Source organism: Aotus nancymaae, unplaced genomic scaffold, assembly GCF_030222135.1.
Source record: "Aotus nancymaae isolate 86718 unplaced genomic scaffold, 86718_ANA_hifiasm-v0.15.2.pri h1tg000058l, whole genome shotgun sequence".
NCBI classification, from domain to species: Eukaryota; Metazoa; Chordata; class Mammalia; order Primates; family Aotidae; genus Aotus; species Aotus nancymaae.
Window position 1 is genome coordinate 8,197,483 of NW_026988472.1, and position 72,089 is coordinate 8,269,571.

The 72,089-nt window shown below is 39.6% G+C and overlaps 1 protein-coding gene and 1 non-coding gene across 2 annotated transcripts; both read right to left on the reverse strand.

Moving 5' to 3' along the window:
- Window positions 1–7,172: 7,172 nt before the first annotated feature.
- On the reverse strand, window positions 7,173–7,235 carry LOC135269986 (small nucleolar RNA SNORD43). Its single transcript, XR_010338216.1, has one exon. It is a non-coding gene; the product is annotated as a small nucleolar RNA SNORD43 (small nucleolar RNA).
- A 15,336-nt stretch (window positions 7,236–22,571) lies between these two features.
- Window positions 22,572–31,362, reverse strand: EZHIP (EZH inhibitory protein). Its single transcript, XM_064364304.1, has 3 exons — window positions 31,201–31,362; window positions 23,264–24,239; window positions 22,572–23,215 (listed from the first exon to the last, which is right to left on the reverse strand). The coding sequence occupies exons 1-3, from the start codon at window positions 31,360–31,362 to the stop codon at window positions 22,572–22,574; spliced, it is 1,782 nt and encodes a 593-aa protein (XP_064220374.1).
- Window positions 31,363–72,089: the final 40,727 nt, after the last annotated feature.

Here is a 72,089-nt window from a genome sequence, read left to right on the forward strand (position 1 = left end):
TCTCTCTCCATGTACTCCCTGACCTCAGTGTGTATAGTCTCCACATGTGCCATGAACCCCCCAAAACCTATAATTAATAGAATCTTTATTTCCACCCTGTATTTCCTAATAATTGCACAGGTACTCTCCATCTTCAAGATCCCATATTAAAACTCTCACAACGGAATATTAAAACATTTGCAAATACAAACCAAAATTATACCACATATAAAGGAGCAGGAAAATATAATCAATTATCAAAGAAATAATCAATTAATGCCAACTATAAGATGACCAAAATGTTGGAATTATCAAAGGCTTTAAAGTAGCTGGTATATCTATATGTTCCACATGGTAAAAATAAACACATTTGAAATGAATGAAAAAGTAGTTATCTACAGAATAAAAACTATTTTAAAACATATAAAGTTAAGAACAGAAAAACATATTATTGTGTATAAAACATTCACTGGATGGACCTAACAACAGAAAGTAAATGACAAAAAGAAAGAATCAGTGAACTTGAAGAAAGATCAATGGGAATTACCCAAATTAGTGTTCTGTGAGGCAATATTAAAAGTTTAAGATTTATGTCTTTCAAGATACTGAAAGAAAGAAGAGTTTGGTGCAGAAAAAATAAAGAAGTGATTACTAAGGTAAGACTTCTTGAATGACAGAGGAAGGAGCTCAGATTACCCTCTACCTAGCAAACCAACTATTTAACTGGTAAACATTACAAAAAAAGCAAACATTGGAAGTCTATGGAAAATAACTTGAGGGCATGAGACAAAGGGATAAACATTCATTTAAGAAAAAACTTAACTAAATCTTGGTAAGAAGAGTAAGAGTTTGTCTCATTACTCTCCACCTCCAGTTCCATGTTATGGAAGCTCAGCTCCAGGTATGCACAGCCAAAAAACAGGGGCTCCCTCTCCCTCCAGCTACCAGCCTGGGTCTATGGTTTCACCCTAAGAAGGGCAAGCTGCCAGTATTATTCCTCTGTCTCAGCTACATGAGATAGAAGCTGTATTCCAGGCAGTAGCTGCTAAAGGAATAAAGTTCCCTTCTTTCACCCAGCCTCAATTTATATGGTAAAAGCCCGAATCCCAGATACAACAGGAGAAGAATTCTGGGGCACTGATTGCCTCTGACCCACATCCCTTCATTCCTCTATAGAGCAAAGGTTCCATGGCTGGCAGGGCAGCTAAGAAGATCAGGGGCTGCCAAGATCAGGGGCTGCCATCCTTGTCCAGTGCTCATTTGAAGAGTGGGGTTATTTCTTGGAAAATCAGGTTCTTGTTCCCAACTCCAGTGCACTGGTGAAGATACTAAAAACCACTGAATTGTACACTTCAAAAGGCAGACTATTATGAGAATTTTATGTCAGAAGAAGAAAAAACTCTCAATCCAAGAGAAATCAGAGAAAAAGGGAAAAGGAAACAACAGATTGGATAAATAGATAACAAATATCAAGATGGTAGGTTTAAATCCACCATATCAGTAATCACTTTAAATTGTATATTATTTAATCACTCTAATTAATAGGTAGTGATCATCAGATAAGGGAAAAGTATCCATGATATATCTGTATGTGGCCTACAAGAAACCCACTTTAAATACTAAACCACAAATTGCATAAAGACAGAAGTCTGGAAAAGATAACACTCATCAAAAGAATGCTAGAGTGGTTACATTACTAACCCAACAAATTATATGTCAGAGCAAGAACAAAGAGAATCACTTGGTCGCTTCAAAGTAACAAAGTGGTCAATACATTAAGAAGACATAAAGGGCCGGGCACGGTGGCTCACGCCTGTAATCCCAGCACTTTGGGAGGCTGAGGCGGGTGGATCACGAGGTCAACAGATCGAGACCATCCTGGTCAACACGGTGAAACCCCATCTCTACTAAAAATACAAAAAATTAGCTGGGCATGGTGGCGCGTGCCTGTAATCCCAGCTACTCAGGAGGCTGAGGCAGGAGAATTGCCTGAACCCAGGAGGCAGAGGCTGCGGTGAGCCGAGATCGCGCCATTGCACTCCAGCCTGGGTAACAAGAGCGAAACTCCGTCTAAAAAAAAAAAAAAGAAGACATAAAATCCTAAATATGTATGTACTTAGTAAAAGAGCTGCAAAATAAATTAAGAAAAGATAGTAGAACTAAAGGGACAAATAGAAATTTTCACAAATATGTCTAAGATTTCAATACTACTTTCTCAATAATTTATAAAACAAGGAAATAGGCTGGGTGCAGTGGCTCATGCCTGTAATCCCAGCACTTTGGGAGGCCGAGGCAGGCGGATTACCTGAAGTCAGGAGTTTGAGACCAGCCTGGACAACATGGCGAAACTCCATCTCTACTAAAAATACAAATTAGCCGGGCGTGGTGGTAGGTGCCTGCAATCCCAGCTACTTGGGAGGCTGAGGCAAGAGAATCATTTACCCGGGAGATGGAGGTTGCAGTGAGCCAAGATTGTGCCTGGGTGACAGAGCAAGACTGTGTCTCAAAAACAAACAAACAAACAAAAACAAAAACAAAATGAACAACAACAAAAAAACAAGAAAATACAAAATCAGTATGAATACAGAATACTTGAACAACACTATCAAGGCATTTATAAAACTTTGGATCCTACCACAGAATATATCTTTTTAACTACACACAAATCATTTATCAAGGCAGACCATATTCTAGACCATAAAATAAGTCTCAATAAATTTAAATGCATGCCATAAAAAGTATGTCATCTGACTACAGTGGAATTAAAACAGGAATCAATACTAGAAAGTTAAGTGGGAAATCTCCAAATATTTGGAAACTAAATTAGACAGTTCTAAGCAATCACTGAATTTAACAAGAAATCCAAAGAAAAGTCAAAAGACATTTTGAACTAAATGAAAACACTTTCTTTCAAAATGTGTGGGATGTAGTAAAGCCTTACTTAGGGAAAATTTTACAGCAATAAAATCTAATATTAGAAAAGAATAGAAGTTGAAATCGATGGTCTCAGTTTCCACCTTAAAATACAAGAAAATAAGAGAGCAAATGAAATCCAAATCAAGCATTTTAAAGAGTAAAGATCAAATCAAAGATCAGTGAAGATGCAATAACATAGTAGAAGTAAAACAGTTTTTAAAAAGTTTTACTGTTTAAACGATTTTGCCCCTCCTATATTACTGCACCTTATCTCACTGATTTTTGTTTTGATCTTTATTCTTTATTTTTTAAGCTGTTAAAAAAAGTAAAAAATCAGTAAATAAAAAAACAGTAAAAAAAGTCAATGAAACAGTAAAAAAAAAATTAATGAAATTCAAAAATAGTTATTTTAGGGCTGGGTACAGTGGCTCACATCTGTAATCCCATCACTTTAGGAGGCCAAGGTGGACAGTTGGCTTGAATCAAGAGTTCAAGATTAGCCTGGGCAACATGATGAAAAAATAAATAAAAATTAGGCAGGTGTGGTCACGCATGCCTGTAGTCCCAGCTACTCAAGAGGCTGAGGTGAGCGAATCACCTGAGCCTGGGAGGTTGATGCTGCAGTGAGCCATGATCATGCCACTGCACTCCAGCCTGGGCAACAACAAAGTGAGACCCTGTCTGAAAAAATATTTATTTGAGAAGATCAATAAAGTTCATAAACCTCCCATCACAATGATCAGGACGAAGAAAGAAAATACAAATTAATATCATGAAAGAAAGAAGAAACATCACCAGAGATTCTACAGATATTTAAATGATTATAAGGAAATAATAAGAACTTAATGCTAATGAATTAGACAATCTGTAAGAAATGTGCAAATTCTTTGAAAGTCTTGCAGTATCGAAGCTTACTCAAGAAGAAATACAGAATCTGAACATCCCTATATCTATTTAAGGAAACTGATGCTTGCTGTATCATTCTCAGCAAACTGACACAAGAACAGAAAACCAAACACTGCATGTTCTCACACATAGGCAGGTGTTGAACAATGAGAACACATGGGCACAGGGAGGAGAACATCACACACTGCGGTCTGTTGGGGGCTAGGGGGATAGGGGAGGAACAGCGGGGGAAGGGGGCGGGTAGGTTGGGGGAGGGATAACACTGGGAGAAATGCCTGATGTAGGTGACAGGGCGGAGGGGGGGGATGGAGAGAGCAAACCACCATGGCATGTGGGTACCTATGCAACAATCCTGCAGGATCTGCACATGTACCCCAGAAGTTAAAGTACAATAAAACAAAAAAAGTGAAAAAAAAAAAAAAAACTGATGCTATAGTTAAAAACGTTCTCACAAAGAGAACTCCGGGACCAGATGATTTTAGTATTGCATTTTACCAAACATTTATGGAAGAAATAATAAAAAGTCTATACAAATTCCTCCAGAAAATTTAATAGGAAGTATTACTTCCCAAAACATTACATAACGCCAACATTGCTCTTATAGGAAACCAAAGTTATTAAAAGAAAAAACTGTAGACATATATCCATCATGAACACAGATGCAAAAATTTTAAAATATTTCACAAATCAAGTAATATAATATTTAAAATAGGATTACACAACACAGAGTACTAACCACAAGATGATCACAGCCATTCTTTTTAATAAATGGCACTGGAAAACTCTGATATTCACATGTAGAAGAATGAAAATGGACTCTTATCTCACTCCTTATAGAAGAATCAAGTCAAAATGGATTAAAGACTTAAATGTAAGACATGACACTGTAAAACTACTAGAAGAAAACATAGGGAAAATGCTCCATAACATTAGTATAGGAAGAGATTTTTTTTTTGTATGTCACCCCAGTAGCACAGGCAATGAAAACAAAAATAGATAAATGAAATTGCATCAAACTAAAAACTTCTACACAACAAAGAAAACGACAACACAGTGAAGAGACAACTCACAGATAAGGACAAAATACTTGCAAATCATTTATCAGATAAGGGGCTAATATCCAAAATATACAAGAACTCAAACTACTCAATAACAAGAAAATAAATAGCCCTATTTAAAAATGGGCAAAGGACCTGAATTGATGTTTTGCAAAAAAAAGACATATGTGCTGTCTCTACAGAAAAAAAGAAAAAGAAAAAAAAAAAGGCCAGGCATGGTGACTCAATGCCTGTAATTCCAGCACTTTTTGAGGCTGAGGTGAGACGATCGCTTGAGACCAGAAGTTTAAGATCAGCTTGGGCAACATAGCAAAACCCATCTCTCTCTCTATTTTTTTTTTTTAATTAGCCAGGCCTGGTATCATGTGCCTGTAGTCCTAGATACTTGGGGGGCTGAAGTGGGAGGATTGGTTGAGCCCAGGAATTTGAGGTTGCAGTGAGCTATAATTGTGTGTGCCACTACACTCCAGCCTGGGTGACAGAGCAAGACCCTGTCTCTAAAAAAAAAAAAAAAAAAAGTAAAAAAATGTAAAAAGACGTATAAATGACCAACAGATATGCAAAAAAGTGCTAAACAGATAATGCAAAAAAGTTGTCAACGTCTCTAATCATCAGAGAAATGTAAGTGAAGACCAAAATGGGATATCACCTCACACCTGTTAGACTGGATATTATAAAAGATGAAAGATAACAAATGTTAGTGAAGATGTAGAAAAAAGGGAACCCGTGTACACAGTTGGTGGTATTGTAAGTTAGTAGTCATTTTTGAAAACAGCATGGAGGTCCCTCAGAAAACTAAAATTTTAAACAGGAGTCAAATGCTTAGCCCAAATATGAGAGGATCATTAAGATTTGTAGGTTAGGACATAGAAGGGATCTGTTGGAGAGCCAGCTGAAAATATTTGAAAATCAGAAATTTGGCCCAGTAAACCATCCAGGAGGCTTTGTGAAGACGTTCCTTTCAGAGATTAGGATCTTAGATGTTGCTAATTCAACCTGATTGGAAGTATTTACCCAGGTGCAGCAGGAAGTGTTAGTAACAGCACGAACACCACCTGGTACAGGAAGGTAATAGTCATGCAGTTGCCTAGGGCCATACAAGCAAGGAAGTCTAAGGACCTCTGTTACACCCTGATAGTTCAGGTAGTGATGTAGGCAATTCTGTTAGCAGTGTAGTAAAGGTTTCTGATCATATATGCATCCCAATCAGAGCCTAGTACAAATCAGAATTCCAGAAATCTTACTCATCTAGCACCTTCACTAGGGTTATTTATTGAACGTATATAAATAAAAATAAGAATACTTATGAATAGTTTCTGAATTTTTGAGACATTAGGGAGAAAAAGCAAATGCTAGCACCTTTTCATAAAAAGATACTTTACCAAATTATTGCAAACTATAGCTAGCTTATGAAAGAAAGTTTTATTAAATCTGGAGAACAAAACATTTAAGGAAAAAACCATCTTTTTTTTTTTATTGAGACAGAGTTTCGCTCTTGTTACCCAGGCTGGAGTGCAATGGCGCGATCTCGGCTCACCGCAACCTCCGCCTCCTGGGTTCAGGCAATTCTCCTGCCTCAGCCTCCCGAGTAGCTGGGATTACAGGCACGCGCCACCATGCCCAGCTAATTTTTTGTATTTTCAGTAGAGACGGGGTTTCACCATGTTGACCAGGATGGTCTCGATCTCTTGACCTCGTGATCCACCCGCCTCGGCCTCCCAAAGTGCTGGGATTACAGGCGTGAGCCACGGCGCCCGGCCCTGGAAAAAACCATCTTTTAAATAAATAATAAAAACATTATCCTTGTCAATTACTTAATTTCATGTAATCTATTTTGTTTTACTCAATCTGTTTTTCCCATAGGGGAAAAATATCGCCATCAGTATCCAAACGAAAGCAGCCCTTACTTTCTAGTTCCCAGTTGCCTAAGTTCTAAATATTCTCAGCAGTACTCAGCCTCTGAACCAGACACCCAGCAAGCTGAGTAAAGGGGTAATTATCTTTTCTAGGCTCACACATGTCAAGAATGCCTTTGTACTCAAGAAAATTTACACTAAACAGTATTTTAAATCCTTTCAACTTGTAAGAAAACTAGTCATCCACTTTTTTCTTTAACACCAGGCAAAAACACACTAAGTAGTGGCATTAAAAATTGCTTAACATGTAGCTTTATGTGCCAATTAGCAATACTTTGACCACTAAAGGGACTCTTGGGACAAATGCTGGGTAGCAGCTAAAAGTGCCATAGGCTTCCTCCAGCTCCCAAACAGGAGCTACATGGACACATGTAGGCCACGAGAACTCGACGGAGTCAAATCAGAACATGACAATCAGCACACAGTTTCTGTCCACTCATCAATAAATTTATCATTCGTTATTTTCTTCAATCTTGATTAGCAATTCCATGAAAAGCAATTTTGGACTACAGCTGATTACAAATGCTTCCAGAGAGGAATTAAAACATTAACTGTGGATGACAAAAACCCAGAACAGTCATGGTCAAAAATCTGATGAAAGTTTACAATTGAAAAAGAAATTAAGCCACCTCTACTATATGCAGCATTTTAAGATAACAACCATACTATAATTGACATCTTCACATCAGAACCATCAGACTTTTACAAATTTCATGTAATTTTTTGGAATACTCATATTAATATCCAGATTTATGACTAAATATTAGATTTTTATGAACCTATAATTTTGAAATATATTTTAATAATATACCCATAAGTGTAACTGGGAAAGGATCCAGCATCACTTATCAATGAACAATATTTCCCATACAATTTACCACTTAAGTCTAATCATTTAATATTTCCCAAGATGAGAGATACATTTTTTTTTTCTTTTTCTTTTTCTTTTTTTTATTGCATTTTAGGTTTTGGAGAGATACATTTTTTTATGTTCTTCAAGGCCTAACTAGAAAATCCCAAAGTTAGCTTTAAATCAAAAAGATTTAGCATTTTGATCCTATGGATACCTGCCAAAGATGTCAAAAGGTTCAAAGTCCTTCATTAAACAGAATCACAGATGACTGTAAAATAATATTTATTTTCTTAACCGGAGTGATAACCAAAAGACTTCAAAAGCAATACAGAATGCTATAAACATTCTGGATGTTCAGGATGTAGAAACCTGAACTCTTCTGAAAGTTAGTTTTCCAACACAATCAAAAACCTAATAAAGACATGAAGCACAGGAAATTATCTTGGTAAAACACAGAATCTTTGTTTCCTAGGCCACTTACCAAAAAGGCAAAGAAAAGAAAACCTCCTGCAGTATGTTGCTTTTCCTTATGGAAAGCCCATTTAGATAACCTGGAAGTTAAACTTGATGAAAAGGGTACCTGAATTTAATCAGACACAGGAAAAGTGTGTCCAAGGTTATGGGTGTACACTATATTAAAGAGGGATGGAAACAAGAAAACTAGTACCTTGAGCAGAGGGCAATACATGGATTTTAGTAACAGCATGGGAAGTTTCCAGTTACATGGAACAATTCAGAAGCATCAGGAGAAGTCAAAAGTACACAATCAAGTTGTACTGAAGGAAACACTGCCTTTCTAGACTTTCAAGATGAACATTTTAGCGTTAGGCCATTACATCAGTGTTAGAACTGGAGAAAAAATTACCGAAGGTGATGAAAAGGTTGAAAGAGAGGATTATCATCCCAGCCAGGCAAAACAATATACCTTTTCAAGGGTAAGAAGGACAGCTGCATTTTGAACCTGAAACTAGGAAAATTAGGTAGATCTGAGAAAGAAATGTGGCATAAATAAAAACTTTATAGTTTACAGGATGGTTGTTAAGGGAAGAGATTTTGGAATTAAAAATAAAAACATCCTGCAACTTTACTAAGAGAAAATCAATACTCTAAGAAAACCTTGTTCTGACACAGGGGACTAGATTTTAAAATTCTGCATCAGTGCATTTCTAAATATCAAAGCTCAGTCCTTAGAAAGATGAATAAAAAATTTCCTTTCAATTGTAGCCAACCTGATCACATAGAAAATTCCTTTTATAGACTTTCTTTTCATAAATCTATTATAATGTTCTTAGACAATTTATGACATGTTTAGATTTTCTGCTTTCTCCTATACTTTCTTAAATAACCAGTCACTTTAGGACAAAAATTTACCACAAAAGATTATTTCTTATACAAAAATTATTCTCTTTTCTCTTCAATCTTCCTTACCAAAAATACATCCCACCCTCCTCATATGCTTACATACAGACTGTATTTCTCGTCTGTTTAATCACAAACATTAATTAAAATGTTAACTCTTAGTAATCCCAATTTCAGTGAAAACCTGGGACTTAAGTAGCTTTTAACTGTCAATCATGTACTAACAATCCATGAATACACATTTTACAATTTCCAGAAACATAGGCTAACAGAGTATCTCTTTAATACGGAGCAGGACATATTTACCAACAGACTCAAATGACTTCTGTTTCTCTCAAATAACAAACCCATGCGCCTGAACTCATATTCAGCAACCAATGTCTCAGAATTACATCTTATCTGGAAATGATCTAATTCAATGAACATCCTCTCAAGTAAACATATTATGAAACATAACCATTTTCAAAAGTTCATTTATAAACTTTTATCCTATTTACATCCATTCAATTCATTCATTCCTAACAATTACATCTGGAAGACTTCATGAGACACTAGGAAAATCTAGCCACTCTCCCAAGCAAAATTTTCTATCAACCAATTTTACATTACTGTATGCCAGGTAAGTATAAAAGTAAGAACCCTAAAGTTAAATATATATGTATTTTTTAATGACTCAGAAGATATAGCCATTGCTATCAAACCAACAATATTAGACCAGTCTCATCCACCAAAAGATTGCTGTCACATGAACTTGAAAAGCATTTGGGTTTATTTGCTTAATTTATGAGTACTCATTTATTTATAAGCCAATTTGGTCCTGTAGACAATATACACATATATGTGTTTATATATGTGTGTATATTTAAATACACATATTTAAATATATGTGTGTGTGTATTTAAATACACACACATATATATTTATATATACATACACACACATATATTTATGTGTATATTATATGTGTATATATACACACACATATATATTTATATGTGTGTGTATTTAAATATACACACACATATATATAAATACAGACATACATATGCATATACATATATATATATATATATACACACACACATATACAGGCAGACACACAAAAAAGATGTTATAGCTTTAATTGTAAGCCTGTAGCTATGAGTCAGGTAAAACTCATAGTTTAAAGAACAGTTAGATTCAAATTAGTTCTCTGGAAATGGAATAAGCTGATATTTAACTGTCTACATGACCGATGCCTTTACTGAATTTTCGAGAACAGGGTGACAAATACACATTTCAAAGCACAGAAAATTTAAGCTTTTTCAAGTAATTTGGGTGTTTTAGAGGAAGACTGAAATGGGTAACAAGGTAACATAAAATCATAGGAATTTATCACAGAATTTACAAGAAAACATACAGATGAGTCTAGAGAAAAGTAATCCCTTCAAAATGAAAGAGTAAAAGAGGAAGGAGGGAGCGAAGGTAAAGCAGAGGTCTGAAAAAAGGTGCAAATAAAAGGCCGAGTGGCAAGCAATGGGAGGCTAGTGGAAGAAGGTTCTTCCAGAGGAGGCTCCTTTTTTTCAGCTTTTGTTTCAATCTGACAAGCAATTCTTTCTATTTCATTAAGGCACTCACTCAATTGGGAATTATTTTCCCTAAAAGTGGCAATGGTAACCCCTTGATATCATTTCGAACTTTCAAAGTACTGGTTGAAAAAATAGTTTCTTATTGTTTTTGGAACATTCCATGTTTTATTTCTTCTAATTGTGCCTGCACATAGGCAAGTTTTGGAATTTCAAGAAGCCCCATTTGGCCAATAAAGTTTAAGATTGTCCTGCATAATTTTTGTCCAGAGACCTAGCCAATTAGAACTTCCTAGACCATAATTTTTGCTCGTAAATCAAGCTGGAGTGCCAGAAGGCACTGTTCAGGGAAAAACTTAAAATGTGGGTTTCCCATTGCACTGACATGACAAATGCATCCCTGTCAGTACCCGTAGCATGAGCATCCCCATAAAACCTTACAGACTGGCTAAGTTGGACTGGGAAGGATCCCCTATAAACCTGGGGTGACTGGGAGGGTCACTTCTGGGATCCAGATGGAGGGAACTGGCTGAGACTTGGAAGGACCCCTCAAAACCTGGGGCCAACAACGAATGGCCCCTCCAGAGTCCAGATAGGGGAACAGGCTGGGAAGGCCACCCTCCCAAGCCTCCCATCCCACATCTCAGTCAGGGGAAAAAAGGAAGGTCTCCTCTGGCGTCTGGATGGAGGGAACCTACAGGGAAGGAATAAAGTCTCTGAGACCTTAAACAAAGGGTAGGAAGTCTGAATTTGAGAGAACTTACTCCAGCCCATCCCCGAAGCCCTGGCACCAGCAAGAGGACAACTGACCTCAGGAGGCTCTTGCAGGCGTTTATGCCTTGTCTCCAACAGCACTGGGAGCAGTTGGGGATCGCTACAAATCCTGTTTCTGACACCAAGAATGTAAACAAAAGTTCTTTGAAAAGGAATTTGGAGGAAAGACTTAATCCCTATGAACACTTTGCAAACAGACACAGTCTTCTGTGTAAAACCAAAGTATATTCCAGAGAACAAAGAGACGGTTTGACCTTCATAGAGAAAGTTCCTACCCAGATTCCCAGTCAGGACTTTTTGTACAAATGAAGGATTCAGACTTGCTTGGTTCTGACTGGTGAACCCAACTGAGCTCTGACTGGTCAATACAACTGAGCTCTCATTGACTAAGGCAGGTGAGCTCTGAAAGTCCCAAAGTTAAACATAGGCATGAGTTTTCTAGGAAACTCAGAGTACCTGTGCGACCTTTAGTCAGCAAATGGCTACTTGGCTGTATTTTAAATTTAGGTCCTGTTAGCCACTCAAAATCCATCTTGAAGGACTGGCTATTTCAGGTTCACATACGTTGTTGTACACTTCACAAATGAAAATATGTTATTGCCGGACGCGGTGGCTCACGCCTGTAATCCCAGCACTTTGGGAGGCCTAGGCGGGTGGATCACGAGGTCAAGAGATCGAGACCATCCTGGTCAACATGGTGAAACCCCGTCTCTACTAAAAATACAAAAAATTAGCTGGGCATGATGGCGCGTGCCTGTAATCCCAGCTACTCAGGAGGCTGAGGCAGAATTGCCTGAACCCAGGAGGCGGAGGTTGCGGTGAGCCGAGATCACGCCATTGCACTCCAGCCTGGGTAACAAGAGCGAAACTCCGTCTCAAAAAAAAAAAAAAAAAAATTTAAATAGAACCCAAATGTCCTTCAACAGGTAAATTATTTAATAAATGTTGATATATACATAAAATGCCACTCATTGATTAAAAAGGTATAATGTATTGACATATGCAACAACATGGATGTATCTCAAAATAAGTATGCTGAGTGAAAGAAGCCAGAGCATGAAAGTGTACATACTGTGTGATTTCATTTATATAAAATTTTAGAAAATGCATATTAATCTGTAGTGACAGACTGCTGATAATTAATTGCCTAGCGACAGGATAAGGGTATAGGAAAAGAGGAGGAAATTACAGTTAAGCAAGATAAAACTTTTGGAGTTTGATGAATATATTGATTATCTTGATTGTGGTGATGGTTCATGGGTATATATGTATGTCAAAACATATCAAATTTGTGTACTTTAAATATATGTGGGGTATTATATCTCCAATTATACTTAATAAAGCTGGAGTTATTTTTTAGTAGAAATTGATAAGCTGTCTCTAAAATTCTTATAGAACTATAAAAGAGCTGAAATTGCCAGAACAACTTTGAAAAAGAAGAAACTGTTTTTTTGATTTATTTTAAAGTAACAGTTATCAAGAAAGTGTGGTACTGGTTCTCTGAAATTCAATGTAATAGAATAGAGTCCAGAAATATCAGCACATATATGGTCAACTGATTTTCAACAAAAGTACAAAAGCATTTCAGTGGGACAAGGTTAATCTTTTCAATAAATGGTCCTGGAACCTGTGGTTATCCACATCCAAAAGTAAAATATGAATGTTGATCAATACATTGAGTGATATCTAAAAATTAACTTAGATCTAAATATGAGAGTTAAACATATAAAACTTTGAGAAAAATGTAGAACAAAAACTTTGCGACCTTGAGTTAGAAAAATATTTCTTAGATATAACACCAAAAGCCTGATAAAAGAAATTGATAGGCCGGGCGCGGTGGCTCACGCCTATAATCCCAGCACTTTGGGAGGCCAAGGTGGGTGGATCACGAGGTCAAGAGATCGAGACCATACTGGTCAACATGGTGAAACCCCGTCTCTACTAAAAATACAAAAAAAAATTAGCTGGGCATGGTGGCGTGCGCCTGTAATCCCAGAAACTTGGGAGGCTGAGGCAGGAGAATTGCTTGAACCCAGGAGGTGGAGGTTGCGGTGAGCTGAGATCGCGTCATTGCACTCCAGCCTGGGTAATAAGAGCGAAACTCCGTCTCAAAAAAAAAGAAAAGAAAAAAAAAAAGAAATTGATAAATTGGACTTTATTAAAATTAAAAATTCCTGCTCTTCAAAAGGCACTATAAATAAGATAAGCAATAGAGTGAGAAAAGATATTTGCAAGTCACATATCTAATAGAAGACTTGTATCCAGAATATATAAATAATTCTCGGAGAGAGATCCAAGATGGCTGATGATTAGCAGCTCGGGCACGTACCTCCCAGTGAAAGCGCAAAGAACGAGAGGACGCCACACTTTCAGACGAATATTAGTTGCTCACGGACCAGGAGATTCCCAGTGGAAGAGCTCCACGGGTCGCCAGGGCGACTCTTGTGGCCGGCGTGGCGGTTTTGCTGGTGCCTTAGCACGCCAGTTCTTGGTGCAGAGTCCGGAGATTCCCGGGCAGAAAAGCACCATCAATCTTAACACCGCTGTTTTGGCCGGCGCAGTGGATTGCTCAGATTTCGGCGCAGGGAATCAACAAGTTGGACGTCAGAGACCCAGTTAGAAAGTCGGTAATTATAAAGACGACAGACAGACAAATATATAATGAAGGGAAGAAACCAGCGTAAAAAGGTAGAGAATACTCAAAATCAGAATGCCTCTCCCTCTACAGGGGATTGCAATTCCTCATCAGTAACGGAACAAGGCTTAATAGATTACACGTGTGTTCCAATAACAGAAGCAGGTTTCAAAACGTGGGTGATAAGAAACTTCTGTGAATTAAAAGAACTTGTTCTAACCCAATGCAAAGAAACTAAGAACCTTGAAAAAAGGTTTGATGAAATGTTAACGAGAATGGACAATTTAGAGAAGAATATAAGTGAATTGATGGAGCTGAAAAACAACACGAGAACTTCGCGAAGCATGCACAAGTTTAAACAGTCGAATTGATCAAGCAGAAGGAAAGATATCAGAAGTCGAGGACCAGCTCAGTGAAATGAAACGAGAAGACAAGAATGCAGAAAAAAGGATGAAAAGGAATGAGCAAAGTCTCCAGGAAATATGGGACTATGTGAAAAGACCTAATTTACGTTTGATAGGTGTACCTGAATGTGATGAAGAGAATGAATCCAAGTTGGAAAATACTCTTCAGGATATCATTCAGGAAAATTTTCCCAACCTGGCAAGGCAGGGTAATATTCAACTCCAGGTAATACAGAGAACACCACAAAGATATTCTTCAAGAAGACCAACCCCAAGGCACATAATCGCCAGATTTATTAGGGTTGAAATGAAGGAGAAAATACTAAGGGCAGCCAGAGAGAAAGATCAGGTTACCCATAAAGGAAAACCTATCAGACTTACAGCAGATCTCTCAGCAGAAACCCTACAAGCCAGAAAAGAGTGGGGACCAATATTTAACATCCTTAAAGAAAAGAACTTTCAACCCAGAATTTCCTATCCAGCCAAACTAAGCTTTATGAGTGAAGGAAAAATTAAATCTTTTGCGAACAAACAAGTACTTAGAGAGTTCACCACCACCAGGCCTGCTTTACAAGAGCTTCTGAAAGAAGCACTATACATATAAAGGAACAACCAATATCAGCCTTTCCAAAAATATATCAAAAAGCAAAGAACTTTAACACAATAAAAAATTTACATCAACTAATGGGCAAAACAGCCAGCTAGCATCAAACGCCGGTATTAAACTTATATATATTTTAATTGGATAAAAAGCCAAAACCCATCGGTATGCTACATCCGGGCCCATCTTACATGCAACAATACACAAAGACTCAGAGAGAAGGAGGAAGATTTACCAATCAAACAGAGAGTAAAAATAAACTAATAAACAAAAAGCAGGAGATGCAATTCTCGCCTCTGATAAAGTAGACTTTAAAGCAACAAAGATCAAAAGAGGCGAGGAATGACATTACATAATGGCAAAAGGATCAATGCAACAAGAAGAGCTAACGATTCTATAGATCAACGAGATAGAAAATTAACAAGGATATTCAGAACTTGAACTCAGACCCGGAACAAGTAAACTTAATAAACATTTATAGAACTCTCCACTTCAAATACACAAAACATACATTACCACCTCACACCTATTCCAAAGGTGACTATATAATTGGAAGTAAATCACTCCTCAGTAATCGCATAGCATTTCATAGGTTTAAATTAAATATTGGTTGGCTGTTTGTTTGTTATCTTCTTCCCTTATTCCTTCCTGACTACATCATTAAGTATAATTATCAGTATAAAAGAGGTTTTCAATACCCGTTACTAAATTGCATTCTAGCCTGGGCAAGAAATCAATACTCCCATTCTCTCTCCCTCTTTCTTTTCCTTCTCCCTCCTCCCCATTCTGTCTCTCTCTTTCTCTTCCTTTTTCCTCCTTCCTATTTTCCTCTCTTTCTCTTAAAAAATAAATAAATAAATAAATAAATAAATAATTGTCAGAACTCAAAGTAAGAAAACGAACACCCAATAAATAATTGACATTGTATTTACAAATTAGCATGCGAAAAGATATTCAACATCATTAGCTGTTGGGAAAATTCATATTAAAAACAAGAGAGGCCACGTGCAGTGGCTCACCCCTATAATCCCAGCACTTTGGGAGGCCGAGGCGGGCGGATCACTTGAGGTCAGGAGTTCCAGACCAGTCTAGACAACATAGCGAAACCCCGTCTCTATTAAAAATACAAAGTTATCCGGGCGTGGTGGCACGCGCCTGTAGTCCCAGCTACTTAGGAGGCTGAGGCAGAAGAATCGCTTGAACCTGGGAGGCAGAGGTTGCAGTGAGCCGAGATTGCGCCACTGAAGTCCAGCATAGTCAACAGAGTCCGTCTCAAACACACACACACACACACACACACACACCCATACACCACAAAACAACAACAGCAAAACCACCGATGAGCCGAGATCACGCCGCTGCAGTCCAATCTGGTCAACAGAGTGAGACTCCATGTCAAATACACACACACACACACCACAAAACAACAACAAAACCACTGGTGAGCCGAGATCGCCCTGCTGCAGTCCAGCCTGGTCAACAGAGTGAGACTCCATCTCAAACACACACACACACACCCCACACAGAAAACAACAGAAAACCACCATGAGATACTGCTACATACCTATTAGAATGTCTAAAATTTTTATGTCTGCCCCCGATCAATTGTTGGCAAGGCTGTGGAGGGATTGGATTCATACACTTCAGTGGGAATATAAAACTCTACATACAGTTTGAAAAACAATTTGACCGTTTCTTAAAATGTTAAACAAATATTTACCATGACCCAGCTATTTCCCTATTAGGTATTTACTCAAGAGGAAAGAACGCTTGTCTATACAAGTATCTGTATGTGAATATTCATGGAAGCTTTATTTGTAATAGCCCAAACATGAAAACAAATCAAGTATCCATTCATGTGTTCGGATAAATAAAAATTGTGAAATATCCATACAATGGAAGGAAGGAAAGAAGGAGGAGAAGCAGGGAGAGAGGGAGGGAAAGTTGGAGGGAGAAAGAGAAGAGGCAAAGATAATGGGAGATAAAATAAAAAGGAAAGAAAGAGAAAGATAAAAAGAAGGAACATTTTTTAAAATCCTAAAGGTTTCTTATGAATGCCTGTAGTTTGGGAAGCACTATCCTTATTTAAGGTGTGTATTGAAAACTGTACTAGTCACTATACAAAGTGCTGTAAAAAGAGGAATTGGAATAATTCTCTTTCAATTCCTTACAGCTGAATATCAGAGTGTATCTGGTAACTGATAGAACAAAGCCTCACACATATTGCCTATACAGATAGTGTCTACAGAATAATGATGCCTACACAACAACCCCCAAATTAGAAGGCAGATATTTTTTCATATGTGTCACAACAGATTATTTAATTCAACAACAATTCAGTTACTCCTACCATATTTTAGGCATTATTTTGGATTCTGTTTTTTGTAATGACTAGGATAGCATGTTCCTTGCCCTCAAGAATCTCACATTATGTTTGGGAAGGCAGTCACACATTCTGAGAAGCTCAATAAAAGTCTGTATGTGATGAGTTTGATGGCATTTGCAGTATAGTGTGTTGACGTGAAAATGGAACACAGGAGAGGAGAAGAAAGTGAAACTGACTGGAGATGAGTGGTCATAGAAAAACAGAACACCAGGAGAGTGGGCTGTTTGTATATGTGTGAACCTGCTCACTTGAATTTCACAATTCCACTGACTTCAAGGCTCATGTCCTCGGTTTTGCCAATATAAGACCAAATGATATCTAAGCCTTTCACCTATAAAATAAAATAATGTAATTACCTGGCTTCTATTAATCTAACAAGGCATTTATTCAAGAAATATTTCTTGAGAGCCTATTTAGCATCAATAACACTGTGTTTGGGAAGCCTTCAGTGCCATGTTCAATGCAGGCCCACTGTGAGGCCAAATCCGAGGCTGAGGGAGTAACAGAAGGTGCCAGTTACACTATGAAGTTAAGATATCAGGAAAACACTGGTTCTTGATGGTTCTGAAAAAAGGATAAAAGACCACGCCCTTTCTGAGTGAAGAAAATTTAGGTAGGGAACTATCTTGGGTTTACACACTTCTATATTATTTTCAACACATATTTTGTAAATTAGTTGTTATTCTTTATAGAGCATGTAGCTTGTACTATTACTAATAAGCCAAGAAACAATTCTTTCTGCCTATCAAGGCCCAGGGCCCCTGGGTTCTGGGGACACAGGGAAAATCCAGGCTCATTCAAGTCTTCAAAGCTCTCATAGTCTAGTGGGAAGATGGTTATGCAGAAATATAATTTCCAAAATTATGTAATGAGGGCTTTGGTAAGGGTAAGAACAAGAGGCTCTGGGAACACAGAGGAAGGATCCTAAACCACAGCCAGAAGGATGGGTAGACAGGATTAGCACAGGCTCCTCTCAGAGGTTGTGAAAATGAAGTAGATATTATTATCCCCAATTTACAGGTGTGGAAACTGAGGGTCAGAGAGGTTATGAAACTTACTCAAGGTCACACAGCAAGGCAGAAGTGGGGCCAAATTTCAAGTCTAGTCTTCTCCAACCCCAGCGTCTCATGCAGTTTGCATTACCCTAAGCTCACTCTTCTTTTTTTTTTTTCGAGACAGAGTCTTGCTCTGTTGCCAGGCGCCAGGCTGGAGTGCAGTGTTGCAATCTCGTCTCTCTGCAATCTCTGCCTCCTGGGTTCAAGCAATTCTCCTGCCTCAGCCTCCCGAGTAGCTGGGACTACAGGCGCGCGCTACCACGCCCAGCTAATTTTTGTATTTTTTAGTAGAGATGGGGTTTCACCATGTTGACCAGGATGGTCTCGATGTCTTGACTTCGTGATCCGCCCGCTTCGACCTCCCAAAGTGCTGGGATTACAGGCGTGAGCCACCGCGCCCGGCCACCCTAAGCTCACTCTTATGACAATGTCATCTGTTTTTATTACCAGCCACCAGCTACACTTCCTGGTGCTCTGCTTGCTAGAAATTTTTTTTTTTTAAAGTGCTAAAAACAGTTTTAGGATCAGCTATGTAATTTGTGAAGTCCAGTGAAAAATAAAAATGTGGAACAACTGGTTCAAAAATCATTAAGCATTTAAGATGGCAACAACACATCATTAAAGCAAGCAGGGGCCTGTGCAACTGTACAGCTCACGTGTCCATAAAACCAGCCCTGTTCAGTATAGTAGCTGATTGTGGCAACTTCCAGGGAAAGGCAGCTGAAGGATTTTCGGGTACTTCCAGGTTCCCCGTAGAGGAACCCTGGAGTGAAAGCTGTGCTCAGCTGTGAGGAGTGCAGAGCTCTGAAATGGGCCTTTCACCTCTGCCCCTTTCCCAGTTCACAGCTGTTTCTGGGGACTGGACACCACTTAGACAGGGGTACACAAAGGGAAACTACAGATAGGGCACACGAATTCCCAGGAAAGACCTGTAATGTTGCTGTTACTTTCCAAACTTGCTCCTGCTTCTTGGTAGATAAACCTTTCCTACACAATCAATTATAACCTCCTGCTATGATTATTTTCACGAGTGACATGAGTTAATGTGATTGGGCTAGAATTTTTCACCTTCGATATGAAGTTTAGGTTGATAGAGTTAACTTTGCACAATACAAAACCAACACCATTTCTCATAATAAATAGCAGTAGATGAACATGTCCAAACCATTACCTTCACACTTGGCAAAACAGTAGTACTCTCTGCAGAAGCGTATCATACAGTTTACTCACAAAAAAAGTTAACCTCGGCCGGGCGCGGTGGCTCACGCCTGTAATCCCAGCACTTTGGGAGGCCTAGGCGGGTGGATCACGAGGTCAAGAGATCGAGACCATCCTGGTCAACATGGTGAAACCCTGTCTCTACTAAAAGAGAAAATACAAAAAAAAAAAAAAATTAGCTGGGCATGGTGGCGCGTGCCTGTAATCCCAGCTACTCAGGAGGCTGAGGCAGGAGAATTGCCTGAACCCAGGAGGCGGAGGTTGCGGTGAGCCGAGATCGCGCCATTGCACTCCAGCCTGGGTAACGAGCGAAACTCCGTCTCAAAAAAAAAAAAAAAAAAAAAAAAAAAGCCTGGGTAACAAGAGCGAAACTCCGTCCCAAAAAAAAAAAAAAAAAGTTAACCTCTCAAAGGGCCATGAGAGTCCACAGTTCAATGTGTCTTTCCTCCATATTATATTTTATATAACCTCTCTTCCTCAATGTCTTTATCTATAAAATGGGCTCAATATGAACATCTACTTCCTAAGGTTGTTCTGTGAATTGTGTTAGTATATGTATACTTATATAACGTATACAAGCATACTATGATTTTTACCTGTTATATCTGCATGCCAGGTATTGTATGAAGACAAGTTGCAGTCAATAATGTTAATCCTTGGTGTATTCCATTCATTCGTTAAAATCAATATTTTAAACAAGATACAAACAATGCCCGGAGGAAAATTACTGTTCTCAGAAGCATTCACGCAACTACTGCAAGTATAAATTTGTTAAATTCCTAGAGTTTGTGCCTCCGAGGCTCAATCCTTGTTTTTTTTACATTTTTGCGCAGTGGCCTCTGGTATTGGTAAAAACGTTGCTCAATAGCTTGTGGAAATGCCTTCGTATTTTAAAGAACTAAGTACAATAAAGGCTGTCCCTCTCCATTTTTGAAACAGCCAGTTAGATTTTCAAGGTATTGTTGTTTTAGGAAAGACCAATAAAATGTTCTGGTTTTTCCTAAAAAGCGGCAGTCAGAAATGTCTGGACACGTGATCATAATCCTAATCAGAATAAGAACCATCTCTACTGGGCACTCACGATGTATAAGACACTGCTGGAAGCACTTAATATGGACCATCCATTTTAATCCTTAAATAATGTTAGAGGATGCACTCTTACTGTGCCCAGTTGACAAATGCAGAAGCTTTGGATCCCAGATTAACTAACTTGCCCAGGGTCACACAGTGAATCAATAGGAACAACAGAATTCAAACCCAGAAATTCTGACTCTGGAGCCAAGCTCTATTAGCTATGAGATTTGGAAAATCACAAAGTTACTTTGAGCCTCAATTTTCACATCTGTGAAACGCGAATAAATGTAGACCCTCCAATACTGGGAGGTTGTGACTTGCTGCACTGAAACTGTCTACTTCTTGTCTTAGTCTTTGGATATCTGGAATTACCGAAGAAAAAGAAATAAAACAGAGTGAGAGCTTTTAAAATGTGTTCTTTCCTTAGGAAGGACCTTGCAGGTCCCAGAAACAGTCTTGAAGAATGAGGGTACCTGAAACATTTTCTATAAAAGTGGCAGGATGTTGGGACCTGGTGGGTACACAGGTCCCACTTGTCCCTGTGGACTCTTAGCTTTGTGGTGTGAATAAAGCATGAGCAGGACCTGAACAGGACCCTCCAAATTGTGACTAGGGCACTTTTTAATCAGGTCTATGCCTGTACTGTTCACATACCAGAATAGCAAAGGAGAGGAGAAATATGAGAAGGGAGTGAAAGGGAGTTTCTTTTGCTGGTTTGCTTTTTATTTTTTCACTGTATTCTTTTAATGTGGTCTCTATTATGCTCCTACAGCTTAAATTTTTGAAAAATAGCTGAGTTTAATTACAAAAGTAGCTATATGGTCAATGTGGAACTTGTAGAAGACCGTATCACCAGTTATTAAAGAACCAGATATACACCTTGTTCAGAGCATGGTGTATGCCCATGTATTTCTCTCCAAATGTCCACACACACCCTCACGTATCTGCTCAAACTCAACAATTATTTTTGTTACACTAAGATTATAGATTAACACATATTTTCACTAAATGACCATTTCCTCAACAGTTATTAGCCCTGAATCACCTTCCCAAATTCTCCCCACCTGCAAAGACCTCAGAAGCCCATTCCCCACACATACACTTTTTTTTTCCTTTAGAAACTGAGACATGCCCTTCTCAAGCTCTTGACTCCTGCTGTTCCCCATTTCCTGATCCTGGATCTTCCTCCCAGCTTCCCTACTCCCATCTGGGTTATCTTCCCCTCCCTCTCACCCCACACTTCATCACGCCCTGCTTCTTTCCTGACCCTGGATGTCTCCATCACCCCTCCTTTTCTCCAATCACCTTGGGTTAAACCCTGCCCCCTTTTCTTGCCCAAGTTGCAAATCATCTCTGCTAAGAGGGTATATAGAGCCTAAGTAGGAACTTCCTGCACATATCCCCATTTCAATCAGTGGGAATAAATTATTGCTAGAACAGTATTTTATTTCTTCTCTCACCCAAAGGGTAAGCTAGTATGTTAACAATTTCCTTTAATCCTCTAAATAGAAGATAGGATTAACGATTTTTTGAACCGCAATAAAAAAACACACCCCTACATTTTTAAAACAAAATCAACACTTTACTAATTAAAACAGTTCATAACAGAAAGCAACTTGGAAAACAGAAGTCTCAGCTCAAGGGCAAAAGCAAACTCTTGAGGAGGACGGTGGGCCAGAATCAAAGGCCAAGAGCAGGTTAAGTGCTAGGTGGTGGAGTCATGGGGGAGGGGAGGCTTCAAAACTACGCAGAATGTTGGTTAACAGCTAGAACTTTGGGAGACCTCGCAGGTAACTACAGGGCAGGCAGCCCATTCACAAAGTAAGTAGATGTTGATTCCTTCTGTGAGTCTTAGAGGATGCTCACAGAAGGTCACAGCTCAGGTGGTGGTAGGGGATGAGCTGTGCTCTCTATTTCTGCCTGCTCTTCTGGAGGGACAGGGCTTGGAGCATAAAGCTCAGGCATCAAGGCACGCCTAAGGCTAGCAGGGCTAGGAGTGGAGATAGATCTCAGGCCCAAAAACTCAGGGGAAGAGGAAGAGGAACTCTGCCCAGAAATCTTAGTCGGGGAGGAGCGACGACTTGTGCCAGGAGACCTACTTGGGGAGGGGGACGAGGAGGAGGAGCTCTCATCCCACTGCTGAGGGATAGGAAGGAAGTACCTCCCAGGGGGTGAGGGTGAGGAGGCACGCATACGGACTGCATGCCAAACAGGTGGGGAAGGACTCCTTGGCACCTCGGGATTAGGAGAGCCTGAGCTGCTCTGAAAAGCAAGCCTTCGTAAGCCAGCCCCATAGGAAGGATTCTCATCAGTTGGCCCAGACACAAAGCGGCGGCTGAGAAGGGCTGATCTTCGCTGGGTGGAACGTCTCCGGATGCCAGTGCCTGGCGTCATGCTGGTGCTGCGACGAGCAGGGGTTGACCTTGCTGTGCGGCTGCGAAGGGCACGGCTTGGCGGATGGCCACGGCGTCGGAGCGGAGGACTTGGCCCGGATGCGCGGCCTTGGAGGGTAGAACCTGACCCGGAAGCAATTCTGCGGAAAGCGTGGCTGCGGTGATCAGGGCCTGGCGCAGATGCACGGCCTCGGCGAGCGGGGCATGGCGCAGATGCACGGCCTCCAGAAGCCGGGTCTAGCGCAGATTCGGGGCTTAGACGAGCGGGGTCTGGCGCAGATTCAGGGCTTAGACGAGCGGGGTCTGGCGCAGATTCAGGGCTTAGACGAGCAGGGTCGAGATGAATGGCAAATGGTGGAAAAGGAAGGCCTGGCGGGGCGGTGCAGCGTTGGAAGACAGGGCCTGGACCAGATGCATATCTTTGGCGAGCAGAAGCTGGCAGGGAGATGAGACTTTGGCTAGCAGGCCTTGCCTCAGAGGCATGGCTTAGGAGTGCAGGGCCTGGATAGGTTGCCTGACTCGACGTAGAAGCCTGGGAACAGCGACGGCTGCTGCGCTGGGACCCTGGAGAAGATGGCGGCAAAATCCTAGTAAACAGACACCGCCCTGGAGGCTTCTGAGCACAGGCACCCTGGTCGCGGCAGGGCTGCTTCTTACGACGGTTGTTCCAGGGGCTCTTGGTCCCGGCCGGGTGCTTGGCGTGGCCAGTGGCCTTCGGGGGTGGCCCCACAGCAGCCTGGCTGCCCTCCTCAGTCACCTCACATCCAAGGTCTTCGTGAAGACTGCAGCAGGCCTGGAGGTCAGAATGCCTCTCTGCCGGAACAGCAGCCATGATGGGCAGCCCCGGGTTCTCATCGGCAATGAAAATGGCAGCAGCGGTAGAACCGGCTCTGCTGCTGCTCAGGGCGGCGCCGCCCGAGGGAGACGCCTCGCTGGAGACCGTGGGATCGGAGGCAGCAGGCTCTTGATTCCCGGTCCCGCAGGCATACCTGGAGGCAAGGGCGGCTTCGTTGTTTGGTCTTCCCGGCACCTTCTCCTGCTGGTGCTTCTGCTCGGTCTCCATGTTGGTCTGGGTGACCGTAATGCTAAGTTCTCCCTTAAGAGAGCGAAGAGCGCAGCTGCTACTGCTGCTGGAGGAGAGTGCGAGCTGGTATAGTAAGAAGGTGGGTGGAGTCCGGCCAGTGCTTACCTCTGATTAGTGAGCTAAATGTCACATGACTCCTCTCTTCCCCGGAGCCAACCAACTCCGAGCCGTGCAACCCGGAGCCAGGCACCTGTATTCAACTCGGTGTGTGTGCTCCAGCCCCCGGGGATCGACCCTTCGACCCTGGCCGCTGGGTCAATAGTGTGAATCTTCTCTCCTCACACGGGTCCCCTAAGACGTGTGTGTGTGTGTGTGTGTATGTTTCTACGTGAACGATTTGAGTCACCCCAAATCGTGGCTGAGGCTTAAATGGTCATTTGAAAGAAATGCCACATTGGCCGGCAGGTTTTATCTCCTAGCCAGGTGTCCCTCCTCGCACCCGGTCAGGACAATGGGCCCATGGATGACGCCCGAGGGATCACTCCGGAACTCCTCCAGGCAGGAGGTCTGGTGGGTTTCAGGGTTGCACAGAGGCCTGAAGGCAAGAAGAGGGAGGGGGCCCACACCGTCTTGGCTCTGGATGTTCAGCACTGCTGCTTCCCTCAGGTCCCACACACCAGAGGGGGATTTAGAACTTAACAGTCAGATGCTTCTCCCTGCCTTGTCCCCTGAGGCACTGTTTGGGATTGCCTAAGGTTAAGGGTAATACCGTCCTTAAATATTTGTAAGGGCTGTGTACTAATCCGATAATGAACACACATTAATTTATTTGGCGTGGTCTGTAGTTCCTATTAATATAAATATGCTGTGATGTACAGACTTTGAGTTTAATATTTGGACATTAATTTTTAGTCATTATTTATTACAAAAGGGGTCATGTTCAGTACTCAAAACAGAAAAGGAAATGTGGGAAAACTATTCCTAAGTCCTCACGCACCCATGGACAAATGCTGGAAATTTTTACTTAGATGTTGGTAGAAAGGCCATTCATAAATATTTCATAGTTTTTAAAAATTGTTTATGGTATGAAATGGAATAGTTTCTCCATAGGTACTGTGTTGTAACCTGCTTTGGGTTCCAGAAAGTACACTTTCTATGTCAGTAAACAGATTTCTACAAGACCACTTTAAATCACAAAATACTCCATTTATAGAGGCTTACATTTTCAAACATTCCCATATTGGCCACCATTTCTGTAGTTTCCAGCATCTTACATCATTGTGAGATACATCTATCTCTTTAAAAATTGTTCATATCCTTAAATGTGTCGTTGTGGATAAATTCCCAGAAGAGAAAATTATTGGTACAAGTCTATGCATATTTGTACTTATTTTATTTATTTATTTATTTATTTATTTATGAGATGGGGTCTGGCTCTGTCTCCCAGGCTGGAGTGCAGTGGCGTGATCTTGGCTCACTGCAACCTCCGCCTCCCAGGTTCAAATAGTTCTCCTGCCTCAGCCTCTGGAGTAGCTGGGACTACAGGCGCTTGCCACCATGCCTGGCTAATGTTTTTGTATTTTTAGTAGAGGCAGGGTTTCATCATGTTGGCCAGGCTGGTCTCAAACTCCTGACCTCAGGTGATCCGCCCACCTTAGCCTCCCAGTGCTGGGATTACAGGCATGAGCTGTCGTGCCCAGCCACATTGTTATTCTTTGATTAAAAATATTGGCAAACCAGTCTCCTGAATGTCACTGTTATAATATTTTTAGCAGAATAAAATCGGATATTTAATGGAATTGGTGAACAATTGGGCTGAAATGCAACTCAAAAACAGAATAGAATGGTATTCGGAGTGTTAAATACTATAGGATGGAAAATGGATTTGAAATGATATGCAGGATGGGATGAAATGGAGACTGCAATGGAAACTGGAATAAAATGGGGAGTAGAACATGGGTTTGAACAGGATATGGAATGGAATATTGGAAATTTCATGGAATTTAATGGGAAAATGGAATGAACAGCAAATGGAAACAAATATCTAATGTCATATGGAATAAAAGAAAAATATATGAGAAAAGGAAGGAAGTACAATATGAAATAAAATATTTAAAAAAAAGGAAATCAAAATTGGAAGGAATATAGAATGGAACAAAGTGTGCAATGGTCTAGAATAATTGAACTATGAAATATGCAGTATAGATTTTTAAATACCAGAAAAGAATAGAATGAGATACAGAATACAGTTTATAAAGAATGGAATAGGAATTGAATAAGAAGGGAATATGGAAACTGAAATCTTGATAAAATACAGGATGGATGTAAGTGAAGAAGAAAAATGAACAGAATGTCTGCTCATCATTATTCCACAATCCAGTGTCATGAAACAACATCCATTTTATCATTCCCAGGGATTTTGTAGAGCTAGAATTCAGACAGTAGATAGTGGGGATGGATTATCTGTGTTCCTTGATATCTGGGACATCAGCTGAAACTTGAATGGCTGTGAGATCATGAGATAAGGACAGCAGTAAATGATGAATCCTATATTTTTATAGATGGTGGTGCCACTTACCAAAACAGGGAAAACTTGCTCAGTTGTAAAGATCAGGAAGATGGTGAGAATCAGTGATTCTGTTATGACCATGTTAACCACTATTCCATGTCTGGTCCTAGTAATTTTGGGGTATGAACCCCACTTATAGCTATTCCCTTTGTTCTGTAGTTCAACTTTCACCAGTTTTATAGATCCAGTTTTCCTCTTGGGAGTCATTTAAATTTACTGAGGGTTTTCCTCTTTGAATCTCTGTGGGCCTTAGTCATGGTCCCTGACTTAGTAATAATTAAAATGTTCCCCATCTACCCTTGCTCTCTCTAAAGGAATATATATATATGTCTTCTACTTTTTTTTTGCTATCTTCTAAGATCTCAAACTGTAAAGAAGCCCCTCTTTTTAACTCTATTGTCTTCAATACTCTCTCCTTTCTCTTTGCCTCTGTTCCATTTAAAAGTGTATATGTATCTATGTGCTCATTAAAACAATCTGAAAGGGTGATTTTTCATTCTTTTCATATTTCATCTTCTGAATGATTTCAATGAGCATATGTCACTCTTGTTCTAAGAATATACAGCTATTGTATTCCTGAAAACAATTATATTTAATCAGGTTTTAAGCTATTGTAAGAAAACAAGCTCTCTTATATACTACCAGATAGAATTATAAATTCATAGCACCTTCCAAGATGAAAATTTGATAATATGATGACACATATAAAGTTTACATGAAATGCATAATTCCTCTCCAGGCATGAATTCTAAAAAAAAATACTCATATATGTTCACAGTGTTATATGCTCAAAGGTGATTATTATAGCATCCGTTATTTTTTAAAAATCTGCAACAACCTCAATTTCCAGTAGGTTGCTAGATGCCTATAGAATAAACTTATATAGATTTTACAGGATGTTTTTGAAAAGTTTTTAATGCCATAAGAAAATGGCTATGAGATTAAAAAAAAAAACCCATGATGCACTGTATGTACTATTTACATCTATCTATTTTTACGTTTACCTAGTTATTAAAATTTTGTTCACCATAGTACAGTTGTTGTTCTCAACTAGGGGCACTTTCCACCCAGGGGAAATTTGAAAATGTCTGAAGAGTGCCATAATTGGGAGGAGGAGTTCTACTGGCGTTTAGTATATAGGCATCAGGGATGCTGCTCAACCCCTTTAATGCACAGGAGAGCCTCCAACAACACAGAATTATGTGGTCCAAAATGCCAATTGTGTGAAGTTTGGCAAACCTTGCAGTACAGATTTAGATAACTCAGAAATGAACTCCTGAGCTCAAGTGATCTGTCTGCCTCGGCCTCCCAAAGTGCTGGGATTACAGTCATGAGCCACCAGGCCTGGCCTGATTGCTAAGAATTTACAAAATTTAAGGTATGTAATTTCAGCTCATTTAGATGGAGAAATATTCCACAATCATCAATCTATCAGAGATGTTCAAACTTCTAATACGATCATTAATTTCTAAATATTTATGTATTTCTTTAAAATAAAGAAAAACTGATTTATAACACAGTATAGCTGATATATAAAGAGTAGTGTGGTTGACTAACCAGTTCATAGTAATCTCACTAGCACTCCGGTGACTGGTTTGGTAATAGGCATTTCCCACTTGCAGTAAATAAGATATGGATGCTTGTGTTTTAGGGTTTGCGGGGAAAGGTTTCTCAGCTCTTCAAAAAATAAAAGATACAACATGTTTTTTATATTAAAAAATTAATATATCTCAAATATTAGAATTAATAAATGATTTGGTATAATCACTGGACATAAGGTCAATATTACACAATGGAATTGTATTTCCACATATTAGCAGTAAAAATTATAAAGAGGAAATTTTAAAAATGCCATTTCTTATAGCATCAGAAAATATCAAATACCTAGGAACAAATCTAATAAAAAATTCATAAGACCTTTGTCCAGAAATCAACATGACATTTCTTAAATAAAGAAGCCCTACATTAATCAGAGATATGTCATGTTTGTAGATTAGTCTAATATTATGAAAATTAAATCAGAGAAAATTCTCATCCGAATAATCTATGTATTCAATGCAATGCAAATCAAAATCTCAACAGATTGTTTGAAAATGGAAATCAACAAACTGATTCTAAAATATGTATGGATATCAAAGATCTAAGAACAGCCAAAGCCATCTAGAAGAAGAAATTTGAAGAACTTTCAGTCAGAAAAGCCATCATAATTAAGATAATATGATTTGTGTACAAGAATATTTTGTTAGCAGGAATAAATATATATATGTTTAGGTAAATATAGATAAATAGACCAATAGGACAAGAAAAGAGTCCACAAACAGACACACAAGTATGGTCACCTCATTTACAACAAAGATACCAATACAGTGCTCAGGGAGAAAGTTAATCATTTAAGTAAGTGGAACTGGACAAATTGGATATACAGCCATGTAGCAAAAATAACTTTGGCTCCCAACTTATGCCATACACAAAAATCAATTCCAGAAGCTATAGCTTCTAGAAAATAATATATAAGCATATCTAGATGACCTTGGCGTAAATTATATCTGAAACAACAGAAAAACCACTAATGATAAAGGAAAATATTAACTACAGCTAAACACTCACGCGTGCACACATTCAGAAAACGTTTTATGTACAGAATAAAGAATAACAGTAAGTGCAATTCAACACTGGCACAATATTTCAACAGGTACTTCACAAAATAGGATATTAAACTGACAAATAACAAAAGACTGCCCAAAATAAGTCACCATGGATATGCAAGTTAAAATCGCAAGATGACATCAGCAAACATCTATCAGAATAGCCAGAATGACTATCAATATGAGGAGCTGGGGAGGGTATAGAGGAACTGAAACTCTAACTGCCAGTAGGAGTGTAAATTAGTACCCTTGGAAAACTGCTTGGCAGTACCTATTAAAGCTGAATTTATGCATTTTCTGTAACCCAGCAATTCCATCTGTATTTCTTTTCTATACCTGCATAAACAATCATCACAAATTTAATGGCTTTATTTTTATTTTTTAATTTTTTATTTTTTTTTGAGACGGAGTTTCGCTCTTGTTACCCAGGCTGGAGTGCAATGGCACAATCTCGGCTCACCGCAACCTCTGCCTCCTGGGTTCAGGCAATTCTTCCTGCCTCAGCCTCCCGAGTAGCTGGGATTACAGGCATGCGCCACCATGCCCAGCTAATTTTTTGTATTTTTAGTAGAGACGGGGTTTCACCATGTTGACCAGGATGGTCTCGATCTCTTGACCTTGTGATCCACCCGCCTCGGCCTCCCAAAGTGCTGGGATTACAGGCGTGAGCCACCGCGCCTGGCCGGCTTTATTTTTTTATTTAAACATTGTGCATTTATTTAAGCTCCCAGTTCTACAGGTTTACAGTGCCATACATGGCATGGCTTGGTACTCTGTTCAGGTCTCACAGGGTGAAATCAGCCTGTGCTATCTGTCAGTCAGTCTGTGTTTCTTTCTGGGGACTGAGGAGGAATACATTTCCAAACTCATTCAGGTAACTGGCAGATTTCAGTTCCATTTTTAGCTCCTAGAGGCCTCATGCAGTTCTTTGCCACATAGAGCTCTACATATTCCTCCTCACACTTCTAATCTTCCAGGAAGGGTTCAGGCCGTCTTAAGGGCTCACTTAGTTAGGTCTGGCCCACACAGGCCAACCTCCTTAATTTGAGGTTCACTGATTTGGGAGCATAATTCATCTGCAAAATCTCTTTCCCCATACAGTGTAACATAATCACGGGAGTGGTATCTCATCATATTCACAGGCCATTCTTATACTCAACAGAAGAAGTTCATGTAGATCAGAGATCACTAGAGGCCATCTTAGAATTCTGCCTGCCTCAGCCTGCCCTCTGGCTCTCAGCGATCCAGTCTTTCCCACATACAAAATACATTCAATCCATCCCACAGTCTCCAAATTTCTTTGTATTATAGCATCAGCTCAATTCCAAAGCTCATCTGAATCTCATCATCTGAATCATGAACAGATGAGATTCCTGGGTATGATCCTATCCAGTAAAACTCCTAGGGCAAAAATCCCTCTCCACTTCAGACCATCAGCACTAAAGTGACAAGCTATCTTCCCCCAACACCACTACATACAATGATGGGACGGGCATAGGATAACATCTATAAACATTCTGTTTTATATGAGAGGGAATGGAAGGCAGAAAAGAGGAGTCCCAAAACAGTTTGGATATCCAGCTGACTTCTACTAACAGCTGTCCAAGGCAATTTAGGCTTTCCCTACCATGCATCTCAAAATTCTTCCAGCCTTTGCTTGCTATCCCGTTCCAAAGCCACATCCACATTTTAAGGCATTTACAGTGACTACACCTCACATCCAGATATCAAAATCTATAGTGGTTTCTATTGGTGTGAAACACATTGCTACAGTCTTAGCGGCTTGCACCAACACTCATTTATTAGATCACAGTTGTGTAGGTCAGAGTTCTGTGCACTGTGTGACTGCTTTCCCTGCTCAAGATCTCACAGGGTGAGATGCTCTTGGACTTCCTGTGTTCCTTTCTGGAGTCTCTGGGGAAGAAGCCCTTGCAAACCCATCTATGTTGCCAGCTGAGTCCAGTGCCCTGTAGCTGTAGGACTGAGGGCCCTCCATTCGTTTGCTGGCTGTCAATAGGGGGCAGCAACTCATCACCTAGAGGACACCTGCAGTTCCTTGTCATGTGGTCCCACCAAATGCTCTCTCATGTTTCAAATCTCTCAGCAAAAACCTGGGCCCTTGTAAGTGTTCACCTAATTAGGTAGGTCTTGCTCACCCACTTTAAGGGCAACTGATTTGTGACCTTAATTACATCTGTAAGATCCTTTTTGCCATATGAAGTAATATAATCATAAAAGTGAGATCTCAAAATATTTACAGGTTCCACCCACACCCAATGGAAAGAGATTATACCATTACAGGAGTCACTGGAGATCATCTTATAATTCTGCTTACCGCACAAGTATATATCCAACAGAGATACGTAAACCTGTATTCCAAAAGACATGATAAGGATGTTCACAGTGGAATTATTGGAAATAGTCACAAACTAGAAACAATATAAATATATATCAACAGTTGAATGAATAAAATGGTGGTATATTCATACAATGGAATACTATTCAGGAATGAAACAAGCAAATTTCCCTACATGCCACAAAATGTACAGATCTCAAAAGCATTCATATGGAACAAAAGAAACCAGGCATAAAATGTACATAATTTATAATTCTGTTTGTGTAAAGTAAAAAAAAGTGGGCAAAACTATTCTATAGTGACATAGGTCAGAAGAGTGCTTAACTTTCAGGGGTAATGACTAGGTATGGACATAACACAGGTTTCTGGGGTGCCAGTAATGTTCTATATTTTGGTCTTACTGGTTATTACATGCAAGGGTTCACTTTGTAAAACATCATCAATTTGTTGTCCTATATGATTTACACAATCTTCTATTTAGATGTTGTATTTAAATGATAACAAAGATAACAGAAAGAAAAAAATTGTATGAAAAGCAAGAAGAGTTGACAGAAATATGATTGACTCACAATCCCTTATGGGCAAGTCTAACATCCAAAGCGCTTTGAAAAACATACTTTTCCTGACTAATTTGTCCATAAAACCTGATTTGAACTGATGTGATGCTATTTGTAATTTTTAGATCTTTGAGTGAATATTGGTATGTTTCACTGCAAAAATATCATTGCATTAGATTCCACAATATTACTACAGGCCTTGACGTGGATATTATGTATGTACGGGAGATGAGTTCTGAACCATTTGGTCCCAACAGTTTCATAGAAGGGATTGTGGATGTGTAGGAGCCGAGGATTTTGGTAGGCAAGAACTTAGAATGACTGCAGAGTGCATCAGTTTGATTGAATTTATTGAATTCTTTGTTCAGTACCTCAGATGATAGGATTTTTTTCTCCTTTGACTTGCAATGGATTAATTAAAATATTTCCTAGTATTACATCATGTTCTCATGACTAGGAAACTACCAGGATATGACAGATTTGTATGTACTGTTGAATTTTATGGATTTAAACTTTATTAATAAAAAATTAAATGTAAGTTAATAAGTGAGAGAGATCCACATCTTTCTTTGTGTGTGGTGGACTATCTCTGCCAGGTTTTGGAATCAGAGTTTAGACTTCCTTCATTAAACAAATTTGGAAGATTTCTGTCTTTGCTTCTAGAGTCTAAATCACTTTTTTGTTGGCTTAGGATCTGTGATTCCTCAAAAGAATTGAAAGATTGTATTCAACTCTCCTTGTGCTTTTATCAGTAATTTTGGTTCTCAATCCTAGTGGAACAGTAACACCGTTTTTCTGATAAAGGCATAGCTATTCAAAAATGTGTAGAGGGAGAAGGTATACATAACATCAGATGGATTTGTGAGACTGCCAGTTCCACCACTTACTTAATGTCTGAGTTTCAGCAATTTACCTATCTTTTGAGCTTTAGTGTCTTCATCTGGGAATTGGGAATATAGTCCCTTCCCTTGCATTGTTTCCTCTAAATTTTGTGAAGTGCAATTTAAAAATTATTACTTAAGCCAATTAATGTTCAAACAGTAACATCTGGATCAAAAGTAAAATGTGCATGTTAATTTACAGTCACAACTAACATTAACAGTAAGTGGTAATAACTGTTTTAGGAATTGTATGTATTTTTGAGCATTTATTTAATCTTGAAATTAAGCTTGGTATTTCTATGTATTTTTCTATGTAGAATTTCTACAGATTATTTCTACATAAAATGCATCACTTATTCTTTAATTTTCTCAAAATAACATACATACATGACCTTAAAAGTTCTTAAAGAATAATAATAGTAGCCTTTAATAAAACAAATCATTTGATTCTAAATCCATATTTGCCCCCACTCCTGCTCTGGCTCCCTGAGAAAACTTCTTTCAACTTTTTTTCTGTTTCTCAGGCATTTACCATATTTCTAAATCACAGGGCTTATACTGATTGTAGTATATTGCAAAATGGTCACAAGTGAGACTTCTGGTTTCAGCTCTTTCATTGTAAAGAAGCTGGAAATTGTCACCCCACCTCCTTCTTCTAACAAGAAAAAGCTGAACAAACTGAATCAATGGTTTAAATAAAAAACTTATCAGAGAATTGAGGTTGCAGGGTAAGCCATTACTCTGAAAGACCGATCTAAGGAGTCACTTAAATGGTAAATTTCCTGAATTGCTTCGGGCTGAATGTGGACTAGCATGAGAATAAGGGGTCCTCTACATGTTCATGGGCTTTACCTTTAGGAAAATGTTCCCTTGTCCAGGCAATGAGGGGTGACGCCGTACACCTGGCGTCAGAAACAGCTGTGTGGCAACTCTTCAACCCACACCTCCTGCGGAAACTTTAGCGGCGGTGTGTTGGGTCGGTGATAATGCTCTCATGCTTTCTGTGCCCTGGAGGAGCATGAAGCCGGAGGTTGCAAAGTGGAGTGTAGGTGCTGCTGCTTCTGGCACAAACTGCAGTTGTAATCCAGGATTCACGGGCCTGTAGGGGCTCACACTTCAAGTTGAACCGCGCCTCAGCGGCAGCCCCAGGTACAATAAACGAGGCCCAGCTACCAGAAGGTGTCCAGCAAGACCTTGGCGGCGCCCTAACAGCTGAGCCTCATACACTGCGCGCCCAGGTTCATCTCGTTGGTGGACGCCGCGGGCCCGCGAGTTCGGAGCGGCGCGTATAGCTGTGGGTCTTTGGAGCCGGCCTCGCTAGCCTGCCAGCTTCTTTTCGGTGGTGCTCTTTGCTACCGCTAGCTTCCTGACCCGGGATTGGACAGCAGGCTGCGGAGCGCCCCTGGCGCCAGGTGACCGAGGTGGCTGCGCAGAGGGTATGGCAGGGGTGGGGGAGAGGAGCAAGCGGAGGAGGGATCCCTGGGTTGCTCTTTGCTGCATGGTTGGGTGGCGGTTCTCTTTCTTACTCTGCCCATGGCATCCTCAGCCCTGAACGTAAATCCGGCCCAGTCGTGGCCCTGCAGCGTGGGCGGCGCAGGTGGGTGTTTGGGGGGGGGGGTAGGGGAGTTTCCGGTTCTAAGAACTTACTGGGCTGCTGCTTTGTATTACCAAAATTGGCCACTTGTTGAAAATGACTCCACGAGACCCTTCCCTTTATTTTCAAATGAGAGCTTTACTGGTATAACATGTTGGTAAAATATATTTGCAGCTCCTTCTCCAAGAGATGTTTTTACATTGTCCACCATACCTGGAGATTATCTATGCTGTCGTCCTTGTGTGCATTGACATTACATACCCAGAGTTTCCATGCTCATTCTGTTACATACTGGCCCTGTAACCATGGAAATGGCTCCGAAGTTCTCTGGTTCCCAGTAATCTTATACTTTAAAAAAGGGAATAATATATCCTAAATGCAGCGGAGAGTAAATGCAAGAATTTATTTGAAATAATACAGCAGAAAGGAACTGGATATATTATATATATGTGTGCATATATATATAATATATATACATATTTCTAAAATTTTTTTCAATAAGTTTTCAGTTTTCATTGGATTTATTTTTAGTTTTTGTGCCAAGATTCAGGAAGTGTTCTAGTTGCTAGATGGATAAAAGCCAACATAACTTCATCCTTTTCCTCAAGCGTCTCACAGTCTTGTGTGGTAACCATACACACAGAAAAATGACATGAAAGGGCTTAAAGTGAAGAATTAGAAGTTTTTTAGGAGTATAATGAGGATGCATATTGAGACACAAAGAGAAAAGCTGCAGACTGAGATGGATTGGGGATGAATGGTCAAATAAGAAACAGGAGGGCCGGGCGCGGTGGCTCAAGCCTGTAATCCCAGCACTTTGGGAGGCTGAGGCGGGTGGATCACGAGGTCAAGAGATCGAGACCATCCTGGTCAACATGGTGAAACCCCGTCTCTACTAATACAAAAAATTAGCTGGGCATGGTGGCGTGTGCCTGTAGTCCCAGCTACTCAGGAGGCTGAGGCAGGAGAATTGCCTGAACCCAGGAGGCGGAGGTTGCGGTGAGCCGAGATTGTGTCATTGCACTCCAGCCTGGGTAACAAGAGTGAAACTCCGTCTCAAAAAAAAAAAAAAAAAAAAAAAAACAGGAAACTTGAGAGAGCTGTCTCCTTGTGAGTGTAGGGCTCATTTGCTTTTGACAATTCCACTAATCTTTGGGTTCACATTCTTTGTTTTTTCAATGTAACCCATAATGACATCTATGCCTTTCATCTGTGAAATAACAAGAACAGTGGGCTCTAGGAACACAGACTAAGACCCCTTAACCACAGCCAGAGGTAGGTGGGTAGGATCATCATAGGTTCCTCTTAGAGGATGTGATTGTGAAGTAGATACTGTTATTATCCCAATTTACAGAAGAGTTGTCTGAGAGCCAGAGAGGTTATGTAACTTGTCCAAGCTCTCACAGCAAGGCAGAGGTGGAAACTGTTTTCAACCCCAGGTCTGTCTGGTCCCAGTGTCTCATGCGGTTTGCATTACCTTGAGGTCACTCTTAGTGACAATGTCATTCGTTTTTAATCTCAGCCACCAGTTCCAGGCACTGCTTGCCTTGGAATTGTGAAAAAAAAGTTGCTGAATACAGTGAAGAAACTTACTGGAAGACATCTTCCAAGGAAAGATCCCAAATACTGACACTTAATTGGAAACAATGACTTAAGTGATAGGACCAGGATTGGAGTGCAGGTATGTCTTATCTGACTCCAAAGCCTATGTCATTTTCACTAATGTGTTAGTGCATAATGTTAAATCCCCTTTTGTTTTTCTTCTCTTTAGTGAAGCTGAAAATTCACCAGGATTGGGTGAGATTTTTGTTTTTGTTTTTGTTTTTGTTTTTGTTTTGAGGCAGAGTCTTACTCTGTCACTCAGGCTGGAGTGCAGTGGTGCGATCTTGGCTCATTGCAACCTCCACCTTCTGGATTCAAGTGATGCTCGTGCGTCAGCCTCCCAAGTAGCTGGGATTACAGGAACCCCCCAGCATGCTGGGCTACTTTTTGTACTTTTAGCAGAGATGGGGTTTCGCCATGTTGGCCAGGCTGGTCTTGAACTCCTGACCTCAGGTGATCTGCGCGCCTTGGCCTCCCAAAGGAGGGATTACAGGTGTGAGCCACCATGTCCAGCTTGAGATTTTTGTTTTAAGTAGAGTTTTAGAATGATATTTTAGTTCTCAGAATTTATTTTTCCTACCTCAGTTACACTCTACTTAGTTTCTTTGTAAAAATACATAAATGTTCTTTATTTGATGTATACAATTAATGGTAACAACTATCATTTACTCATCCACTATATATTCTTGTAGCACCTTTGAAATAAGTAGTAGTATCCCTATTTTATATAATAATAACTGCTAGCTTTAATGACCATCTAACGTTTGTATAGTGCTATTCTATCAGGTTTCATCCCAATTTTTTTCTTCTTCTTTCTCTCTTTTTTCCCCCCTCATCTTGATGCCTATGTAGTCATGACCAGTTTCATCTCAATTTAATTCTTCCAGAAGCTCTAAGAGAGATGAATTATTATGGAGCTTATTTTTCAAATGAGAGAACTGAGGTACAGAGAGCGTCAGAAAATTTCTTATGGTCACATTAGAAGTTGGTAGTGAAGCTGATGCGAACCAGGCAATCTGACCCTGGAGTCATGTGTTTCTCTCTCCCACTTTGACTCATAAGTACACCATGAGTCAATTCACTACGTGGAGGAGGACATATGAGCTTGGTCAAGCCCCTCTGCTGTGAAGTTGGCAGCAGAGATTCAAATCCAGGTATGTGTGATTCTAGATCACACATACTCTACTCCGCTTGTTCCTTTCCCTCAAAATTGTTGCCCCTTCTATTCTATTTCATTGACGCTGTACGGTAAGCAGATATTTATTAAATACCTACAGTAGAGTGAGGCTTAGAGAGGAAAATCAGATGAATAGCTCTGCCCTGCAAGCTTTTACAATCTAGTGGGAGAGACAAACACATAAAGAGATAATTTTATTAGAGTGTTGTAAATGTTATGGTAAAGAAACTTTCTGGAAGAGGTGGCACTTCATTTATGTGTAAATGGATAAGCAGATGGTTTAAGGGATGTGGGGGTAATTCAGACAAAAGAATTGTATGAGCAATGGCTCAGAGATTGGAAATAGAATGGTGTGTGGGTGAAGGGGAGCTACAAATGCATGTGTTAAATGTGAATGGAAAAGATGTAGAGAGGTGATTTTAATGAGGTTAGCAAGAGTAAGATTATGAGGACCCTTGAATGCCATGCCAAGGACTCAAAGACATATATAATGTCACCTCTACTGTAACCTTCCTTCCCAATTCCTATTCTTGGCATCTCAGAACTCCCTGAGGCTTGATAGAACAGAATATAAGACGATGATATTTTTGGTTCCTAGGGGGTAGGGTGGGGAGGGACATCCAAAGGAATGAGCCAGCAGGCAGGAAAGAGTACTGGTAGGGACTACATAATGGAAGGGTTTGTATCAGTGTGTCAGAGAAAGAAGATGCAAGAGATTGCCGATTTACTGAAATCCTCATTCTTATTCTTATTCATTCTTATTCTGAAGTTTCCACGATGCCAGCAGAAGTTCTAAGCCTCACATCTGGTGAGTATGAAAGGAGTATGTGTGTGTGTGTATATATGTAGGATAGAACGAACCTGAAGCTAAGTCTGATTTCTAGATCTAGGTTGGTATAGAGTGAAAAATAATTGGCTATGGTGGCATAGGAGCCAGACAATGGGGTGGGGAAGAGCTAACTTACACTTAACATATCTATATCTACATTTTTCCCAGTAAGAGCATGAGGCTAAAGGTAAGTCCAGTATTCAGAAGGGAATTGCCAGTGTTTGCTTCCATCCCTGAACAACCAACCAGGGATGCACCTTTTGACTTACACATTCTTTTAGTAGCTATAGTAAGTCTTGGTTGTGCTCTGATCTGGAAGCCAGTAAAGATACATAAATTTATGCAAATCATAAATTCACAAGCTGATGGTTTTTCTTTTTTTTTTTTTATTTTAATTTTTGTGGGTACACATTAGGTGTGTGTATTTATGGGGTACATATTTTGATACAGGAATACAATGCGTTGTAATCAGGGAAAATAAGGTATTCATCACCTCAGGCATTTACCCTTTCTTTGTGTTCCAATGCAATTATACACTTTTATTTATTTTAAAATGTATGATAAATTGTGGACTACCGTCATCCTGTAGTGCTATCAAATCTGGATCTTACTGATTCTATGATTTTGTCCCTGTTTACCATCGGCACTCACTCATTCCCACCCACTACCCATCTTGGCCTCTGGTAACCATTACTCTACTCTCTATCTCAATGAGTTCAATTGTTTAAGTTTTTAGCTCCCACAAATAAATGAGAACATTCAAAGTTTGCCTTTCTGTGCCTGGCTTATTTTACTTCACATAATGACCTCCAGTTCCATCCATGGTGCAAATGACAGGATCTCATTCTTTTTCGATGGCTGAATAGTACCCCATTGTGTACATGTATCACATTTTCTTTTCTTTTTTTTTTTTTGAGACGGAGTTGGAGTTTTGCTCGTTACCCAGGCTGGAGTGCAATGGTGCGATCTCGGCTTACCGCAACTTCCGCCTCCTGGGTTCAGGCAATTCTCCTGCCTCAGCCTCCTGAGTAGCTGGGATTACAGGCACGCGCCACCATGCCCAGCTAATTTTTTGTATTTTTAATAGAGGCGGGGTTTCACCATGTTGACCAGGATGGTCTCGATCTCTTGACCTTGTGATCCATCTGCCTCGGCCTCCAAAAGTGCTGGGATTACACGCGTGAGCCACCGCGCCCGGCCCCACATTTTCTTTATCCATTAATCTATTCATCTGGATACTTAGGTTGCTTCAGGGACTTGGTTACTGTGAATAGTGTAGCAATAAATATGGGAGTACAGATATCTCTGATATACTAATTTCCTTTCTTTGGGATATATATCTAGCAGTCAGATTGTTGGATCATATGATAGTTCTATTTTTAGTTTATTGAGGAACTTCCAAACTGTTCATCATAGTGGTTTTACTAATTTACATTCCCACTAATAGTGTATGATGATTCTCTTTTCTCCACATCCTCACTAGCATTTGTCGTTGTCTATCTTTTGGAGAAAAAATGTTATTTTAGTGAGGTGAGATGATATCTCATTGTAGCTTTGATTTGCATTTCTCTGATAATCATTGATGTTGAGCACCTTTTCCCATGTCTGTTGGCCATTTGTATGTCTTATTTTGAGAAATGTCTATTGAGATCTTTTGCTCATTTTAATTGGATTATTAGACTTTTTGCTCTTGAGATATTGATCTTATATATTCTGGTTATTAAGCTCTTGTCGGATGGTTTGCAAATATTTTCTCCCATTTTGTGGGTTGTCTAATCATTTTTTGATTGTTTCCTTTGCTTTGCAGAAGGTTTTGAACTTGATGTGATCCCATGTGTCCATTTTTGCTTTGGTTGCCTGTGCTTGTGGGGTATTATTCCAGAAATCTTTGCCCAGTCCAATGTCCTGGAGAGTTTTCCCAATGTTTTCTTTTAGTAGTTTCATAGTCCAAGGTCTTAGTTTTAAGTCTGTAATTCATGTTGATTTGATTCTTGTATATGTTGAAAGATAGGGGTCTAGTTTTCCTGGCATTATTTATTGAAGAGACTGTCCTTTCCTCAATGTATATTAAGGCACTTTTGTTGAAAATGAGTTCACTGTAGATGGATAGAGTTGTATCTGGGTTATCTCTTCTATTCCATTTGTCTATGTGTCTGTTTTTATGTCAGTACCATGCTGTTTTGGCTACTGTATCTCTGTAGTAAGTATAATTTGAAGTCAGGTAATATAATTCCTCCAGTTTTGTTCTTTTTGCTCAGGATAGCTTTGGCTAATAGGGGTCTTTAGTGATTCCACGTAAATTTTAGGATTTTTTTTTTTGTTTCTGTGAAGAATGTCATTGGTATTTTGATAGGGATTGCATTGAATCTGTAGATTGCTTCGGGTACTGTGAACATTTTAACCTCATTAATTCTTCCAATCCATGGATGTGGAAGATATTTCCGTTTTTTTGTGTTCTCTTCTATTTCTTTCATCAACATTTTATTTTTATTGTAGAGATCTTTCACTTCTTTGGTCAAGTTAATTCCTATGTATTTAATTTTATTTGCAGTTATTGTAAATGGGATTACTTTTTAATTAATTTTTCAGATTGCTGTTGGCATTTAGCAGTGCTACAGATTTTTGTATATTGATATCATATCTTGGAACTTTACTGAATTTATCAGTTTTAATAGGTCTTGGGTGGAGTCTTTAGGTGTTTCCAAATATAAGATCATGTCATCTGTAAACAAGGATAATTTGATTTTTCCTTTCCAGTTTGGATGCTCTTTATTTCTTTCTGTAGTCTGATTGTGCTAGATAGGACTTCTGGCACAGTGTTGAAAGTGGGCATCCTTTATCATGTTCCAGTTCTTAGAGGAAACGCTTTTGCTTTTTCCTTATTCATTGTGATACTAACTGTCGGTCTGTCGTATATGACTTTTATTGTGTTGAGTATGTTCCTTCTATCCTCAGTTTTTTTGAGAGTTTTATCATGAAGGTATGTAGAATTTTATCGAATGTGTTTTCAGCATCAATTGAAATGATCATACAGATTTTCCCCTTCATTCTGTTGATAGGATGTATCACATTGATTGATTTGTGTGTGTTGAATCATCCTTGCATCCCTGGGATAAATCCCATTTAGTCATAATAAATGATATTTTTAATGTGTTGTTGAATTTGGTTTGCTAGCATTTTGTTGAGATTAGCAGAGATACTGGCCTGTAGTTTTCTTTCTTTTGATGAGTCATTGTTTTTGGTATCGGTAATACTGGCCACATAGAATGAGTTTGGAAATATTTCCTGCTCCTCTATTTTCAGGATAGCTTGAGTAGAATTGGTATTAGTTCTTCTTTAAATGATTGGTAAAAGTCCACAGTGATGCCATTGGATCTCAGAGTTTTCTTTGCTGGCAGACATTTTACTTACAGCTTCTCATTACTTGTATTGGTCTGTTCTGATTTTAGATTTCTTCATGGTTCAATCTTGATAGGTTGCACGTGTCTAGGAATTTATCAATTTCTGCTAGATTTACTAATTTTTCGGCATATAATTTATCATAGTAGCCTATAATGAGCCTCTGAATTTCTGAGGTATTGCTTTGTAATGTCTCCTTTTTCTTTTTCTTTTTTTTTTTTTTGTTATTTCCTGACCTTTTTTTTTATTGTATTTTACGTTTTGGGGCACATGTGAAGAACATGCAAGATTGTTGCATAGGTACACATGTGGCAGTGTGATTTGCTGCCTTCCTCCCCTTCACCTATATCTGGCATTTCTCCCCATGATATCTCTCCCCCACTCCCCACCCCCCGCTGTCCCCTCCCCTATTTCCCCCCAACAGACCCCAGTGTGTAGTGCTCCCCTCCCTGTGTCCATGTGTTCTCATTGTTCAACACCGGCCTATGAGTGAGAACATGCGGTGTTTGATTTTGTGTTCTTGTGTCAGTTTGCTGAGAATGATGGTTTCCAGGTTCATCCATGTCCCTACAAAGGACATGAACTCATCGTTTTTTATGGCTGCATAGTATTCCATGGTGTATATATGCCACATTTTCCCTGTCCAGTCTATCATCGATGGGCATTTAGGTTGGTTCCAGGTCTTTGCTATTGTAAACTGTGCTGCAATGAACATTCGTGTGCATGTGTCCTTATAGTAGAACAATTTATAATCCTTTGGATATATACCCAGTAATGGGATTGCTGGGTCAAATGGAATTTCTATTTCTAGGTCCTTGAGGAATCCCCACACTGTCTTCCACAATGGTTGAACTAATTTACACTCCCACCAACAGTGTAAAAGTGTTCCTATTTCTCCACATCCTCTCCAGCATCTGTTGTCTCCAGATTTTTTAATGATCGCCATTCTAACTGGCGTGAGATGGTATCTCAATGTGATTTTGATTTGCATTTCTCTAATGACCAGTGATGATGAGCATTTTTTCATATGTTTGTTGGCCTCATGTATGTCTTCTTTTGTAAAGTTTCTGTTCATATCCTTCACCCACTTTTGAATGGGCTTGTTTGTTTTTTTCTTGTAAATCTGCTTTAGGTCGTGGTACATTCTGGATATCAGCCCTTTGTCAGATGGATAGACTGCAAAAATTTTTTCCCATTCTGTTGGTTGCCAGTTCACTCTAATGACTGTTTCTTTTGCCGTGCAGAAGCTGTGGAGTTTGATCAGGTCTCATTTGTCTATTTTAGCTTTTGTTGTCAATGCTTTTGGTTTTTGGGTCATGAAGTCCTTGCCTACGCCTATGTCCTGAATGGTTTTGCCTAGATTTTCTTCTAGGGTTTTTATGGTGTTAGGTCTTATGTTTAAGTCTTTAATCCATCTGGAGTTAATTTTAGTGTAAGGTGTCAGGAAGGGGTCCAGTTTCTGCTTTCTGCACATGGCTAGCCAGTTTTCCCAACACCATTTATTAAACAGGGAATCCTTTCCCCATTGCTTGTTTTTGTCAGGTTTGTCAAAGATGGGATGGTTGTAGACATGTTGTGTTGCCTCCGAAGCCTCTGTTCTGTTCCATTGGTCTAAATCTCTGTTTTGGTACCAGTACCATGTTGTTTTGATTACTGTAGCCTTGTAGTATAGTTTGAAGTCCGGTAGTGTGATGCCTCCAGCTTTGTTCTTTTTGCTTAGAATTGACATGGCTATGCAGGCTCTCTGTTGCTTCCATCTGAAGTTTAAGGTGGTTTTTTCGAGTTCTGTGAAGAAGGTCATTGGTAGCTTGATGGGGATAGCGTTGAATCTGTAAATTACTTTGGGGAGTATGGCCATTTTCATGATATTGATTCTTCCTAACCATGAACATGGAATGTTTCTCCATCTGTTTCTGTCCTCTCTTATTTCGTTGAGCAGTGGTTTGTAGTTCTCTTTGAAGAGGTCCTTTACGTTCCTTGTTAGTTGTATTCCTAGGTATTTTATTCTCTTTGTAGCAATTGTGAATGGCAGTTCATTCTGGATTTGGCTCTCTTTAAGTCTGTTATTGCTGTATAGGAATGCTTGTGATTTTTGCACATTGATTTTGTATCCTGAGACTTTACTGAAGTTGCTTATCAGTTTCAGGAGATTTTGGGCTGAGACGGTGGGGTCTTCTACATATACAATCATGTCGTCTGCAAATAGAGACAATTTGACTTCCTCCTTTCCTATTTGAATACCCTTTATTTCTTTTTCTTGCCTGATTGCTCCGGCTGGAATTTCCAATACCATATTGAATAGGAGTGGTGAAAGAGGGCATCCTTGTCTAGTGCCAGATTTCAAAGGGAATGCTTCCAGTTTTTGCCCATTCAGTATGATATTGGCTGTTGGTTTGTCGTAAATAGCTTTTATTATTTTGAGATACGTTCCGTCAATACCTAGTTTATTGAGGGTTTTTAGCGTAAAGGGCTGTTGAATTTTGTCAAAGGCCTTCTCTGCATCAATTGAGATAATCATGTGGTTTTTGTCTTTGGTTCTGTTTATGTGGTGAATTACGTTTATAGACTTGTGTATGTTGAACCAGCCTTGCATCCCCTGGATGAATCCTACTTGATCATGGTGGATAAGCTTTTTGATGTGCTGTTGCAATCGGCTTGCCAGTATTTTATTGAAGATTTTTGCATCTATGTTCATCATGGATATTGGCCTGAAGTTTTCTTTTCTTGTTGAGTCTCTGCCGGGTTTTGGTATCAGGATGATGTTGGTCTCATAAAATGATTTGGGAAGGATTCTCTCTTTTTGGATTATTTGGAATAGTTTCAGAAGGAATGGTACCAGCTCCTCTTTGTATGTCTGGTAGAATTCGGCTGTGAACCCATCTGAACCTGGGCTTTTTTTGGGTGGTAGGCTCTTAATTGCTGCCTCAACTTCAGTCCTTGTTATTGGTCTATTCAGGGTTTCAGCTTCTTTGGTTTAGGCTTGGGAGGAGGCAAGTGTCCAGGAATTTATCCATTTCTTCCAGGTTTCCTAGTTTATGTGCATAGAGTTGCTTGTAATAATCTCTGATGATGATTTGAATTTCTGTGGAATCTGTGGTGATACCCCTTTATCGTTTTTTATTGCATCTATTTGGTTATTCTCTCTTTTCTTTTTTATTAATCTGGCTAGTGGTCTGTCTATTTTGTTGACATTTTTGAGAAACCAGCTCCTGGATTTATTGATTTTTTGAAGGGTTTTTTGTGTCTCTATCTCCTTCAGTTCTGCTCTGATCTTAGTTATTTCTTGTCTTCTGCTAGGTTTTGAGTTTTTTTGATCTTGCTCCTCTAGCTCTTTCAATTTTGATGATAGGGTGTCAATTTTAGATCTCTCCTTGCTGCTCTTGTGGGCACTTATTGCTATATATTTTCCTCTAGAGACTGCTTTAAATGTGTCCCAGAGATTCTGGTATGTTGTGTCTTCGTTCTCGTTGGTTTCGAAGAACATCTTTATTTCTGCCTTCATTTCATTGTTTATCCAGTCAACATTCAAGAGCCGGTTGTTCAGTTTCCATGAAGCTGTGCGGTTCTGAGTTAGTTTCTGAATTCTGAGTTCTAACTTGATTGCATTGTGGTCTGAGAGACTGTTTGTTATGATTTCCATTCTTTTGCATTTGCTGAGGAGTGATTTACTTCCAATTATGTGGTCAATTTTAGAGTAGGTGTGATGTGGTGCTGAGAAGAATGTATATTCTGTGGATTTGGGGTGGAGAATTCTGTAAATGTCTATTAGGTTTGCTTGTTCCAGGTCTGAGTTCAAGTCCCGGATATCCTTGTTAATTTTCTGTCTGGTTGATCTGTCTAATCTTGACAATGGGGTGTTAAAGTCTCCCACTATTATTGTGTGGGAGTCTAAGTCTCTTTGTAAGTCATTAAGAACTTGCCTTATGTATCTGGGTGCTCCTGTATCGGGTGCGTATATATTTAGGATCGTTAGCTCCTCTTGTTGCATTGATCCTTTTACCATTATGTAATGTCCTTCTTTGTCTCTTTTGATCTTTGTTGGTTTAAAGTCTATTTTATCAGAGATGAGAATTGCAACTCCTGCTTTTTTTTTGCTCTCCATTTGCTTGGTAAATCTTCCTCCATCCCTTTATTTTGAGCCTTTGTGTATCCTTGCATGTGAGATGTGTTTCCTGGATACAGCACACCGATGGGTTTTGACTTTTTATCCAATTTGCCAATCTGTGTCTTTTGATTGGGGCATTTAGTCCATTTACATTTAGGGTTAGTATTGTTATGTGTGAATTTGATCCTGCCATTATGATGCTAGCTGGCTGTTTTGCCCATTGGTTGATGCAGATTCTTCATTGTGTTGATGCTTTTTACCAATTGGTATGTTTTTGGAGTGGCTGGTACTGGTTGTTCCTTTCTATGTGTAGTGCCTCTTTTAGGAGCTCTTGTAAAGCAGGCCTGGTAGTGATGAAATCTCTGAGTACTTGCTTGTTCGCAAAGGATTTTATTTTTCCTTCACTTATGAAGCTTAGTTTGGCTGGATATGAAATTCTGGGTTGAAAGTTCTTTTCTTTAAGGATGTTGAATATCGGCCCCCACACTCTTCTGGCTTGTAGGGTTTCTGCTGAGAGATCTGCTGTGAGTCTGATGGGCTTCCCTTTGTGGGTAACCTGACCTTTCTCTCTGGTTGCCCTTAGCATTTCCTCCTTCATTTCAACCCTGGCGAATCTGACGATTATGTACCTTGGGGTTGCTCTTCTTGAGGAATATCTTTGTAGTGTTCTCTGTATTTCATGGACTTGAATATTGGCCTGCCTTGCTAGGTTGGGGAAGTTTTCCTGGATAATATCCTGAAGAGTATTTTCCATCTTGATTCATTCTCTTCATCACATTCAGGTACACCTATCAAACGTAGATTAGGTCTTTTCACATAGTCCCATATTTCGTGGAGACTTTGTTCATTCCTTTTTAGCCTTTTTTCTCTAATCTTGCCTTTTTGTTTTCTTTCATTGAGTTGATCTTTGACCTCTGATATCCTTTCTTCTGCTTGGTCAATTCGGCTGTTGCAACTTGTGTATGCTTCATGAATTTCTCGTGTTGTGTTTTTCAGCTCCATCAGTTCACTTATATTCCTCTCTAAGTTGTTTATTCTCATTAGCATTTCGTCAAATCCTTTTTCAAGGTTCTTAGTTTCTTTGCATTGGGTTAGAACATGTTCTTTTAGCTCACAGAAGTTTTTTATTACCCACCTTCTGAAGCCTGATTCTGTCATTTCATCACATTCATTCTCCATCCAACCTTGTTCCCTTGCTGGTGAGGAGTTGTGATCCCTTGTAGGAGGAGAGGTGTTCTGGTTTCAGGTGTTTTCATCCTTTTTGCACTGGTTTCTTCCCATCTTTGTGGATTTATCCACCTGTCGTCTTTGTAGTTGCTGACTTTCAGATTGGGTCTCTCAGTGGACGTCCAGTTTGTTGATGATGAAGTTATTTCTGTTTCTTAGTTTTCCTTCTAACAGTCTGGCCCCTCTGCTGTAGGACTGCTGAGGTCCACTCCAGGCCCTGCTTGCCTGGGGATCACCTGCAGCAGCTGCAGAACAGTAAGAGTTGCTACCAGTTTCTTCTGCTTTGTCCCAGAAGGATACCCACCAAATGTCAGTCTGAGCTCTCCTTTATGAGGTGACTCTTTGGATATACGGGGGTCAGGGAGCTCAAGGGCTGAGATGTGAGCTCTGTTGTTCATTCAGAGCTGCTGGGCAGGTACGTTTAAGTCTGCTACAGCAGAACTCATAAACCCCCTTTTTTTTCCCCAGGTGTTCTGTCCTGGGGAGTTAGGGCTTTATTTATGAGTTTCCATTGTGCTGCTGCCTTTTTTTTTCAGGGCTGCCCTGCCTGGCAAGGAGGCAGCCTAGTCACTGTCTGCCTGCAGAGGCTTTGCTGAGCTGCTGTGGGCTCCGCCCAGCTGCCGTGTGAACTTCCCTGCAGTCCTGTTTATATGGGTGTAGTTAGAACTGCCTCGGCAATGGTGGCCCACCTCTGTAATGGGGATTCACTTATTACGACAATTAGCCTTAAAGGAATGCAAGGTGTCAAAGGAAAAAAGGTATCAGTTTTGTCAAAAACAGGTAAGATATTTGGGTCATCTAATAGCAAGGAAATGTCTTTTTATCCACCAGGATAGAATAAAAGAAATATTGGCCTTCCTATTCCCCAAACTAAGAAACAACTAAGAGGATTTGGGAGACTGGCAGCATACTGTAGAAATTGGATTCCAAGCTTAAAAAAAAAAACCCTCAAACTCTATATACTCTTTTAAAGAAATACAAACCAGATCCCCTGGAGTGGACTGAGGAAAATTCATTAACATCGGAAGAGATTGTAAAGAGCCTTATAAGTGCCTTAGCATCTATATCCTATTTCATTGTTTGTTCATAAAAATAAGGGAAATGCTTTAGGTGTTATGTCAAAAAACACTGAGACCAAAATAGACCTATAGGATACTATAGTCAGCAAGTGGACCCCGTGGCTAAAAGATTGCCACCTTGCCTGAAGACAGTAATTGCCACTGCTCTTTTAGAAAAAAACAAAACAAAACAAAACAAAACCTGAAAAAATAGCGATGGAATTTCCCCTCACTGTTTTCATTCCACATTCTGTGGAAGCACTTCTGAATTCAAATCACACTCAACATTATTCTGTCAGCAGACTAGCTTTTTATGTAGTTCTTCTTAGTGTACCTCACTTCACAGTCTCTAGGTGCAATAATATAAACCCTGCCACCCTTCAGTCTCTGCCTTCAGATGAGATGCTGCATGATTACATAATCTTAACTGACATGCTTCTCTCTCCTAGAACAGACCGGCAGGAGACTACCCTTACTAACACTGTTGTTGTTTGGTTTATAGATGGATCTTAGTTAAAAGATCAATCTGGGACTTACTGTGCAGGCTATACAGTAGTATATTTGACTGAAGAAATGCAAAGTGCTTCCTTTCCAGAAGCCACCTCAGCTCAATAAGTAGAATTGATAGCATTAATCAGTGCCTGTCAACTGGTGAAAATAATAAATGCTAATATTCATACAGACAGCAGATATTCTTTTAGAGTAGCTTATAATTTTGGAATGCTATGGAAGCAAAGAAGATTTTTAACTTCTGGGCAGCCCATAAAAAATAGATATATTATTTCATAATTATTAAAGCCATATTACCCAAATCACTGGCCATTATTAAAATTCCAGGTCATTCCAAATCAGATACTCCAGAAAGCAAAGAAAATCAGCTAGCTGATAAGGTAACAAAAAGAGCTGCTCTAAATGTATCTAAACAAGAACAGCAATTTATGTTAACTTTAAAAGAAGCACTCTAAAAAGAATAATTTTTTTTTGAAAGGCATCTGAATTTGACATAAAATGAACTAAATCTAGAACTCCAAAATCCAAACAGAAAAGTTGGAAAACAGAAGAAGGAATATACTCTCCCAAAGATTAGATATAGTAGGGGTCAAAAAAACTTGCCTATACTTCCTGCTGAATTATATTCATCATTTTTACCTATGTATGCGATTTCACTCATTGGGGGCGTGATAAAATGGTTGCTTGTGGAAAACAGTATTTTTGGAAACTTTCTCTGACTGTAACTCATGAGGCATACAATCGATGCTGTATCTGCCCAAAATAGAATCCAGGAAAGCTTTAACACAGTTCCCAAGGACATTTTTCTTTACTTGAAGGCCCCTTTGAAATATGGCAATTAGATTTTATTTAGCTGCCACTATCACAAGGATACAACTTTGTTCTACTGATGATTTGCATGTTTTCTTGTTGAATAGAAGCATTTCCATTCAGAGAAGAAATGGCCTTAGTAGTGAGTAAAATTCTCTTAGAAAAAATTATTCCAACATGGGGAGTTCCTATGGAATTTCAGAGCAACAGAGGCACTCACTTCACTGGACAGATAGTTCAATCAGTAAGTAAAATTTGTCCCATCCTCAAACACTTATTGTGCATATCATCTCCAATCATTTGGACTGGTGGAATGTACAAATGGAATAATTAAAACTCAGTTGCCAAAAATAGCAGAAGTTCTTAATATTCCATGGCTGAATGCTCTTCCCTTGGTTTTGCTTAACCTCAGATCAGCCCCTTTTGGAAAACAACTGTTGTCCCCATTTGAAATAACAACTAGAAGACCTATGAGTCTACCCCAGGACATTGTAACTCCATAATTGCAAGGGGAGACAGATTTACTTATTGTTCTAACCTTATTAATTAACTAAAAATCATAACCTAGTAAAATATTATTTTTATAGTGGGCTCCCAGGAAATAAAGAATTCAAGACCCACAATTTTCAACCAGGAGATTTTGTCTACTAGAAATGGCATCTTTAAAAAAATTTTTTTGTGGGTACATAGTAGGTATACATACTTACAGGGTACATGAGATGTTTTGCTATAGGCATGCAATGTACAATAAGCACGTCATGGAGAATGGGGTATTTATCCCCTTAAGCATTTATCCTGGTATACTCTTTAAGTTTTATCTAAGTATATTATTTAAGTTTTTAAAAAATGTACAATTAATATTGACTATACTCACCCAATTGTGCTGTCAAATAGTAGGTCTACATTCTGACTATTTTTTCTACCCATAAACTATCCCCACCCCCAAGCCCTCACTATCCTTCCCAGCCTCTGGTAACCATCCTTCTACGCTATATCTCCATAAGTTCAATTGTTTTGATTTTTAGATCCCACAAATAAGTGAGAACATGTGATGTTGGTCTTTCTGTGTCTGGCTTATTCAATCACAATTATCTCCAGTTCCCATGCATGTTGTTGCAAATCACTGGATCTCATTCATTTTTATGACTGAATAGTCCTCCATTAGGTATATGTACCACATCTTTTTTCTCCATTCGTCTGTTGATGAACACTTGAGTTGCTTCCAAATGTTAGCTGTTGTAAATTGCTGCAACAAATATAGGAGTGCAGATATCTCTTCCATACACCTATTTTCTTTCTTTTGATATAGACCAGCAGTGGGATTGCTGGATCATATGGTAGCTCAGTTTTATTTTTTGAGGTACCTCCAAACCATTGTCCATAGTGGTTTTAATAATTTACATTTTCACCATCAGTGTACAAAGGCTCCCTTTTCTCCATATCCTGGTCAGCATTTGTTATTGCCTGTCTTTTGTATATAAGTCATTCTAACTATTGTGAGATATCTCATTGTAGTTTTGATTTGCAGTTCTCTGATGATCAGTTATGTTGGCCACCTTTTCATATGCCTGTTTGCCATTTGTATGTCTTCTTTTGAGAAGCATCTATTCAAATCTTTTGCCCATTTTATGATAGGATTATTACTTTCTTTCCAGTAGAGTTGTTAGAGCTCATTTTATGTTCTGATTAGTAATCCCTTGTTAGATGGGTAGTTTGCAAACTTTTTCTCCCACTCTGCAGGTTGTCTTTTAACATTGTTGATTGTATCATTTGCTCTGCAGAAGCTTTTTAACTTGATGTGATCCTATTTGTCCATTTTTGCTTTGGTTGCCTGTGCTTGTAGGGTATTGTTCAAGAAATCTTTGCCCAGACTAATATCTTGGAGATTTTTCCCAATGTTTTCTTGTAGTAGTTTCACAATTTCAGGTCTTAGATTTAAGTCTTCAGTTTATTTTGACTTGATTTTTGTATATGGAGAGAGAGAGAGAGATAGGGTCTAGTTTCATTCTTGTGTATATGGATATCCAGTTTTCCCAGCACCATTTATTGAAGACATTGTCTTTTCTCCAGTGTATATTCTTGACACTTTATTAAAACTGAGTTCATTGTAGGTGTATGGATTTGTTTCTGGGTTCTTTATTCTGTTCCATTGATCTATGTGTCTGTGTTTATGCTAGTACCAGGCTGATTTGGTTACTGTATCTCTAGTATAATTTGAAGTAAGGTAATGTAATTCCTCCAGTTTTGTTTTTTTGCTTAGGATAGCTTTGCCTATTCTGGGTCTTTTTTTTTTTTTTTGAGACAGAGTTTCACTCTTGTCACCCAGGCTGAAGTGCAATGGTGCGTTCTTGGCTCACTGCAATCTCTGCCTTCCGGGTTCAAGTTGTTCTCCCGCCTCAGCCTCCCAAGTAGCTGAGATTACAGGCACCCGCCACAATGCCCAGCTACTTTTTTTCATATTTTTAGTAGAGATGGGGTTTCACCATGTTGGCCAGGCTGGTCTTGAACTCCTGACCTCAGGTGATCCACCCGCCTCAGCCTCCCAAAGTGCTGGGATTACAGGCGTGAGCCACTGCACCTGACTATTCTGGGTCTTTTATGGTTCCATATAAATTTTAGAAATGCTTTTTCTATTTCTGTGAAGAATGTCATGGGTAGTTTGATGGGGATTGCATTGAGTTTGTAGATTGCTTTAGTGGCATGGACAATATTCTTCCAATAACAATACTGATTTTTCTAATCTATGAACATGAAATATTTTTCCATTTTCTGGTGACTTCTTCAATTTCTTTCATCAGTGTTTTATGTTTTTATTTAAAGAGATCATTCTCTTCTCTGTTTAATTCCTAGCTTTTTAATTTTATATGTGGCTATGTAAATGGGATTCGGTTTTTAATTTCTTTTTCACATTGTTCACTATGGGCATATGGAAATGCTACTGATTTTGCATGTTGACATTGTATCCTACAACTTTACTGAATTTGTTTATCGGTTCTAATAGTTTTCTTGTGGAGTATTTAGGTTTTTCCAAATATAAGCTCATACAATTTGTAAACAAAGATAATTTTTTTTTTTTTTGGTAACTGTGTGCCTTCTATATTTCTCTTGTCTAATTGGTATAGCTAGGACTTCCAGTACTGTGTTGAATAACAGCAGTGACACTGATCATCCTTGTCGTGTTCCAGATCTTAGAGGAAAGGCTTTCAGTTTTTCCCCATTCAGTATGATACTAGCTATGTGTCTTTCATATATGGCTTTTATTATGTTGATATATATTCCTTCTATTACCAGTTTTTTGAGGGTTTTTATCATGCAGAGATGTTGGATTTTATTGAATGTTTTTCAGCATCAATTGAAATGATCATATGGTTTTTGTCCTTCATTCTGTATCACACTGATTGATTTGCACGTGTTGAACCATCCTTGGATCCCAGGGATAAATCTCGCTTGATCGTGATGAATGATCTTTTTCATGTTTGTTGAATTCAGTTTGCTAGTATTTTGTTGAGAATTTTGCATCAATATTCCTCAGAGATGTTGTCCTGTAGTTTTCTTTTTTTCGATGTGTCTGTCTGGTTTTGGTATCAGGGTAATACTGGCCTCATAGAATGAGTTTGGAAGTGTTTCTTCATCTTCTGTTTTTCAGAAAAGCTTAAGTAGGATTGATATTAATTCTTTAAATGTTAGTAGAGTTCAGCAATCAAGCCGGCAGGTCCTAGGTTTTTCTTTTCTGGGAGAATTTTTATTACAGCTTTGATCTCATTACTTCTTATTGGTCTGTTCAGGTTTTGGATTTCTTCCTGGTTCAATCTTGGTAGGTTTTATGTATCTAGGAATTTGTCTATTTCTTGTAGATTTTTCAATTTATTGGTATATAGTCATTTATAGTAGCCACTAATAATCCTTTGAATTTCTGTAGTATCAGTTATTATGTCTCCATTTTCATATTTCATTTTATTTACTTCTATCTTCTTTCTTTCTTTCTGCGTATGACTAAAGGTTTGCTAATTTTGTTTAACTTTCCAAAAAACCAACTTTTGTTTCATGGATCTTTTGTATTGTTTTCTTAGTTTCAATTTCATTTATTGCTGCTCAGATCTATTGATTTCTTTTCGTCTACTAATTTTGGGTTTGGTTTACTCTTGCTTTTCTAGATTTTCTAAGATGCGTTGTTAAAATGTTCATTTGAAGATTTTCTTCTTTTGATGTAGCCCTTATAGCTATGAACTTCTCTCTTAATATTGCTTTTGCTGTATCTCATAGGTTTTGGTATATTGTATTTCTGTTACCATTTTTTTCAAGATAATTTTCAATTTCCTTCCTAATTTCTTTATTGACCCACTGGTCATTGAGGAGCATATTGCTTAATTTCCATGTATTTGTATAGTTTCCAAAATTGCTCTATTATTAATTTCTAGTTTTATTCAATTGTGGTAAGATAAGATGCTTGATATTATTTCAATTAGTTGAATGTTTTAAGACTTGCTTTGTGACATATGGTTTATTCTTAAGAATATTTCATGTTCTGTGGAAAAGAATGTATATTCTCCAGCTCTTGGATGAAATGTTCTATAAATATATATTAGATCTGCAACTCTTGGATAAAATGTTCTGAAAATATATATTATATCTATTTGGTCTGTAGTGCAGATTAAGTCTCATGTTTCTTTGCTGATTTTCTGTCTGGAAGATCTGTTTAATGCTTAAAGTGGGGTGCTGAAGTCTCCAGCTATGATTGCATTGAGGGTGAACTCTCCCTTTAGCTCTAATAGATTTTCCTTTATATACCTGGGTGCTCCAGTGTTGCGGGGCATATATATTTAAGATTGTCATATTCTCTTGCTGAATTGACCCCTTTATCATTAAACACTGACCTTCTTTGTCTTTTCAAATAGTTTTTGTCTTGAAATCTCTTTTGCCTGATATAAATATAGCTATTTCTGGTCTTACAAAAGAATGTGGCGAATACACATTCTTTTCCACAGAACATGGGATATTCTCAAGAATAAACCATATGATAGGTCACAAAACACAAAATATAGTTTTCCATTGCCATGGAATATCATTTTCTCTCCCTTTATTTTCAGTCTATGTGTGTCATTATAGGTGAAGTATGTTTTTTGAGGACAACAGATCAATTGGTCTTGTTTTTCATCCATTCAGCCAGTCTATGTCTTTTGATGTGAGAATTTAGTCTATTTATATTCAATGTCATTATTAATAAGTAAGGACTTCTGCCATTTTGGTATTTGTTTTCTGGCCTTTTCTTTCATCTTTCTTTCCTTCCTGTCTTCCTCTAGTGAAGGTGATTTTCTCTGGTGATATGATTTAGTTTCTTGCTTTTTATTTTTGGTGTATCCATTGTATATTTTTTGGTTTGTGGTTACCATAAGGCTTGTAAATACTATCTCATAGCCCATTATTTTAACCTGATAAAAACTTAACACTATTTACATAAACAACAAAAAAACAAATAAAACTTTACACCTTAACTTTGTTCTTCTGTTGTTTAACTTTTTGCCATTTCTATTTATATCTTATTGTACTGCCTATGTCTTGAAAAACTTTGTTGTAGTTATTATTTTAATTGGTTTATTGTTTAGTCTTTCTACTTAGGATAAGAGTAGTTTACACACCATAGTTACAATGTTGTAATATTCTGTGTTTTTCTGTGTATTTTTTATTACCAGTGAGTTTTGTACCTTCAGGTTATTATTGCCCATTAATATTCTTTTCTTTCTGATTAAAGTCCTCAGTTTAACATTTCTTGTAGGACAGGTCTGGTGTTCATGAAATCCCTCAGTTTTTGTTTGTCCAGGAAAGTCTTTATCCTTCATGTTTGAAAGATATTTTTGCCAGATATACTATTCTAGGGTAAAATATTTTTTTCTTCAGTGCTTTAAATATGTCATGCCACTCTCTCCTGGCCTGTAAGGTTTCCACTGAAAAGTCTGTTGCCAGAGGTATTGGAGCTCCATTGTATGTTACTTGTTTCCTTTCTCTTGCTTCTTTTATGATCCTTTCTTTGTCCTTGACCTTTGGGATTTTGATTATTAAATATCTTAAGGTAGTCTTCTTTGGGTCACATCTGCTTGGTGTTCTATAACCCTCTTGTACTTGGATATTGATATGTTTCCCTAGGTTTGGGAAGTTTTATCTCTTTGAATAAAATTTCTACCCCTATTTCTTTCTCTACCTCTTCTTTAGGGCCAATATGTCTTAGAATTTTCTTTTTGATGCTATTTTCTAGATTTTGTAGGCATGCTTCATTGTTTATTCTTTTTTCTTGTCTCTTTTATATATTTTCAAATAGCTTATCTTTAAGCCCATTAATTCTTTCTTCTGCTTGATCCATTCTGCTATTAAAGGATTCTGATGCATTTTTCACTATGCCAATGGCATTTTTTTTCAGTTCCAGAATTTCTGCTTCTTTTTATTTACTTCTATATCTTTGTTAAATGTATCTGATGGAATTCTGAATTAATTCTTTGTGTTACCTGAATTTCTTAAGTTTCCTCTAAACAGCCATTTTGAATTACCTTCTCGAAAGATCCCATATCTGTTTTTCTCTAGGACTAGTCCTTAGTGCCTTATTTAGTTCATTTGGTGAGATCATGTTTTCCTGGATGGTATTGGTGCTAGTAAAGGTTCTCCAGTGTCTGGGCGTTGAAGAGTGTAGGTATTTATTGTAATCTTCACTGTCTGGGCTTATTTATAGCCATCCTTTTTGGGAAGGCTTTCTAGATGTTGGAAAGGACTTGAGTGTTGTGATCTAAGCTGTGTCTGCTTTAGGGGTCATGCCAAGCCCAATAACACTGTGGTTCTTGCAGAGTCATAGAGGTATCACCTTGATGGTTTTGCACAAGATCCAGGCAAATTCTCTGGATTACTAGGCATGGGCTCCTGTTCTCTTCCATTAATTTCTCCCAAACATACAGAGTCTCTCTCTTTCTGTTCTGTGCCACCTAAAACTGGGGATGGAGTGACCCAGGCACCCTGTGGCCACCACCACTAAGACTGTACTGGGTGAGACCTGAAGCCAGCAAAGTTCTGGGTCTTGCACAAGGCCTGCTGTAACCACTCCCTGACTACCGCCTGTGTTCACCAAAGGCCCTGAGGCTCTATAATCAGCAGGTGACAAAGTCAGCCAGGATTGTGCTGTGTCCTTCCCTTCAGAGCATCAAAGTTCCCAGGCTTTGGGTGAGTCCAGAAGTGATGTCAGGGAGTCAAGGACTAGAATCAAAAACCTTAGACGTCTACCTGGTATACTATTGTATTGCAGCTGAGCTGGCACTTCAACCACAATACGCAATCCTTCCTTCCCTTTCTTCCCTCAAAGGAACCTTACCCTGTAGCCACTACCACCCCCGGCCATGAGGAGTACTGCCAGACTGCCACTAATGTTCCCCTAAGGCCTGAGGTCTCTTAAGTCAGCATGTTGTGAATGCTGCCTGGCCTGGGACTCACCCTTCAAGGAAGTGAGCTACATTCTGTCTCAGAGCAGGTCCAGAAATGCCATTTAAGCATCAAGTCCTGAAATCAGAGACCCCAAGAGCCCACTTGGTGTCTACCCCACTGTGGCTATGCTAGTGCCTGGAACCAGCACATGTCGGAGGCCCACCCAAGGCCTTTGATGTGGTACCTGGGTATCACTACTGGTTATTCATGGCCCAAGATCTCTTCAGTTAGTAGGTGATGAATGCTGCCAGAACTGGGTCCTTTTCTTCAAGGCAGTGGGTTTACTGGCTCAGAGTGTGTCTGTAAATTTTATTCAGGAGCTAGGGCCTGGAATGGGGACCTCACAACTCTGACCCATGCCCTGTACTGCTGTGGCTGAGCTGGTATCCCAGATGCAAGACAAAGTCCTCCCCACACTTCCCTCTCCTCTTCTCAAATGAAGGAAGGAGTCTGTTTTGGAGCCATGAGCTGTGCAGCTTAGGGGAGGGGCTATGTCAGCACTCCTTGGCTGCCCTAACTCCTCATGTCTCAATAGGTCGAGTCCCCCTGCCCCTACCACTTAGTCCACTGTCTCTGGGCTTAGCTCAGCCCTATGACTCATCTCCTGTCTAAGAGTTTCACTCCTTATGTTCTGGAGTGCCTTTCAAGTTTACTTGGAGACACAAAGTGGTGTAGCTCTTGGTGGTGAGGTTTGTAGGCACTCAAGTTCTGACTTCTGGAATGGGCGATTCACCTCTGGCTGGGGCTGGTATAAATGCTCCCTTCATGGAGAGGTGTCAGCTCTATTTGGTCTGATTTTCCTTTTTGCTCTAAGAGGACAGCACTGAGTTCAATGCCTCAAAATTGTTGTGTTGTTTCTCTTCCAGCACCCAGAGAATCTCTGAACCATTCCACCACTGCTGGGGTAGGGGAGGGGTAGTGTTGGCAATTCAGGACTGCTTTTTGTATCTCTTCAGTGCCTCTTTCAGTGATACGAAGTTAAAACAAGGTACTATGAGTACTCAACTGATTTTCAATTCTTATGAAGGTGTTTTTTTTGTGTGTGTATAGACAGTTGTTAACTTGGTGTTCTTGCTGCTGGTGGTGGGCAAGGTGGGGGAGCCATCAGACAGTTTTCCATTCAGTCATCTTGCTTTGCCCTCTCCGCAGCATTTAAAATAATTCTTCTAAAAACAAAATGGGATACATGTGCAGAACATGCAGGTTTGTTACATAGGTATATGTGTGCCATGGTGGTTTGTTGCACCTATTGATCCATTCTCTAAATTCCCTCCCCTTGTCCCCCATCCCCCAATAGGCCCTGGTGTGTGTTGTCTTCCTGTCTGCATCCATGTGTTCTCAATGTTCAGTTCCCACTTATAAGTAAGAACATGTGCCGTTTGGTTTTCTGTTTCTGTGTTAGTTTGCTGAGGATGATGCCTTCCAGCTTCATCCATGTCTCTGCAAAGGATATGATCTCATTCCTTTTTATGGCTGCATAGTATTCCATGGTGTATGTGTACCACATTTTCTTTATCCAATCTATCATTAATGGGCATTTGAGTTGGTTTCATGTCTTTGCTATTGTAAATAGTGCTGCGATAAACACATATGTGTGCATGTGACTTTGTAGTAGAATGATTTTTATTCCTTTGGATGTATACCCAGTAATGGGATTGCTGGGTCAAATGGTATTTCTGGTTCTAGACCCTTGAAGAATTGCCATATTGTCTTCTACAATGGTTGAACTAATTTACATTCCCACTCACAGTGTAAAAGCATTCAAATTTCTCCACAGCCTTGCAGCATCTATTGTTTCTTGACTTTTTAATAATTGCCATTCTGACTAGCGTGAGGTGGTATGTCATTGTGGTTTTGATTTGCATTTTTCTGATGATCAGTGATGTTGAGCTTTTCTTCATATGTTTGTTGGCCACATAAATGTCTTCTTTTGAGAAGTGTCTCTTTGTATCATTTGCCCACTTTTTGATGGGGTTGTTTGTTTTTTTACTTGCAAATATATTTAAGTTTCTTGTAAATTCTGGATATTAGAGCTTTGTCAGATTGGTAGACTGCCAAAATTTTCTCCCATTCTGTAGGTTGCCTGTTCACTCTGATGATAGTTTCTTTTGCTGTGTAGACCTCTTTAGCTTAATTAAATCCCATTTGTCAATTATGGCTTTTGTTGCCACTGCTTTTGGTGTTTTTGTCATGAAGTCTTTGCCCATGCCTATGTCCTGAATGGTATTGTCTAGGTATTCTTCTAGGGATTTTATGGTTTTAGGTCTTATGGTTAAATCGTTAATCCACCTTGAGTTAATTTTTGTATAAAGTGATTTATAATTTTGTATGAAGGGATCCAGGTTCAGTTTTCTGCATATGGCTAGCCAGTTTTCCCAGCACTATTTACTGAATAGGAGATCCTTTCCCCATTGCTTGTTTTTGTCAGGTTTGTTGAAGATCAGATGGTTGTAGATGTGTGGTGTTATTTCTGAGATCTCTGTTCTGCTCCATTGGTCTAGATATCTGTTTTTGTACAAGTACTATGCTGCTTTGGTTGCTGTAGCCTTGTACTGTAGTTTGAAGTCAGGTAGTGTGATGCCTCCAGCTTTGTTCTTTTTGCTTAGGATTGTCTTGGCTATCCAGGGTCTTCTTTGATTCCATATGAAATTCAAAATAGTTGTTTTCTAATCCTGTGAAGAATCTCAATGGTAGTTTGATGGGAATAACGTTGAATCTATAGATTACTTTGGGCAGTATGGCCATTTTCATGATATTGATTATTTCTGTCTATGAAGATGGAATCTTTTTTTATTTGTTTGTGTTCTTTCTTACTTCCTTGAGCAGTGGTTTGTAGCTCTCCTTGAAGAGGTCGTTCACATCCCTTGTTAGCTGTATTCCTAGGTATTTTATTCTCTTTGTAGCAGTTGTGAATGGGAGTTCATTCATGATTTGGCTCTCTGCTTGCCTATTGTTGGTGTAAAGGAATGATTGTGATTTTTGCACATTGATTTTATATCCTGAGACTTTGCTGAAGTTGCTTATCAGTTTAAGAAATTTTTGGGCCGAGATCATTGGGTTGTCTAAATATAAAATCATGTCATCTGGAAACAGAAACAACTTGACTTCCTCTCTTCCTATTTGATTGCCCTTTATTTCTTTCTCTTGCCTGATTGCCCTGGCCAATACTTGCAATACAATGTTGAATAGGGGTCGTGAGAGACAGCATCCTTGTCTTGTACCGGTTTTCAAAGGGAACGCTTCCAGCTTATGCCCATTCAACATGAAATTGGCTGTGGTTTGTCATAAATACCTCTTATTATTTTGAGATATGTTCCGTGAATACCTAGTTTATTGAGAGTTTTTAACATGAAGGGATGTTGAATTTTATCAAAAGGCTTTTCTGCATCTATTGAGATAATCATGTGTTTTTTCTCTTTGGTTCTGTTTATGTGATGGATTACATTTATTGATTTGCATAGGTTAAGCCAGCCTTGCATTGCAGGGGTGAAGCCGACTTGATCATGATGGATAAGTTTTTTGATGTTCTGCTGGATTCAGTTTGCCAGCATTAAATTGAGGATTTTTGCATCAATGTTCATCAAGGATATTGGTCTGAAGTTTTCTTTTTTTGTTGTGTCTCTTCCCAGTTTTGATAACAGGATGATGCTGGCTTCATAAAATGAGTTAGGGAGGAGTCCCTTGTTTTCAATTGTTTGGAATAATTTCAGAGGGAATGGTACCAGCACCTCTTTGTATTTCTGGTAGAATTCAGCTGTGAATCCATCTAGTCCTGTGCTTTTCTTTTTTTCTGCCTTAATTTCAGACCATGTTATTGGTCTATATAGGGATTCAACTTCTTCCTGGTTTAATCTTTGTAGGGTGTATGCATCCAGGAATTTATCCATTTCTTCTAGATTTTCTTTTTTTGTTTTTATTTTTTTAATTTTGCTTTAAGTTCTGGGGTACATGTGCAGAATGGGCAGGTTTGTTTCATAGGTATACATGTGCCATGAAGTGTCTGTTCATATCCTTTCCCCACTTTTTGATGGGGTTGTTTGTTTTTATCTTGTAAATTTGTTTAGGTCCTTTGTAGATTTTAGATATTAGCCCTTTGTCAGATGGGTAGACCGCACAAATTTTCTCCCATTCTGTAGGTTGCCTGTTCACTCTGATGATAGTTTCTTTTGATGTGCAGCTCTTTAATTAGATCCCATTTGTCTATTTTGGCTTTTGTTGCCATTGCTTTTGCTATTTTAGTCATGAAGTCTTTGCCCATGCCTATGTCCTGAATGGTATTGCCTAGGTTTTCTTCTAGGGTTTTTATGGTTTTAGGTCTTATGGTTAAATCTTTAATCCATCCTGAGTTAATTTTTGTATAAAGTGTAAAGAAGGGATCCAGTTTCAGCTTTCTGCATATGGCTAGCCAGTTTTCCCAAAACTATTTATTAAATAGGAAATCCTTTCCCCATGCTTTTTTTTGTCAAGTTTGTCAAATAGATGGTTGTAGGTGTGTGGCATTATTTCTGAGGCCTCTGTTCTGTTCCATTGGTCTATATTATCTGTTTTGGTACCAGTACCATGCTGTTTTGGTTACTGTAGCCTTGTAGTATAGTTTGAAGTCAGGTAGTGTTATGCCTCCAGCTTTTTTTTTTTGAGTCGGAGTTTTGCTCTTGTTACCCAGGCTGGAGTGCAATGGCGTGATCTCGGCTCACCACAACCTCCGCCTCCTGGGTTCAGGCAATTCTCCTGCCTCAGCCTCCTGAGTAGCTGGGATTACAGGCACGTGCCACCATGCCCAGCTAATTTTTTGTATTTTTAGTAGAGACGGGGTTTCACCATGTTGACCAGGATGGTCTCGATCTCTTGACCTCGTGATCCACCCGCCTTGGCCTCCCAAAGTGCTGGGATTATAAGCGTGAGCCACTGTGCCCGGCCGCTTTTTTTTTTTTTTTTTTTTTAGCTTAGAATTGTCTTGGCTATGAGGGCTCCTTTTTGGTTCCATATGAAATTTAAGGTTTTTTTGTTGTTTTTTTTTTTTTCCAATTCTGTGAAAAAAGTCAGTGGTAGCTTGATGGGGATAGTATTGAATCCATAGATTACTTTGGGCAGTATGGCCATTTTCTTGATATTGATTCTTACTAATCATGAGCATGGAATGTTTTTCCATTTGTTTGTGTCCTCTCTTATTTCCTTGAGCAGTGGTTTGTAGTTCTCCTTGAAGAGATCCTTCACATCCCTTGTAAGTTGTATTCCTAGGTATTTTATTCTCGTTGTACCAATTGTGAATGGGAGTTCACTCATGATATGGCTCTCTGTCTGTTATTGGTGTGTAGGTATAGGAATGCCTGTGATTTTTGCACATTGATTTTGTATCCTGAGACTTTGCTGATGTTGCTTATCAGCTTAAGGAGATTTTGGGCTGAGATGATGAGGTCTTCTAAATATACAATCATGTCATCTGCAAATAGAGACAATTTGACTTCATCTTTTCCTATTTGAATACCCTTTATTTCTATCTCTTGCCTGATTGTCCTGGCCAGAACTTCCAATACTATGTTGAATAGGAGTGGTGAGAGAGGGCATCCTTGTCTCGTGCCAGTTTTCAAAAGGAATGCTTCCAGTTTTTGCACATTGGGTATAATGTTGGCTGTGAGTTTGTCATAAATAGCTGTTATTATTTTGAGATACGTTCCATCAATACCTAGTTTATTGAGAGTTTTTAGCATAAAGGGTTGTTGATCAAAGGCCTTCTCTGCATCTGTTGAGATAATCATGTGATTTTTGTCTTTGGTTCTGTTTATGTGATGGATTATGTTTATTGATTTGCATATGTTGAACCAGCCTTGCATCCCAGGGATGAAGCCAACTTGATCATGATGGATAAACTTCTTGATGTGCTGTTGGATTTGGCTTGCCAGTATTTTATTGAGGATTTTCACATTGATGTTCATCAGGGACATTGGCCTGAAATTTTCTTTTTCAGTTATGTCTTTGCCAGGTTTTGGTATCAGGATGATGTTGGCCTCATAAAATAAGTTAGGAAGGATTCCCTTTTTTTCTAGTGTTTGGAATAGTTTCAGAAGGATTGGCACCAGCTTCTCTTTGTACGTCTGATAGAATTTGGCTGTGAAACTGTCTGGTCTTGGACTTTTTTGGTTGGTAGGCTATTAATTGCTGCCTCAATTTCAGACCTTGTTATTGGTCTATTCAGGGATTCAACTTCTTCCTGGTATAGTCTTGGGAGGGTCTAAGTGTCCAGTAATTTATCTATTTCTTCTAGATTTTCTGTTTTATTGGCAGAGGTGTTTATAGTATTCTCTGATGGTAGTTTGTATTTCTATGGGATTGGTGCTGATAATGCCTTTTTCATTTTTTATTGCATCTATTTTATTCTTCTCTCATTTCTTCTTTATTAGTTTGGCTAGTGGTCTATTTTGTTGATCTTTTCAAAAAACCAGCTCTTGGATTCATGATTTCTTTGAAGGGTTTTTTGTGTCTCTATCTCCTTCAGTTCTGCTCTGATCTTAGTTATTTTTTATCTTCTGCTGGCGTTTGAATTTGTTTATTCTTGCTTCTCTAGTTCTTTTTACTGTGATGTTAAGGTATCAATTTTAGATCTTTCCTGCTTTCTCTGTTGGGCATTTAGTGTTATATATTTCCCTCTACACACTGCTTTAAATGTGTCCCAGAGATTCTGGTATGTTGTGTCTTTGTTCTCATTGGTTTCAAAGAACATCTTTATTTCTGCTTTCATTTCTTTATCCAGTAGTCATTCAGGAGCAGGTTGTTCAGCTTCTATGTAGTTGTGAGGTGTTGAGTGAGTTTCTTATTCCTGAGTTCTAATTTGATTGCACTGTGGTCTGAGATACTGTTTGTTATGATTTCCATTCTTTTGCATTTGCTGAGGAGTGTTTTACTTCCAGTTATGTGGTTGATTTGTGGTGGAGGGTTCTGTAGATGTCTATTAGGTCTGCTTGGTCAAGAGCTGAGTTCAAGTCCTGGACATCCTTGTTAATTTTCTGTTTCGTTGATCTGTCTAATATTGACAGTGGGGTGTTAAGTTCTCCTACTATTATTGTCTGGGAGTCAAAGTCTCTTGGTAGGTCTCTGAGAGCTTGCTTTATGAATCTGCGTGCTCCTGCATTGGGTGCATATATATTTAGGTTTGTTAGCTCTTCCTGTTGCATTGATCCCTTTACCATTATGTAATGCCCTTCTTTGTCTCTTTTGATCTTTGATGGTTTAAAGTCTGTTTTATCAGAGACTAGGATTGCAACCCCCCCCTTTTTTTTTTTTTTTTTGCTTTCCATTTGCTTGGTAAATCTTCCTCCATCCCTTTATTTCGAGCCTAAGTGTGTCTTTGCCTGTGATATGGGTCTCCTGAATACAGCACACCGATGGGTCTTGACTCTTTATCTAATTTGCCAGTCTGTGTATTTTAATTGGGGCCTTTAGCCCATTTACATTTAAGGTTAATGTTGTTATGTGTGAATTTAATCCTGCCATTATGATGCTAGCTGGTTATTTTGCCCATTAGTTGATGCAGTTTCTTCCTTGCATCAGTGGTCTTTACAGTTTGGTATGTTTTTGCAGTGGCTGGTGCCAGTTGTTCCTTTCTATGTTTAGTGCTTCCTTCAGGAGCTGTTGTAGGGCAGGCCTGGTGGGAGGGAGAAATAAAATCCTTTACAGACAAGCAAATCTCTCAGCATTTGCTTGTCTGTAAAGGATTTTATTTCTCCCTTGCTTATGAAGCTTGGTTTCGCTGGATATGAAATTCTGGTTTGAAAATTGTTTTCTTTAAGAATGTTGAATATTGGCCCCCACTCTCTTCTGGCTTGAGGTTTTCTGCTGAGATATCCACTGTTAGTCTGATGGGCTTGCCTTTGTGGATAACCTGACCTTTCTCTCTGGCTGCCCTTAGTATTTTTTCCTTCATTTCACACTTGGTGAATCTGATGATTATATGTCTTGGGGTTGCTCATCTCGAGGAATATCTTTGTGGTGTTCTCTGTATTTCCTGGATTTGAATGTTGGCCTGCCTTGCTAGGTTGGGGAATTTCTCCTGGGTAATATCGTTAAGAGTGTTTTCCAACTTGGTTTCATTCTCCCCTTTATTTTCAGATACACTGATCAAACATAGATTTAGTCTTTTCATGTAATTCCATATTTTTTAGAAGCTTTGTTCATTTGTTTTCACTCTTTTTTCTCTAATCTTGTTTTCTTGCTTTATTTCATTGAGTTGATCTTCAATCTCTGATATCCATTCTTCCATTTGATTGATTCGGCTATTGAAACTTGTGTATGCTTCACGAAGTTCTCATGCTGTGTTTTTCAGCTCCATCAGGTCATTTATGTTATTCTCTAAACTGGTTATTCTAGTTAGCATTTAGTCTAACCTTTTTTCAAGGTTCTTAGCTTCCTTGCATTGGGTTAGAATATGCTCCTTTAGCTTGGAGAAGTTTATTATTACCCACCTTCTGAAGCCTGCTTCTGTCAGTTCATCAACTCATTCTCCATCCAGTTACGTTCCTTTGCTGGCAAGGAGGTGTGATCCCTTAAAGGAGAAGAGGCATTTTGGTTTTTGGAGTTTTCAGCCTTTTTGTACTGGTTTCTTCCCGTCTTCATGGATTTGTCTTCCTTTGGTCTTTGAGGTCAGTAACCTTTGGATGGGGTCTCTGAGTGGATGTCCTTTTTGTTGATGTTGTAGCTATTATTTTTCTGTTTGTTAGTTTTTCTTCTAACAGGCCCCTCTGCTGCAGGTCTGCTGGAGTTTGCTGGAGGTCCACTCCAGACCCTGCTTTCCTGGGAATCACCAGCGGTGACTGCAGAACAGCAAAGATTGCTGCCTGTTCCTTCCTCTGGTAGCTTAATTCCAGAGGATTACCTGCCAGATGCCAGCCAGAGCTCTCCTGTATGAGTTGTCTGTTGGCCCCTACTGGGAGGTGTCTCCCAGTCAGGATATACAGGGGTCAGGGAGCCACTTGAGGAGGCAGTCTGTCTCTTATCAGAGCTTGAACGCTATGTTGGGAAATCCACTGCTCTCTTCAGAGCTGTCAGGCAGGGATGTTTAGGTCTGCTGAAGCTATACCCACTCCCGCCCCTTTTCCCAGGTGTTCTCTCCCAGGAAGGTGGGGGCTTTATTTAAAAGTCCCTTATGGGCTGTTGCCTTTTCTCAGAGATGTTCTGCCCAGTGAGGGCATCTAGTGAGACAGTGCCTGCAGCTGCCGAGCTGTGTTGGACTGCACCCAGTTCAGATTTCCCAGCGGCTTTGCTTACACTGTGGGGTTGAAACCTCCTACTTGAGCCTCAGCAATGGTGGATGCCCCTCCCCTCACGAGCTCGAATGACCCAGGTCGAGCTCAGACTGCTGTGCTGGCTACAAGAATTTCAGGCCAGTTGATCTTAGCTTGCTGGTCTCCAGGGAGTGGGACCCGCTCAGCCAGACCACTTGGCTCCCTGGCTTCAGCCCCCTTTCCAGGGAAGTGAACAGTTCTATATCACTGGCATTCCAGATGCTACTGGGATATGAAAAAAACTGCTGCAGCTAGCTCAGTTTCTGCCCAAATGGCCATCCAGTTTTGTGCTGGAATTCCAGGGCTCTGGTGGTTATATAGGTACCAGAGGGAATCTCCTAGTCTGGGTTGTGAATACTGTGGGAAAAGTGCATTATTTGGGCCAGACTGCAGGAAACAGTCCCTAATGGCTTCCCTTGGCTAGGAGAGGGAGTTCCCCGGCCCCTTGTGCTTCCCAGGCAAGGCGATGCCCTACCTTGCTTCTACTCACCCTCATTTGGCTGCACCCACTGTCCAACTGGTTCCAATGAGATGAACCAGGTACCTCAGTTGGAAATGTGGAAATCACCTGCCTTCTGTGTCAGTCTCACTGGGAGCTGCACACCGGAGCTGTTCCTATTTGGCCATCTTGCCCAGGGACCTTCTAGATTTTCTAGTTTATTTGTGTAGAAGTGTTTATAGTATTCTCTGATGGTAGTTTGTATTTCTGTGGGGTCAGTGGTGATATCCCCTTAATCATTTTTTAATGTGTCTATTTGATTCTTTTCTTGCTTCTTTATTAGTCTAGCTAGTGGTCTAGTTTGTTAAAAATTTTTCAAAAAATCAGTTCCTGAATTCATTGATTTTTTTTTTTTTTTGGAGGGTTTTTTGTGTCTCTATCTCAATTCTTCTCTGCTCTTAGTTATTTCTTGTCTTCTGCTAGCTTTTGGATAAGTTTGCTCTTGCCTCTAGCTCTTTTAATTGTGATGTTAGGGTGTTGATTTGAGATCTTTCTAGCTTTCTGATATGGGCATTTAGTGCTATCAATTTCCCTCTTAACATTGCTTTAGTTATGTCCCAGAGATTCTGGTATGTTGTTTCTTTGTTCTCACTGATTTCAAAAAAACTTCTTGATTTCTGCCTTAATTTCATTATTTACCCAGGAGTCATTCAGGAGCAGGTTCTTCAATTTCCATGAAATTGTGTGGTTTTGAGTGAGTTTCTTAATCCTGAGTTCTAATTTGATTGCACTGTGGTCTGAGAGACTGTTCATTATGATTTCACTTCTTTTGCATTTGCTGAGGAGTGTTTTACTTTCAATTATGTGGTTGATTTTAGAATACATGTCATGTGGCACTGAGAATAATGTATATTCTGTTGATTTGGGGTGGAGAGTTCTGTAGACATCTACTAGGTTCGCTTGATCCAGAGCTGAGTTCAACTCCTGAATATCCTTGATAATTTTCTGTCTCGTTGATCTAACACTGACAGTGGGATATTAAAGTCTCCCACTATTATTGTGCAGGATTCCTAGTCTCTTTGTAGGTCTCTAAGAGCCTGTTCTATCAATCTGGGTGCTCCTGTATTGGGTATATTCTGTATATTCAGACTAATTAGCTCTTCTCATTGAATTGTTCTCTTTATCATTATGTAATGCTGTTCTTTGTCTTTTTTCATCTTTGCTGGTTTAAAGTCTGTTTTGTCAGAGACTACTGTTGCAACCCCTGCTTTTTTTTGCTTTCCATTTACTTGGTAAATTTTCCTCCATCCCTTTATTTTTAGCCTCTGTGTGTCTTTGCAAGTAAGATAGGTCTTCTAATACAGCACACCGATGGGTCTTGACTCTGTATCCAATTTTTCAGTCTGTGTGTTTTAATTGTGGCATTTAGCCCATTTACATTTAAGGTTAGTATTCTTATGTGTGAATTTTATCCTGTCATCATGATGTTATTTGGTTATTTTGCACACTAGTTGATGCAGTTTCTTTGTAGTGTCCTTGGTCTTCATATTTTTGTGTGTTTTTGCAGTGGCTGGTACTGGTATTCCTTTTCCATATTTAGTGTTTCTTTCAGGAACTCTTGCAGGGCAGGCCTAGTGGTAACAAAATCTGTCAGCGTTTGCTTTTCTGGAAAGGATTTTATTTCTCCTTCACGTATGAATCTTAATTTGGCTGGATATGAGATTCTGGGATGGAAATTTTATAAGAATGTTGAATATTGGCCCCCAATCTCTTCTGGCTTGTAGAGCTTCTGCTGAGAGATCTGCTGTTAGTCTGATGGGCTTTTCTTTGTAGGTGACCTGGCCTTTCTCTCTGGCTGCCCTTAACATTTTTTCCTTCATTTGACCTTGGAGAATCTGATGATTATGTGTCTCAGGGATGATCTTCTCCTGGAGTATCTTAATGGCGTTCTCTGTATTTCCTAAATTTGCATGTTGTACTGTTTTGGTAGGTTGGGGAAGTTCTCCTTGATAATATCTTGAAGTTTATTTTCCAGCTTGTTTCCATTCTCCTTTTTTCCTTCTGGTACTCCAATCAATTGTAGGTTTGGTCTTTTTATTAAGTCTCATATTTCCTGGAGGCTTTGTTCATTCCTTTTCATTTTTTTTTTCTCAAGTCTTGTCTGTATGTCTTATTTCATTAAGGTGGTCTTCAGACTCTGATATCCTTTCTTCTACTTGGTTGATTCAGCTGTTGATACTTGTATATGCTTCACTATGTTCTCATGCTGTGTTTTTCAGCTCCACCAGGTCGTTTATGTTCCTCTCTAAATTGGTTATTCTAGTTAGCAATTCCTCTAACCTTTTACCAAGGTTCTTAGCTTCTTTGCATTGGGTTAGAATATGTTCCTTTAACTCATCTTTGTTTTTTATTACCCATCTTCTAAAGCCTACTTCTGTCACTTCATCCATCTGATCGTATGTCCAGTTCTGTGCCCTTGATGGAGAGACGTTGCGATCATTTGGAAGAGAAGAGGCACTCTGGCCTTTTAAAGGGTTTTCAGCATTTTTTTCACTGATTCTTTCTCTTGTTCGTGAGTTTGTCTAGCTTTGCTTTTGAGGCTGCTGACCCTTGGATGGGGTTTTTATGGGGCTTTTTGCTGTTGTTGTTGACGATGCTGTTGTTGCTTTCTGCTTGTTTTTCTTTCAATGATCAGGTACCTCTTCTGTAGGGCTGCTGCTGTTTGCTGGGGGTTCACTTCAGGCCCTATTCATCTGATTCCCTCCCACACCTGGAGATGTCAATCAAGGAGGCTGGAGAACAGCACAGATGGGATGGGTGCCTGCTTCTTTTCCTGAGACCTCTTACCTCAAGGGGCACCAACCTGATGCCAGTAGGATCACTCCTGTATTGGGTGTCTCACAACCCCCTTTAGAGGGTCTCACCCAGTTGGCTGGCATGGGGAACAGGACCTGTGTAACGAAGTACTTTGTCCCTTGGTGGAGGTGCGGGGTGTGCCTCGCTGAGGGGGATCCCACTCATCTGGGCTGCCCAGATTCCTCAGAACCACCAGGAGAAAAGGCTAAGTCTGTTGGCCCACAGAGACTGGGGCTACCTCTCCCCCTAGGGGCTCAGGCCCAGGGATATCTGGGTTCTGTCCCTGAGCCTCTGGCTGAAGTTATTGGAGTTCCTGCAGGGAAGCCCCACCAATGAGGAAGAATGGGTCAGATTCAGGCCTGAAGAGGCCCTCTGGCCTCAGACTACCACAGCCTGTATGTTGGCTGTGGGGACAAGTCTTGGGACCAACCCATCCAGCCTCCCTTGCTCCAGCAGGGGAAAAGTACAGCCTGGGGCTATAGAGGTAGGTGCTGCCCTTCCCCTGCTCAGGGAGCTTAGCATGTTAGGCAGTTGCGAGTCCCAGTGATGGCTGCTGCCCCACCCCCAGAGAGCTCAAAGGTCTTAGCAGGCACCTGAAGCCAGTGCTTGTCACCCCTGTCCTTAGGAGTTTGGTAGGGTTAAGCAGATACCAGCTGAGAGGCAGTAAGAATCTGTGTGTTCTGGGCTTGGGATGGTGGCATGGGTTTGTGAGTGGGATATTCCAATCTGTGGGTTGCACAGTTATGTGGGAAAGCACAGTTTCCCTGGCTGGGTAGCACACTCACCTACCACCTGTTTTGGGTCAGGGGAGGGGGTTCCCCTTCCCTGTGTGGCTCTCAGGTGGGCTGCTGCACCACACTGCTCTTCCTTCTCTCCATGGGTCATGCCAGCTTTCTAGTCAATTTTGATAAGAGAACCTGGATACCTTGATACCTTGGTTGCTGGTAAAGGATTCACAAGCTTATTATGTTTTGTTTTTTTTTTTTTTTTTTCCCAATGGGAGCCTCTGTATGCCACTGCTTCTAGTCTGCAATCTTGGCCGTGGCCCCTCCTCAGCATCTTTTAAAAGACTCTTTCCAACCAAAGTGGAGGGGCCCTTACCACCTAGGTCCACATTTCTCTTCTAAAGAATGTTCCATCTCCTGAGTAGACTGTTTCCCCAGAAAGTGTCCTTCAACTTAAAATAAGTTGATGCCAGTTCAAGAAGAAGATAACATCTGATATAGACAGTGAAAACACAAGACTCTGGATTAGGCCTCTATCTAAATGAATACTTAATATAACAATTATTAATAGATGGGGAAGATTTTTCTTTTCTTTTTTTTTTTTTGAGACAGAGTTTCGCTCTTGTTACCCAGGCTGGAGTGCAATGGCGCGATCTCGGCTCACTGCAACCTCCGCCTCCTGGGTTCAGGCAATTCTCCTGCCTCAGCCTCCTGAGTAGCTGGGATTACAGGCACGCGCCACCATGCCCAGCTAATTTTTTGTATTTTTAATAGAGGCGGGGTTTCACCATGTTGACCAGGATGGTCTCGATCTCTTGACCTCGTGATCCACCCGCCTCGGCCTCCCAAAGTGCTGGGATTACAGGCTTGAGCCACCGCGCCCGGCCGGGGAAGATTTTTCTTTACAAGCTCCCACTACTTTCCTTTTGTCCTTATTTCTCCCATGTTGGCACTACTATCACCAGCTGTTGCTTATGAAGCAAACCTCTTTCTGCAATGAGCCCAGGACTATATAATAGGTAACAAAAAGGTGCTTGATGGATATGTAGTCTTATGCCCTTTTCCAGTATTTCTAGCCTTCTGTGGTGAGTATCTCCTCTCTTAGGATAAGAGTGGATAAAACATCAGAAATATATCCATCTTTTTCAAAACCAGTCATTGGTGCTTGACACTAGTATAATTAAGGATAATGTTGATAATTGGCCTGTTAGTACTTTACAGAAAAGGGGCATGGGAATAGCTTCTCAGTACAAGAAATTAATTCATTAGCTTTAATGCTGCCACTACCCCAACTGATGTATCAAACAACACTGCCCCAATTAAAATGTAAGACAACACTATTTCAGGATGGTATAACATATTTGGGATCGTTTTATCTGGCTTAACCCCTCCTTTGGTCAGCTCAGCCAGCTTAGCCCTTTATGTTGGGAACAGAGAAATCATACTAAAGATACCTGGCCCAGTAGCACTAGAGATATGGGATGGATACCCAAAGAATATTGTATCAACACCATTATGTTAAAAAATACTGATTGACATAACACTGAATAGGCACAATGACCATGTATTTATTGGTTAGCTCCAAATAGAATGTATTGGGTATGTGGCATTAACCTATGGTCATGGTTACCCCCAGGAAGGTTAGGACAGTGTTCTCTTGGTTATGGTTGGGGACAAGGTTAAGTAGTTCATACCTTGTCAAAACCTTCAAATTTTCCTCATTTACAATCTTGTTGGATTTGTTGTGTCCCATTGGTATGACCATTTAGCTGCCATCTTCATACCACAACTAGGTATTAAGCATGTCATTTTGCCATGTAAAGACCCTAACCAATTATACACAAAAGGCACTAAATGATGGCTGCATGGGTATTTTGTTATTAAATAATGAAATTACTCTT

Coding starts and splice junctions, on each gene's coding strand:
- EZHIP (XM_064364304.1), bottom strand. CDS start 31,362: ATGAGTTGCTGCCCCCTATTGACAGCCAGCAAACGAATGGAGGGCCCT. Junction 24,240..31,200: donor GTCCAAGAGCATCTCACCCT/GTGAGATCTTGA, acceptor TTACTATACCAG/CTCGCACTCTCCTCCAGCAG. Junction 23,216..23,263: donor AGGCCGTGCATCTGCGCCAG/GCCCTGATCACC, acceptor CTTCCGGGTCAG/GTTCTACCCTCCAAGGCCGC.